This window comes from Monodelphis domestica, chromosome 2, assembly GCF_027887165.1.
Source record: "Monodelphis domestica isolate mMonDom1 chromosome 2, mMonDom1.pri, whole genome shotgun sequence".
Lineage (NCBI taxonomy): Eukaryota > Metazoa > Chordata > Mammalia > Didelphimorphia > Didelphidae > Monodelphis > Monodelphis domestica.
Window position 1 is genome coordinate 466,408,345 of NC_077228.1, and position 72,089 is coordinate 466,480,433.

The following is a 72,089-nucleotide window of genomic DNA, read 5'->3' on the forward strand; positions in this document are numbered from 1 at the left end:
TTTATTTATGTTTAATTAATTACATTAATTACATCATTTCTTCAAAGATTTACAATTATTCTTTTGGGCAAGCTTTTTTTCTTTAAGTTTTTCTTGAAATTTTAAATGTTGGTGTTTTTTAAGTTATTCTCCTCTTCTGTGTTTGTATTTTGTTTATTCCTGGCATCATAAAAGTCCATTTTTGTTTAATCATTTTGTTGCTGAGGCCTTAGGAGTTGAGTTCTAGATCTCTCCTACTTTGGGGAATCAGATCAAGTTAAAAATACTTCCTTTCCTCAGGGATTCTTTTTTAAGACCAGATATCCCCTTTCCTCAGGTTAGGGTTGCAACCCATCTTTTTTCTGTTACCATGAACTCCAAAGTTCTCCTTTCCTATGATTAGCCTCAAATGAAGCTCTATCCCTTAGATGAGGAAAGAGTATAAGAGGTCTTTTCCTAACATAATTTAAGTCTGAGATTGCCCTCCTCTGACAAAATAGATTTAATTGAAGCTAATATCTGCATTTGATTTGAGAATATGCAAAACTCCATCAATATTTATTGAGGTACTATAGCCCAGTACTACGGTCAACACTGAAAGGGATACAAAAAGAATTTAAAACCTTGTCCCTATATGAATCATATAATAGTTGACACACACAAAAAAAAATGTACATGACGCCAGAGGAGACAGATACACAATTATATTCAATTTTGCAACTCTTGTTTTATAAACCAAAACAGTAAAATGATTTGCCCAATCAGTAAGTTGTACAGGGAGGAAGAAACTAGAGTTAGATGAATTAGTCCCAGGTTTTATTTTATAAACATTAAGCACCAACTTTGTACAAAGCATAGGATGGGGGGGGGGGGGGCTGTACGGGGGGGGGGGGGGGGGAGGGGGTTGAGGGGACAGGATTCAAATGTTTAAATGAGAACTATACACTGCCCTCATGAATTTTATTCATGTCGTAGATACTTAACAGTGAAATTGAACTGTGTACCTTTGAAAGCCCTTGGATAGCTTGGGGACAGAAGGGGGAAGAAATCCTATCGCAAATGATCACAACAAAGTCAGGAGACAAGAATATGCATGGCAAATACTATTGTGAGAAAGAGAGAGGTGCAGGGCAGGAGTAAGACCAACCTGGCAAGAATCTTTTTCATTGCAAAATTCATTTTCTGTTCCTTTTAGTATTGATTTCCTTTTTTGTGACTGATTTGTTTGGGAATTTTCCTAACTTTGTTAAAGCAGACAAACAGAATTTTATCCAAGAGTTCCTCAAGGCCCTGAATCTTCCTAGTTGATGTTTATTATATCTCTCTTTTCTCCCAGGTCTTGGAACAGGTCTGAAAACATTTTAGACTCTCTGTGTCACTATTTGTCTTCAATTCCTTTACAAGTTCCTACCTTCTTCTCTCTCCCACTTACTACATTTTCCCTATCTATTCCTATCTCCTTCCAGAATCACTCCCTTTCCTCATTTTCCCCCTTAAGTCTACCCAAAAGCTAGAGATTGTCAAGGTCTAGTGATGTAGACCTTTGGGGAATACAACCTAATTTAGTAAATTCTGATAGTTAAAAAAAGATATTACAATAAGATTTTAGGGAACATTTAATAGCCAATCCCTCAGATTTAAATGCCTCCCTATTTTGAAATTTTAGAAACTAAGCTGTCTAGTTTTAAAGATTTCTGTGTCTCTTGTAACATGCTGATAGAAAGTAGTCTTAAAATGAATTTGATTCAAGAACTGAGTAACAGGCCAGCTACTCCCTAACTGGTATCTATAGCCCTGGAACTGGTATGAGCAAGGAGTCTGGGAGTGAGTAGAGTGAATAAGAGAAAACAAAAACAGAATTTACGACTTTATTATACTTTACAGCAATGAAGACAAAGATAAACACAAAAGATGAGCACAAAATCTGAGTCGAAGGAGATCTTTTTGATTAAGAGAAATAATAATTCTTACTTTTTCCATTAGCATGAAATTAGAAATACATCACAGTGCAGCTCTGCACTTCAATGCAATTGTTAGTGTAACATTAGCACAGATAGAATTGTATCATAAAAGTATTTCAATAGATGGAACAATCCACCCCCCCTCCCCCAATAAAAGAGTTAGAGTGATTTTCCTTAGGTGAAGAAAACTGGCTAGAGAATTCACAGCTGCTGCAGTTCTTCACTCACACACTCAAAGTTCTTCTTCCCCCTTGAGTGACTTTTCCACCTTTGATTGAGAATAAAAAATGTAACGAGAAATTCATTCTTCTACAAATCCTTACTACCAGCAAAGAGCAGGAAAAGAAATTATCATGCATTTATATTACTATGTGCTGCCTTTTTAAATAGCAAAACTAACAATACAAAGTGGCAAAAAAGAAATACTTAGACCACATGAGTAAATAAATAAAAATCCTGCATTTAGAAAGACAGGACATTCATGGTTAACCCTTTAATTTTTTTTTTGATTCATGCACACTTACAAAAAAATAGACTATTTTATCCAGAAAAAACAGAATATAAGTTCATCTTATGATATTTCTTGGATGGAGTAGAGATTGGCAATGACCCAGACAAGAAATTTAATATTAACAAAAACACTGAGAGAAACATCATTTAAAATTGAATGCTAATAACTGCCTCATGACCATGTACTAACAACCAATAGGGTACCTAGGTAGTGTAATGGGTAGAGCACCAGACCTGGAGTCAGGACTTCTAAAATCACTTATGAGCACCTCTACCTATTTTGTAAAAGAATGTTTTAGCGACATCTTGTTCCTCCCTTTTCAGGCTAGTTTCATTGATTTGCTATAGGTTCCCTAAGTAAACATCTAAAAATAGAAAAAATGGCAACCCTCCCTTCCTTTCTCTTTCTCTCCTCATCCCAACAAATGTAACCCCACCCCCAACAAAGAAACTGATCTTAAATACATTTAGAAAGGAATAGCTGCCAAACTGAATGCTTTTATATTATATCAGTATGAAAGCATCAGTCTGAATCACTGAGCACCAAAACAAGAAAGATGGAAGTCTCTGGTTTTATAGCACCACGCAGTGGCTAGAAGGCATGATGGCAACTTTGGAACCTGCTAATGTCCCACCAGAAGAGACAATAAAATCAAAAACAAATTAGCATGAAAAGTGGCATTTTCTGCCTCAATCCACAAGTTTCCAAATTTTCTAAGGCAATCCAGTTTGAGGCATTTATTTTTTTTAATTTCAGGAAGGAAATAAATGGAGGATGTGAGACATAAGTTTGCACAAATATTCTTTTGATTCAATTTGCCCATGTGAGTTTTGCCTTCATCACCCTCAGTAAGAGTCACAGGTTAGAGTTAAAAGGGACAGTCTGTGTTTCTTTTTTACTCCTCAAGCTCTTTAAAGAATTCCATTAGACCAAGAGAGAAGAACTAGACATTTCATGAGCTATCGGGTTTTTTGGCACAAGGACATAAAATGCTTGGGACAGGAATTTAAATGAAACCCATGATGGTTTTTTTCTCTTGCCTCCATTTTACCACAGAAGTTAAAATAAGCCTGGGTCTGAAGTCAGGAAGACTCATCTTCCTGAGTTCAAATCTGGTCCTTGACACTACCAGGAATAGTTGGAATGACATGGATGAAGAATCAGCAAACATAATTGAAAAAATGTTTGCAGAAAGGTAGGGACCCTGGGCAAGTCACTTAATGTTGTTTGTTTCAGTTTCCTCATCTGTAATATGAACTGGAAAAGGAAATAGCAAACCTCATTGGTATTTTGCCAAGAAAACCCCAAATGGGGTCACAAAGAATCAAGCATAATTGAAATGAATGAACAACAACAAAGATAAGTCACAGAGAACATGGGTTATTCTACCATGTTCAAAAATCTTCTACCAACCACATAGCTTCCCATTTTAAGAAAAGCTAAGGAGATTGTTGAGGTGGATTCATGAAAAATCATGTATTTTTTTTATTGCAGCATAATTTTCAATCAGGAATTCATCTTCCTCAATAGAACATCCTTTTCTCCAAAAGTTAAAAGTGAGTTGGATTTTGATTTTGTTTCATACAGGGTGGGCACAAAAGGTTCTTTGCCGAATTTGTTGTGTTTTGTTTTTGACCAGGCTCACCTCTTAAGAGAAAATTTGAGGACCAGTTCATTGAAGTATATAACCTTCCTTGTAGCTAAAGGACTGTAGAAAATGAATATAACATGTTTATTGTCCTGGAAACACTGTTGAAGGTTTATTTTCAGGGATCCTAGTTCAGAATCCCTTCTTGACTCATCTTCCAAACTAAAATTTCAGGAAACAATTGGCGGCAGTTAATACAGATATTAAGTTTCATCATCTCCTCATTGTTCAAGTCCAAGATTCTGTTTGTCTTTGTTCACTCACTGTTGGAAGTTAGATCAGTGCTGGCTGATTGCAGATAAGAATATGAAGAGAAAAGCTAAATTTCCACAGATATAGGTGACTAAAACCACCTTTTTAAATGCATGGCCCTGAAAGAGAAATGGATATATTTCAGTAAACGCCACTTTGCAGGATGATCTTATATGAAGAAGAATAAAGGGACTCACCTCTGCTTCAGCAGTTGTAAATGACTGAAGAATCTGAATCCTATCATCTTCTAGTATTTGAACTGTCAAAAACAATAGGATTTTATCAAGAGATTTAATAACATTGCCTCTTCTACTTTCCCTCACCCTCTCATCTCTGAGATCCTGAGCTTCTGATTGGTGATACATCTTCTTATCCCACCACTTACTTTCCATCACCCTGCTGGCCCAAAATCTTCTCCAGTAACTGTCTAAGCTGTATGTCTTATGACAAAACTCCTCTGGACTTTTACTTCTTGGCTTTTGTTACTATCTCTACCACCACTCCAGGCCTTCATAAGTGATTCATTCTTAAGTTAATAGCAAGATACCACCACAGGGACTTCTCTAGCATCAGATATACCTGGCATTGCCACCTCTTTCCTGCTGACCAGGATCTGACTCCCCAAACTATAGCTCTTCCTACTCCTGCCTACTATGAGGTGAGCCTCCTGGGGGATTCACAAAATACAGAATCATCAGTTGCTGCCTTCAAAAATAACCAGGTGTCCCCCATCCTTAAAAGAATCAACTGATCCTACTCTACCCAGTAGGTACCAAATTATATCTCTCTTTTCTTGGCTAAACTCGTGGAGAAACACATCTACACACATGCCTCCGTTTCCTCACCTATCACTCTCTTCTAATATTTCTGTATTCTAGCTCCCAATCTCATCCCTCAACTAAAACAACTCTCTTCAAAGTTACCAGTGCTCTCTTAATTGCAAAATCTAACGGCTCTTTCTCAATCTTGAACCCTTGTAACCTTTCTGTATTGTTAGGCACTACTGATTACCTTCTCCTAGATATTCTCTAGATTTTTGGTCACACTGTCTTTCTTGGTTCTTCCCCTACCTTTCTGCATACACTTTTCTCAAAATTCTGTTTGCTGGTTCTTCATTCATGTGATGCCAACTAATCCTGGGCTCTGTCCTGGGCCCTTTTTTTTATTTTCCTTCTATCTTCTCTCATTTAATTCACTCATCAGCTCCAATGGATATAATTAACATCTTAATGCATATAGTTCTCATATTTTTCTTTCTCCAACGCTTTAATCTCTCATCATCAACTGTCTTTTGGATATCTCAAACTGAACATCCTGTAGACATCTCAAAATAAACATTTCTAAAACAGATTTTACCGTCTTTTCCAAAATATATTTCCAAAAATAAAAAAATAAAAAAAACTCCCTCTTCCAAAATTCCCTACTACTGTCCAGGGCACAGCTATCCTCACTCAGTGTCATTCTTCACTCCTTATTCACTCTACATATTCAAACAGTTGTCAAACTTTGGCATTTCTACTTTTAACATCTTTCATTGATATCTCCTCCACTATAATCATATGGCCTACCACCCTAGTTTAGACTCACGTCCTTCTTAAACTCTTACAGCAACCCCTTGGTCTCCCTGATCCAAATCGCCCCATTTTAATTATCTACTCAGTTGACAAAGTGATACTCCTAAGGTATAAGTCAGATCCTATTACCCTCTGTTCAAGAAATTCCAGTGGTGCCTTTTTAACTCCTGGGTCAAAAATAAAGTCCTTTCTCTGGCATTTGAAGTTCTTCACAAGCATACCTCTTTATCCTTCCCAGGCACTTTATACTTTACTCCCCTCCATAAACTCTAAAATAGAGATATACTCCTAGGTCGCAGCTCCAAACCATATCACCTCTATTCCTACCTTCCTTTCAACTTGCTCTCTACCAGAAATTTGGAGTCTATCCCTGGGTCCCAAGAGCATATTATTGTTAATAATAATAATAACTTGCACTTATATACTGCTTTTAGCATCAGCAAAGTGCTTTTAAAATATCTCATTTTAACCTCAACAATAATCTTGGAGAGTGCCATTATCATTCATTTTGCAGATAAGGAAACTAAGACAAAAAGAACTTTGACCTTATCCCACCCAGTTCCCAGTCACTGGCTTCAAACCATACAGCTTTCACTCAATTCCTTTTCAGTTGCTCATTATATATTATTTTCCCCCCAGTAGGACATAAACTTATTCAGGGTAGGGACTAGTTTGCTTGCTTGTATTATATTGTATCCCCAATGCTTGTATAGTGTCTGGAATTTAGCAAATACTTAAGAAATATTCTTATTCTAATATTGCTATTAATATATTATATTACACATATTATTCTATTTATTATAATAAATAATGGTATTTATTTTCTGAAGTCTCCATCAAGATCCCACAATTCTAAATCACGTGAGTATATTTAAATCGCTTCTATTAAATCTTTCTTCAGTGTTTCATCATGGTAGCTTTGTCTAAGAATTCTTAAAAGCTTTATGGTGTTAATCCTACACTAGCAAAGCACAAGTCTTGGCAGGTCCTATGAACCTAGGAAGGTAAGAAGCAGAGGCCTAACAATAAACTAGAATCCTGTGGTCCACGGTCCAATCTAAGCTAAGTCGACTCTTTCTGGTCTCTCCCTCTTTTCAATCCATTCTTCATAAAACTGGCAAATTTGTTATTCCCAGAACATAGCTCTGACAAAAAAATTATTTGAAATTCTTTTGCCAAGTTATATTCCAACGAAATGGATAAATTAACTAGATGGATGGGAATGGAAATATAAATACCCAAATTAACACAATGAGAAATTAAGAATAAATAATTCAAGCTTAGAAAATGAAATTGAACAAATTATAAATGAACTCCCAAAAGAAAAAACAAATAAGGACTACATGGATATACAAGTAAATTCTATCAAGTAGTTTTTTTTTTTAATTAACTCCACTATTACATAAAATGTTTGCAAAAATAATAAAGGAAGTGATCTTACCAATTTTTCCTCTCCTCAAAAAAACTCCAAATGTTTACTTTTATCTCTAAGATAAAATATAACCTCTCCTTCATAGCTGGACTCAAGTCTACTTTTTCAGGCTTATTTCACATTATTTTCCTTAAAAATTCTAAATTCTCACCAAAGTGACCTGATTGTTATACTCTGTACATGCATACTATTTCCTTTCCTATCAACCCATATTTACACATGATAAATCTCCTGCCTTTACACTGACTCCCATGCTTGGACTATATGTATGTTTTCCTCACTTCTTCCTCCTCAAACATTCTAGGTTCCTTTAAAGATCACCTCAAATGCCACCTTCATAAAACCTATCAATCAATAATGGTAGTAGTAGTAGAATAATAAAAACAAGCACTTATATAGAGCTTTAAGGTTTCCAAAGTGCTTTTAAAATATCCCATTTTAATCTGACAACAACCTTGGGGAAATGCTATTATTATCCCTTTTTTACAGATGAGAAAACTGATGCAAACATGGTTAAGTGACTTGCCCAGGGTCATACAGTTAGTAAGTTTCTAAGGTTCAATTTGAACTCAGGTCTTCCTGACTATAGGTCCAGTACTCTACTCTACCACTTAACTGCAATCTAATCAATAAGCAATCATCTATTATGTTCCAGGCACTGTGCATACTAGATGCTAGTGATACAAAAACAAAATGAAACATCTTGCTATTGAGAAATTTATATTTTATTGATCCCCCTAGGGCTCCTCTCTTCCCTTGTCTAAAAATTGTTTGTATTTTTGTTTTGTTTATATTTACTTGTCTCTATATATTGTTCCTCTCCCCTCTCCACAATAAAGATATGAGCTCCTTACTGGCAAATAATAGGTACCTATTAATATTTGATTATTAAATGAGTAAATTAAATCAAAGGGCTTCTTCATCAGAAAACTGGCCATGATGATTATTTTCAGCCATACAACTCAAGAAATAATCTACTAAGTCACAGATGTATTAATGCATGTATTATATATTACTATGTATTAATAAAAAGAACACTAAATCCCACAAAAACTGTGCACAGAAACTAGGATTCAGAGAAATAGGTAGAGAGGATGAGAGTGACAACGATGATAATGATAAGAAGTAGGAATGCCCACCATTCAGCACCACTGGTGGAAAATGCAGCGGTTTGATGCTTCATGGAAAATTATTGTGGATGTTTCCCCATTCTTAACATGGCATAACACCTCATAGAGTAAAGGTCTTCATAGTGTCATTGAATCTTAGGGTTTAGAAGGGACCACCACACCCTATACCAGATGATTAAAAAGCACATCTAAGTTCATCCCACCCATTTATCCATCAAATAGATTGTATGCCTTCTCCCATTCCAATTTCGAAAAAAGCCTGAGATTTCTTCTTTTTTGCACTCAGAGCTCAAGCACACTAAAAGCACACAAAGGTGTACTCTGTTCCCTATTCCTAAGAGACTGTTCAGATTTCTCCACTAGACATGTCGATTTATCAAAGACATGTGACTTCACAGATGTAGAAAATCCTGCTACAAAAGGAGATAACAACCCCTCTATAACACAGATTCTTTTAGTGTTTTTTTAAAACTCAGAGACCAAATGACTCCCCATTAGTCATATAATATCAGAGGCAGGATTTGAACCCAGATCTTCCTGATTACATGTTTAGCACACTGTCCCTTAGCACACTGTTGTTGCCTTTGTGTGTTTTATTCACTAACTCTAATTTAAGTAATTTTAATCATATTCTCAAATCTAGCTAGCTAAAATTCTAATATAAATTCTATCATTAGTTAAAAAGATATGACTTTCCTTAAAGGGCTGAAGAAATGGGGAACCACTCAACAATGCTAAGATTTGTATCATTAGGATAAGGATATCAATGGATTTTTATTGCAATGTTTCCTAACCCTCCCCCAAAAAAGTATTCACAAACTATGATGAATAAACAAATTTTCAAGTGGCTTGGCTATTGTTTTACCTTTCCGTGTGAGCCGGTAGGCATGTATTTCAAGGAGTATTTCAGTGCCAACATGCCAAGCTACAAATCCAATCATTGCATAAGTTTTTGCTGGAGAGGGAAGATCGAGTCCTGGTAAGTCCATACCCAGAAACATTGCTGCCACTAAGTAGAAAACAAAAACAATTTGACAATATTAAAACATTGATAGTAAGAGGGTTTTTTAAAGTATCTATCTAATTTTTTCCTTGATAAATATTTAATGGAACAAAGTTGTCACAAATTAAACAAACAAATGGAGTATATAGGGATAAGGACTAGTCCTGTGTTTTCAACAGCATAGAAAACTGCCTTTATGAAAACAAGTTGGGACTTTTTCTGTAACTTATGATCTTAGAGAACTGTCTAGAACTTTGGAAAAGTAAGTGTCTTGCTTAAGATCATACAGCTACTCTGACCCAGTGGAGTATATATAAACAGGAAGTGCAGTATTCAAGTTCACATGAGCATCAATGGGTCCATGTCAATGGCATGGCCCTGCTCAAAATGTACACAATTATGAGAATTATAATTTCCTCAAAAACACAGATTCCCAACCCCCAAATTTTCATGAGACAGAGCTATTCATTTCCTCAGAATCTTCAGATTTTTCTGTTGTAAGACTAAGAAAATTATTTTAATTCAAGTCTCTGAGCTTTAAGCATGGAACCACAGAACTGGAAAGGATCTGGTCCAAACTATATATATGCGCAAACACACACACACACACACACACACACACACACACACACACACATATATATATATATATGTATATATATATATATATATATATATATAGAGAGAGAGAGAGAGAGAGAGAGAGAGAGAGAGAGAGAATTCTCACTACATGTCTAACAAATGGTCTTCAGTCCTCTGCTTGAAGATTTCCTACCAGGAGGATGCTATAGTATCCCCAAGGAATACATTGGACTTTTGGATAGTGAGGAAATTTTTCTTTATATTTGAATTAAATTTGTCTCTTTGCAACTTCCAGATCCTAGTTCTGCCCTCTAGAATAAAAAAGTCAAAGAATAATTCACGTGACATCTCTGCCCATACTTGAAAATAGCTATCATGATTCCTTTTCCCCTCTCCCAGACTCTACATCTTTAGGCTGGTTGGGATGAGGCACTGCTGGCCAAATGCCTCTCCCCACTGAGAACCTGAGAACAATAATTAGAATGTGGTAGCATTTACCCTATTTAAAACTAAAAAGGTAAAACTTTAAAAATGGAATATTTTGAATAAGCTGATCTGAGGGAAACTTTGACCTAAAAATCTATAGCTATGCTGGAAACAACTTGAGGAAAGTAGGGAGAAATTGAATCAGGTTAAAAACTTTGAGTCTATACACCCCTAAGAGGTCCACAAATGGATTTCAGAGGGATCTATAAATGTTTTTAATATTTGGATAACTATTATAATTAATATGTAATCCTATATGTTTTATTTTATGCATTTAAAAACTTTCTGAGAAGTGGTCCATAAACTTCACCAGACACTTCCACAAGGGTAAGGACCATGACTTAACTAAAGTTCTTCTCCAACAACTAGCAGCATGCTTCTCTACACATAGTAGGTGCCTAACAAATGAACAAAGAACACTATGGGATATTCAAAGATGGGTAAAATATAATCCCTACTACTAAGGAGCTTATGATTGAGCAAAGGGAAACTGATAAATGTTCATAAATTAATATAATTCAAAGTAGTATGTAGAAATTAATGAATTAAACAAGTAAATGCTATAAGAGGTCTTTATTAGGGACAAGGAATCATTTTTTTTACTTGGGCGGAATAGTAGAGAGCAAGACTGAAAGAGCCATCTTACTAAATACTTTCTGGATTTCCTTGTTACTCTCTTCTTAAAAGCCAATTATGTCAATTCTAACACATCCACAAATCACTAAAGCCAACCTGCAATTGGGTATAAAAATAAGCAGCAATTAACAATGACAAAAAGCATCATAATTCCTTACCTGCTAGTATCCTAGCAGCAGTGCCAGTCCCCCAATGAGTCCAATTAAATATCCACCGTCTAACAAAAGAAAGAAATATCCTATAGTCTTGACAATTAACATTTGACAATTAAACAATTATTTATTTAAATAATTAAATTTGTGGGAAAAAATACAAATTTTCCATTGAGGAATTTAATTATTGGTAACATCTAAAATCTTTGCACTATCTAAACCTATTTGCTATCTATTATCTAAGCTATTTAGTATCTAAAAGCTCTAATTTTCTAAAACAATTTTGAAGTGGATCAAATTTGCTGCTGAATTTTATACAGTGTAAGGTCACCATTATTTTTTTAGTTTGCTATTTACCCATGATCCCATTGTTGGAAACATACCCTAAAATTATTGCAAAACATATCAAAGATATTTATAGCATTATTTTTAATTTTAAAAATGGAATCAAACTTAGTGTCTAATAGTAAGGGAATGGTTAAATAAATCATGGTACTTAGTGCAATGGAACATTGTAATATATCATAGGATCATAGATTTTAAAAAGGGGATCTTACAGGCCATCAAGTCCTAACATCATTCTACAAAGGAAAAAAAAATGAGTCTCAGAGCAACTAAATGTCTGAAATATATAATTTCTTCCCCTGCCCTGCCCATATTAGATTGTAATCTCCTTGTACCCCTAGTACTTAGCACAAGTGCCTGACACAGTCATCACTCCATCCACTGTTACCTAGATGCCTTGAATACAAAAAAATCTGGAAATATCTTTATGAAATAAAACAAAGTGGGGGGGAGGGGGGAATCAGAATAATGGAATGGCCATATAAGAATGATGCCACATGAGAGGCAAAGTAGAGAAAATGAATGCATCAAAGACCCTGATGAAACACTGAGGAGTATATATGGATGATTGTAAATATTTTTTTGTATTGTGATCAAATGATTTTTTCATGTAAGTAGCTACAATGCATATTTTGTTGGTTGCATTATTGTTTTATAACTTTTTTTAATTGTGGGGGAAAACCTTTTATTTGATTGTGAAATCAATATCCACTAGCACAGCTACATTCTCTGGTGTTAGTGTGAAAGTGATTCTAGAAATAACAAAAACTGTTCCCCACCATTACCACCAGCACTGCAGACATGTATGCACATATCATGTGTACATGTTTCTTAAGTGCCACTAATCATGGAGTTTGAGCTAAGTTTTGCCTCTTCCAAGAAGCCTTCCTAGATCAAGATGCCACCAACCCTCCTTCAATGATCTGCTCTCCTCTCTACAGTATTTTGCTAGCTAATGGCCTTTACATTCAGAAAATAGTAAATGGAAACATCATACCTTGAATCATGTGATGGCGGCCTGAAAAGTGCTAGAAACGGCTGAAGAATTGCTAATATCATCACAACACAACCAAGGTATGGATGATAGCCTGCTGCCTAAATAGAGAGCCATCATGAGCATAGTCGACTATGTCCCCTTGCAAATAAAATTCAATATGAAAAAAATTCCATGGGTCACCCTGAGGGTACACAAGGATTTCGGCATTAAAATTCCCACCCTCATGTTGCAATTTGCTTCTGGAAATCCCCCCCCAAAAATTACTTTACAATAAATTCCCAAAGAGCCCATTGGCACCAAGCCACTCTCCTTTCCCATTTGTCTAGGTGCTGGTATTCGACATCCACAACCCCCTTCTTAGGAGACATCTCTGACCTGATCTCAGTTTCCAAGGACAAGTGAACTTGTCCCAGCAGCTGCTCTGCTAATAGAGTGACATCTCTGATTGATTTGGGGTCTGTCTGTTTAAAACCTCAGACAGATGGACTAAAACAGGTTGCTACATGACCTCACGTAAAACCTTAAGCTAAGGCTTAACAGAGCATCTCTGACCTAAGAATGACTGAATGAATGAATAGCATTTTTAACTACTTACTATGTTCCAGGCACTGCTACATTGAGATTGAAAAACAATGCTTGGGGGCTTGTTACATTGTGCAGTTTGTTCTCTTTGACCCCTCAGAAGTCAACTTGATCAAGTAGATCATAATGAAAAGAGCTAGAAGAAGACTCAAGTTCAAATCTCATTTCTCCCAGTAAGTAGGGCTTAAGTTCATGTCCTCTGACTCTCTATGCAATGTTCTTTCAACTCTGCTATAAATCAACCAGACTATATTAAACAGACTTGTAATTAGGAGTTTTTGCACTTAGTGGAAAGCCCACAAACCACATTTCAGGAAAGATGAATGAAGATCCAGTTACATGAAGGACAGAGAGATACCACTAAAGGGGCAGGCGAGGGTATGGAGAAAAGAATCCAACAATAGTGGTGCAAGGCCACTGCTGAACAGTGGAGAGAGGAAAAAACAAGTAATTTCCTATTTTAACTAATGTACTAATGGGAGTGGGTAAATGCTCACACCCTATCAACTGTTCTGCCATGCAAATTTCCCTCCTTCAGAGGTCAAGGTGGCTGTTTTCAGCAGGGTCACCATCATGGGAAGACTAGAAAGTCATTCTGTAACTTGTTCTGGTCTTCTAATCCTATTGTTAGGAGGAGCCTTTTTTGACTGATTATATAGCTGGAATGGGAAGTGTTTTCAAGAGGTCTCTTTGCCTCAGTCTCTTCATGTTGGTGCTCTCAAGGTGTCTAGATGATTCCTTCCCTTACAATATCTGGTCAGTGACATTGCTACAAAAGGAGAAGACTTAGGACCTTCTCTGTTCTAAGGATATGTGGTCCTATGAAAGAGCTTCAGTCCTTGGCTTTCTGTTTTGGATGACAAAAGTTGGAGAAAGGTGTGCTGGAACCAGCTCTGGCTTACAATAGTCCATCATTAAATTTTCATTGTGAGATTGATTTATTGTTTTGTTAATTGCCTAGATTTAAGGAAGTTTTAATAAGGAAGATTGAGCTTAAAAGTGATGTATATATATATATATATATTTTTTTTTTCCCAAAATCCTGGTGTTTAAATATTAAACAACATACTCCTAGATTGGAGTATTACCTTGTGAGTTTCAAAAGGTCAGGAGAGTGTTTCAGAGTCTGGGTTTGCAACCATTAGTGCCTCAAGAAGCAAGGAGTGACCCTAAGGAATGATGTTTTGAACCAGATCCCAAGAAGTTTATCTTGAAGTGTGTATCAGGAAGTGAATCTGGTGAACTTGGAGTAAGGAAGATTCATCTTCCTGAGTTCAAGATTGGGCTCACACACTTATTAGCTATGTGATATTGGACAGATCACTTAACCCTGTTTGCCTCAGTTTCTTCATCTAAAAAATAAGCTGGAGAAGGAAATGACAAACTACTCCAGTTTCTTTGCCAAAAAAAACTCCAAATAGGGTCATGAAGACAAGACTGAACACCACTGAACAATGTTCTTTAAAAACTGGGTTAAGAATGGGTCCCCAAGGTATTAGGGGAAATGTTTGTATTTGCCACATCTTCAAAAGTAATGAACCTTTGCAAAAGCTAATCGGTGTGAAGTGGTTAGTGAAATCAGTACTTAAGGATGGAAACAATGGATGCTCAAGCCAATGGTTTGGGAAATTGACATCCCTTGGTTTGATGCCAATAACTAGTGGCAGGGTTCAGCCAGGAGCAAACTAAAACACTAATAACTCTACTTACACTTATTAACCAGCTACTAATTTCCAGTGTGGCTACAACTGACTTCAAATATCCTCTAATTTAATACCCAAAGACAAAATCATTCTACCCTTGATATAGTTCTAACTATTTGCTTGAGACATTCTAAAAGGAAGGTTTTGCATTTCCATGCCACATTTCAAATGAATTCCTAACTATACTCCATGAATGACTATGCATCTTGCTTAGCATAACAATAAACTATTCGTCCTTCTTGTCCCTAAAGTCAGAGTAATCACAAGATTCTTCTATATAATGAATTACTACACTAAAAAACAACAAATGCCTGGTATAGGATGAGAGAGTCAAATATGGCAACCCAACTCTTGTTTTATTTATTTAAAACTGGAATATGGTGGTAGAATATATTGCCCTAAGACTTGTTACTAATAGCACATGTTGTTATTGCTATTTAGTCATGTCTGACTCTTTATGACCCCATGGGCCATACAGTCATGGAGTTTTTTTGGCAAAGATACTGAAGTGGTTTGCCATTTCCTTCTCCAGTGGATTAAGTGACTTATCCAGGGTCACAATTATTAAGTATCTGAGTTCACATTTTATTTTATTTTATTTTTTAATTTAAAACCCTTACCTTCCATCTTGGAGTCAATACTGTGTATTGGTTCCAAGGCAGAAGGGTGGTAAGGGCTAGGCAATGGGGGTTGCCCAGGGTTATACAGCTAGGAAGTGTCTGAGATCAAATTTGAATACAGGACCTCCAGTCTCTAGGCCTGGCTCTCAATCCACTGAGCTACCCAGTTGCCCCCCTGAGTTCACATTTTAACTCAGGGTTTCCTGACTCCAAACCCAGGGCTCTTTCCACTCTATCCAGTGCTCCATCTTCCTACTAATAAGCCCTACTTTTCATGTCATTCCACAAAAATTCATAGTAACCAGTTAGAGAGGAAATAGTGTGGGTTCTGAAAGGAAAAAAAAAAAGACTGTATGCTGGAGAAACTACAATCCCCAGCATTCTCTACAACTTTGAGAAAATTGTGTGCTGGGGAACTACATCCCCCAGCATGCCCTAGAGTTTCTTTCCCCCTACTTCCTAGTTTGGGATTGGTCTATAAAGGGACCAATCCTATACCAAGGGGGGACCTTTGACTGGGACTGGGAGTTGGTTCATGGGAGTGGAGTGGAGGAGAGAGCTTGCCGGGGGAAGAGACTTTTTTTTTCCTTAATAAGGTTTTTTTCCCCCTTGATCTGCTTCCTCTGCTTTCATCATATTTTATTTCAATAGTTTGTCTTCCTGATCCACAATACTCTTTGAAAAGGAATTTAGAGTATCATTTCTCCATCACCCTAGATGACATCCACCTAGTTTACAGGTCTTATACTCTAATTTACAATAATGAGGACTTTTGCTTTGACACTGAACAGTAAAACTTTTCAAATCTTCTAACTTCTTTTCCATAAACTTTTTTTTGATACTTTGAGGAAGCTAGGATATTGATGATGTGGGCATTGATATAGGCCATCTCTTTGCCATGCTGCCTATACTCTGGTCACCATCCTTATTAATAAAGGTGTGGATTCTTCAATTATTCAAGTAAAAATATTCATAATAGCAATTGACATGGCACTTTAAAGTTTCAGACTTTTTATTACACAGACCCAGAAAGTTTTAGGTAGTGTAGTTATTAATATCCCCATTTGCAGAAAAGGAACCTGAAAGTCAGCTTAAGTGATTTGCCATAAATTATCCAGATAGCAAACATCATTTTGTGTCCTACATCATAGGTAGATTTATTTCTTTCCCTCCCTTTCTTCCCTCTTCAGTTTCCCTTTAAGTATTAAATTCTCTATCAGAATGTAAACTCCTTGAGGATAGGAGTTGTCTTTCTACCACTATTTGTATTTCCAGAAAGTATAGTGCTTGACAAATAAATGCTTTTAAAAAAAATACATGTTGACTTGACTTGACTTACCCGACTCCAGCCTTTTCTATATATGAAAGGAAGTACAAAGCCAACAATCGTGAGGCCAGAGGTACAGAGCATGAGAATTCGGTGTATCTAGAAGGATAAAAATAATGAAGTATGTAAAGAGCTTTCCAAGTAAAAGATTATGTTGATCCATGAAGAGCTTGGCCTAGGATATGCATGTGGGTCGGAGTTCATTTGACAGCAAAAGTAAAAAATGTCCCTGGTGTAAAGAATATAAAGGTTGTGGAAAAGCTATTTAATGAAAAAAGTGAGCCTTGAACAGGTCATTATAGGAAGTTTAAGATTTGAAGAGGTAAAAAGGATAAATGAAGATATTCTAGGTAAAAGGAAATAGCATAAATGAGGAAGAAACAAGGTACATAAGCCTTGATAGAATAGTAAAGTTTTATGAGTGAGGAAAGAGAATTTAAGTTAGATAGGGAATATAGGCTTACAAGGCTATAAAAAGGTCCACTGAAAGCTGGCAAAAGAGCAAAAATAATTAAAAAGAACCAAAATGTGTGGAAAGGAATCTGGTTAGAATTAATGTGGTCTTGGGCTGCCTTAGAAGAGATATACCTTCCAGGATTAGGTAGGTAATTGGTTGACCTCTACTCTACCCTGGCCAGAGCCCATGGATGGTATTATATTCTTTTCTGAGCACCATATTTTAGGAAGGATTCTGATAACTGGAAAGTGTCCGGAGGATAGCAACTACATTGGTGAAGTATCTCTTGACTCCATGCAATATAAGGATCATTTGAAGGAGCTGAGAATGGTCAATATAGAAAAGAAAAAAGGAAGAGAAGGAATGAGAGCTGTCTTCAAGTACTTCAGCAATGATCATGTGTAAGAGGGATTAGGCTTGTACTATTTGACCCCAGAAAGAAAGATTAAGAGTAATGGGACTTATAATGGGCTGCTTCTGGAGCTAGTGTTGACCCCACACATACTTGAAGGTCTTCAAGCAAAGACTGAGTGAATGACTTCATATCCTTTATACAATAAAGAGGATTTTGACAGTAATAAATTTTCACTGAGCACCTTTCACTGAGAGCCCTGCACAGGACGTTAGAGACTGGGGAAAATAAAAAATGTGGTCTTTGTCCTTGAGGTAGATTGTGCTCACAATAACAATATCACTGAATGTCAGAGCTGGGAGGGGACTTAGAGATCTAGTCCAATTATTATTATGATAAATTTTACAGATCATTAAAAAAATAACTGGGATTCTTTTATAGTTATGGGTTGAACCAGGCAGTAGCTAACATCCCTTCCAACTCTTAAACTCTATGATTCTATAAATGTTTTAAAATTGAACATTCATTATGGAAAAGTTTTTTTAAAGGCTCTGTGAGGCCAAATGGGGAAGATCATGATAATTTTATAGATAAAAGGGAGGTATTTTAGTAAAGCTCTAAAGGTTGGATAAGGATTCAGACTTTGAAGAGAGAGGGCATTACTGGCATAAGGAGCATTGTGGGTGAAGGCATGGATGTGATAGAGTACAGAGCATCTTTCAGAGAACCAAAATTGGTCTACTTTGGCTAGAGACTAAACTTTGTGAAGAAGAGTAATATGAGATAAAGCTAGAAAAGTATCACTAGAGTTCAATGACACATGCCTTGAATGCCAAGTTAAGGCTTTTAAACTTTGCTCAATAAGCAACAGGGAGCTTTTTAAAGATTTATAAGCAGAGATATTGATAGCCAGTTCTGCAATAAAAGAGGTTGTTCTTGCAGAGATAGAAAGGAAGGTTTAAGAAAGGATAGAGTAAAAACAGGAAGGTCCATTAGGAGGCTACTGAAATATTTCTAGAGAATGGAAATGAGGGCCTATAATAAGGTGATAAGAGTATGAGTAGAAAGGAGATAATGTAAAAAGAGGGAAGGAAGGGAATTGGCATTTATTAAGCACCTACTATGTGCCGAGTACTTTGCTAACCACCTCACAAATATTATTTCATTTGACAATTGAAAAAAGAAGGACTTGGTGACCCCTTAAATATGAAATATGAAGGTAATGGAAAAGTCAAGGATGATACCAAAATTTCAAACATGGGAGACAGGATAAATAGTGGGACCAGGAAAAAAAAATAGTAAAGTAAGGTAGAGGAATAAATTTAGAGGGGAAAGTTATTGCTGTGTGTTTCTATTAGAATGTATATTCCTTGAAGACAAGAACTGTTTCACCTTTATCTTTGTATCCTTTTATCCTTTGCATCTTTTTCACATAGCCATCTTTTAGTAAATGTTCATTGAACTCAAATGCTACAGATAGGTCAAAGATGAGAACTGAAAAAGTCCATTGGCTTGGCTATTTGAATTCCTTCCAATTCAATTTAACTCACATTTGAGCACCTAGTGCTCGCTGCTATTACATCAGGTCCCAGATAATATTAGAAACAATTAAAATAGTCTGATTTGCAGAATTTCAAAGACGGTAGGCTACCCAATAGCCATGAAGTTCACAACTAAAAAAAAATGCTTAACAGCTTCCAAGAAGGAAAGAAAATGAACCCATTCAACTTCCAAAGAATTTTTAGGAAGCCATTCCTTTTATTAAACCTAAATCTGACTCCTTGCCTCCTTACCCCTACTCCAACTGAGCTGCTAGTTCTGCCTTCTGAGTCCAAGGAGAAAGAATAAGCATGAGCCCTCTTCCAAGGGATAAAGCTTCAGATACTAAAACAACACTCTCATGTCTCTACTAGTATCCCTTTCTCAAGCTAAATACCTCTTTTTCTTTCAACTAATGTTTATTCAGCATAAGCTCAAAAGGGAGCTCACAGAAGAAAATAGTTTTTTCCTAACACTAAACTAATTTCACAGCTCTTACTAGAGTACTCCTTCCTGCCTACCTGAAACCAGGCTGCCTCACCAAAGAGGAAGGCTTTGGACCACACAGGTTTGAAGAATCGGGCAACCAGCACACCAATGCTCCCAGTTGTCATCCAGGCCACAAACATGAATGCACCTGCCAGAGAGAAGACATATCACTCAACGTATGCCATTGTGATTCCTTTCTAAACTAGCTTTTAATTTCTAAACCAAATATGCAGGCACATAAAAGAATAGGAAAAAACCCTCAATTAATATCAGTGTGAATATCATTTTTTAAAAAAGAGGAAAAGAAAACACCCATTTTCCAAACTACATTTTTCAATGATTACTTTGGACTGACCCAAACCTTTCAAGAATAATGAGGAAAGGAAGCACCAATTCTGAGCATAAACATTCCTAAAAATGGAGCCACAGATGTGGAATATTATATAAATTCAGATTCTTTCAGTATATTAATTGGTTTTCCTGAAATTTTTATCTTTTTCTTTTTAAAAAACCTTTGTAATAAGGAATGCTAAAAGTGGGGAAGAAGAGAAGCAGAGAGAAAATCTAAGTGATATAAAAGCATAATATATCAATTGAAACAATTTTTTTTAATTGTGGGGGCAGTAGGGTGACTCAGTGGATTGAGAGCCAAGTCTAGAGATGAGAGGTCCTAGGTTCAAATCTGGCCCCAGATATTTCCCAGCTGTGTGACCCTGGGCAAGTCACTTAACCCCCATTGTCCCCTAGCCCTTACTGATCTTCTGCCTTGGAACCAATTCTCAGTATTAATTCCAAGATGAAAGGTAAGGGTTTAAATAAAAAGAAAAGAAAAATTTGACAAACATTTATTATCTACTATATGTGGATGCTAGAAAAGTTATGAGTTTTTGATAATTTTATATCTAATTTTATATCAACACCATTGTCAAGTAGGGATATATAGCACATATGCAAATAACTAAAATGTAGAATAATGCATGGTAAGTGCATCAGAAAAGTATAAAAGAATTATTCAAGGCCCAAAAATGATACAGGGTTATCACATCATTGGAGATGACCATAGAAACCTTCCTAGAGGAAGTGGCACTTGAATTGGATTTTTAAAAGATGAGCAGAAGTTCAAAGGCAAAGAATGGAACAAAGGTGCAATTCCAAGTGTACAGAAGAGCATAGGAAAGGTAATGTAGTAAGAAAGTTCAAGAAAGGCATTCATGAAAGACGAGGCAAATAGTCCAATTTGGCTGAAATTAGGAGATCATGGAGAGGAATAATATGAAATAAAACTGAAAAGGTTTAATAGCATCATTTATATGAAAGATGGTTTGGAAGAAGGGAAAGAACAGAGAAATCCCAGATAGACTTTTAAATCTATTATTCAATGTAAAAAAAAAACAACCACATTCTATGGAAACAGTGTATGTGCTCTAAAAAAACCTAGCAAGAATATCCAGTTATTCTAAGGAAACAAATGTTAGCCCTTCTTTTTAGAATCTAATCCCCTCTCACTTTTTCAGAATGGTACCCATTATGGGGCTGGCCACATAAACTGATTGACAGGCATTTTATTTTGTACTAGAGCAGGGCAGCATCCTCAAAATAAAAAAGAGTTCCTCTAATTAGTTATAGGAAACAAGAAGTCATTTTCTCCCAAAGGAAATTAATTGGTCATCAATGTAGAAAGCAACATTATAAAGTTATTTTTGTTTTCTCAGGAAAAAAATGTCATATTAATTGTGTTCCTCCAGTTTCTAACAAATATTACCTAGCAATGAGATGGCTAATGCTATCTGTCATGTTCCAATGCTCAGAAATATCATTTGTTGGCAACTAAATTACACAAACCACACTCTAAGTCAATATTTAATCTTTATCAAAAAACTTCATCCCACAAAGTGATCATGAAACCAAACTTGCAGGGCAGCTAGGTGGGTCTGTGGATAGAGAGCTAGTCTTAGAAGTGGGGGGAGGGGGGTTTCAAATCTGACTTCAGATGTTTCCTAGCTATAGGACTGGGCAACTCATTTATTTCCAATTACCTGGCCCTTACCACTCTTCTTCCTTGAAACCAATGTTTAGTATCAATTCTAAAAATGGAAAGTAAGGGTTTGGGGGGGAGGAGAAAAAAAATACACTTGCCATGAAGCTTCAGGAGGAGTGGAGATCTGGAGCCTCCTATATTCTTTGGATGGGCAGTCACATCATGCTTTTCACTGGTAATCAGAGGTTGTTGTGAATGCTTATGAATCTGACCTAAAAAAGATGTTTATATAAGAAACACAGTTATTTACAATAAAAAGATAATTAAATAAAAACTGGAAACAAATACCTTGATTGGTTTCTCAAATGGTCAGAAGCCTTATCTCTTAATTTTCTATTCATTCATCCAAATCATATTTATCTAGCACCCAATTCTATGAATCCTGCTAGGCTAGGCACTGAAAGGGTATGAGATGAAATGGGTGGGAGAAAGAAATAAGCATTTCTATAATGCCTACTATGTTCTAAACATTGAACTAAGAACTTTAATAATTTTTTTCCTCATTTAACATTCACAACAGCCCTGTGCAGTAAGAATATGTATACAATCATGTTGAAGAAACCAAAAATATAAAGGCAAAAAAATTAGGAGGTGATGAAACCAAGCAAGTAGTGAAATACGTGGTATTAAAGAATAAAAGTTTTATGAAAGTCTTGGGGGAGACCATTTTGGGCTATTCATCAGGGAATATCTACTGGATAAAGTAAGCCTGGAATTGTGCTTTGAAATATGAGAAGGGCTCAGATAGATGGAAGAGAGGGAAAGGATAATTCCATTTCCAGAGTTGGGGGAAGGAAGCAGCATGAGTAATTGGTTTCTTCCAATAAGAGAAGTAATTAGTAAGCAAGTATCACATGAAGAGCAATGAAAAGATTCATCATGAAACTGATGACAAATTAGCACACAAAAAAGTGGCAAAGAGTATCTCAAATTAATATATAACAGGAATAGGAGTGAGGAAAGAGTCAAGGATAACAGCTAGACAACCTATATACCACTTAAATACTGACAACGTTAAGAGACCTAGAAGCTGGTCCCCATCACATTGGGTAGATCTCTTGCAGTACATTTATAGAAAGAAGAGGACAATGGTTATATAGGATAAGAAGACATTAATGGAATAAGACTTATACTGTGGGACAGGGAACAGCTAGAAGACCCAGAGGATTGACAGCCAAGCTTAGATATGGCAGACCCTGGGTTCAAAAATAGCCTCAGACACTTCCTAGCTGTGTGACCCTGGGCAAGTCATTTAATCCTCATTGCCCAACCCTTACCCTTCTTCTGCCTTGGAAACAATACACAGTATTAATTCTAAGACAGAAGGTAAGGATTTTTTAAAAATACATACTGTGGGATAGAAAGCCCACAAGAAGACACAGAACCATATGTACTGAATTTTGTATATGTCTTCAGGGAAGATATTATTCAGGGAAGCCAAACCAGGTCAGAGAGGTTCATTCAATTAGTCTGATCACAGAAGAGGTATCAGAGAAAATAAAAAAGGAAGAGAAAAGATGGTAGCCTTGGAAAAACAAGAGATCCACGTTTAATTCTGGCCTCTGACATTTAGTAGTCCTATGACTATAAGCAAATCACTTAACTTCTCTGAGACTCAGGTTCCTGATCTGCAAAGTGGAACAATATAAGTATAAAAATTGGATATGTCAAGATGAAGGAATTCCCTCTACCAGTAGAGGTTAATACCTTCTCTGCATCTCCCAATCTTAAAGAATTGCCTAAAGGACTAAGACATTAAGTCACTTGCCTAGAATCACACACCCAGAAGCAGAACTTGAACCTAGTTCTTCCTGATTCTATGGCTGGTTCTCTATTCACTCCTATACTACATGTATACCATTACAGATGATATATCACCTATAATTCCTATCTCATAAGGCTGCTATAAAGATTATATGTAATATAACATGTAATATTAAAAACTACATTAACACTAGCTATATCTTTTCCCCTGTATATTCCCAGAGACTGGGGGTTATTTGGTTTTGGTCTTCTATTCCCAGCCTGTAGCACAATGCCTTGCACATAAAAGACATTCAAGTGTTGTTGATTTGAATATATTAAAAAATTTATTAAATGAAATATCACATATGACAGTGATTTGTGAAAAGTATAAACATATATTACAAATCCAAGGTCCTTTTTCACCCAGAAATTAGAACTGTCAGATAAGGAGGATGAGAAAAGCAGAAACTATATTTTTATAGTATCTCAGAATTAGAAGTTTCAGATCAACTAATCCAACCCATATCTCAAAGCAAAATGCTGCTCTATTACATCCTCAACAAGTAAATTATCCAGTTTTCACCTGCATGCCTTCAGTTACAGGTATAAATGACTTTCTAAGTGACATTCTCCTTCTAAACAGTCAGAACAATTTTCCTACTCTTGGCCCTAAATCTACCTCCCTGCTACATATTAGTTCTCTCCACTGGGGTCAAGTAGATCAATTCACAGAAAAAGAGAATGAAAAGATTTCAGAACTGGATAGGAGCTCAGGAGCCAACTAGTCTGCCCTATAACCAAATAAGACTCCCCTTGATATATATTCAGCAAGTGGGCATGTAACTTTGGTTTGAAAGCTTCTACTAAGTGAAAAACTCACTACCACGTAAGACAGACTTTCTACTTTTTATGAATTGGGAAATTTTTCCTTTATGTTAAGCAAAAGTTTCTTTATTCAGTATTTCTGCCCACTATTCCTTTGGGGCCAAATACAACATGTCTGACCCCTTTTCCAGGTAATAGACCTTCAAACACAAAAATAGCACTTATGCCCCACTCCCTCCTATGTCTTCTTTTCTCCCAGTTAAATCTAGTTTTTTGCCAGTTTTTTCAAATGTTCTTCATGTGGCACCAATGTTAGGCTCTTCATCATTAAGATGCCCTCCACTAGGCACTCTCTAGCTTATTGATACCATTCCTAAAATGAGATCCCCAGAATACAACACAGAATTCTTAATATTGTCTGATCAGAGTGCAGCAGGACTAACGGCTCCCTAATCCTGAACATTATACATCTTTGAATATATCCTAAAAATGCATTAGCTTTTTGATTGCACTATCATAGATTCATATCGAGCTTCCACTAAATCTCTCAGATCTTTTTCACATGAATAGCTGTCTAACCACATTTCCCTTTATATTTATGAAACTGACTTTTGAAACCAAATACAAGACTTTAAATTTATCCTACTACTAAATTCTTGCCTTCTCATGGTATCTTTCAACAATATGGAAATAGTATGAGAAGCTTTTTCAAATGCTTTGCTTAAATCCAGGTTCTATGACATCTATCTAATTCTCAAGTCTAGAATCCTCCTAAAAAAAGAGTTACTGTTACTACTAATTAAGGGAAACAATTCCATGCAATACAGCCTACTCACTTTTAAAATTACATGTCCAAAACATAAAACAGGTTGAATGAATTTTCTACATTGTCTTTTAGTTTTTCCTTAACCTAGAGCTGACTCTCAAGTTAAATACTGAGCAACTTATAAAAAGAAATGATTAGACTAATTCTTTATCCACACAACTCTCCCCACTTCCAAACGACCTTTCCCTTATAAATGCAGAGTTGTATGAGTTATATAAAAGTTCCCATACTCTGTTTTATTCTTTCCTTTTAGGAGTCATTTATTTTCTTTATATTTTACTTCATGAAACTTTATTTCAAGACTTTCTCATGAATTTATTTTCTTGCTGTTTTAGATGGATTCTTCCATTAAAAGAAATAAGATTGTGGAATGAGAACAAAATACAACAAAACTCCTTGAACAACTTTTCTAAAGAAGTAGTCAATCTGATGTTTATTTTACATCAGTATTAAGAAACTTCATTGTATAGTTTTTAAATGCTGATTTTAATAGTAAATGAATGTTTCTCAATATACCTAGCTCCTGCAGGTAAAAATATTCAAATAATTATATGACTATCTCTAGGTCAGTCACCATACACTACATTAAAATTTCCTGTAATTTCTCAACTTAATTTAAAAAAAAATATTTATTGAATACCTAGTGTGTACCAGTTGCTTGATGAGTTTGGGAGATACAAAGCTAAAATAAAAAATAGTCCCTATGCTCAAGAAGCTTACATTTCATTAAAAGAAACACCTTCTACTTCAGGGAATCTTCATCTCTTGTGTCCAAGACCTCTTTAGGAATCTAGGGAAGTCTATGAACCCCTTCTCAGAATAATGCTTTAAAACACATAAAGCAAAATAAAGCTGATCACAAAGGAAACCAATTATATCAGTATAGAGTTACCAAGATATTAAATAAAGTTCACTGAGTCTGGCTTAAGAACCCCTGTTCAACTCAACATAATATGTTCAAATTGCTATAAAACCCAATTATTCATGCTAATAAATTATCTGTAGGCAAGCCCACATCTAACAATCTTCCAAATATTAAGTAAAGTTACCATTATTAGTGACTCCATCTGCTAGAAATATGTAATACTTTTGGTCCAGATCGAATCTCTTCGAACCAGGAAGACTAATATTTCTCCTAAAAGAACACTGAATAACACCATCAGCCAGCCTCCATGCCATAGTTTCAAGGACAGCCTACAAAAAAAAACAAATATAACACACACAGTAGTTTTTCTCAGCATTTTCCAATGATTTGACAAAAGTAAAGGTGTAATAATAACTAATAATTATCGCAATATTCCTATGTGGGATAGTCTTAGAGTACATCTGATCCAAATGGCATAGTTCATTGAATTTCTTTTCTGTAAATTTGTGTGTTTCATTGTTTCACAAATCTCCATTGTCAAAAAAATTATTTCTCAGTGGCCATCAACCTAGTAGTGATACGTTTCTTCCTACTTAGTTATGCTCACCTTTAGACAACAGACAGAGTCTATCAAGAGAATAAAATTCAAAGTTTGGTAGGATCTGCCAAAGCTTACATTCTAGTTTATGGCATCTGTTAACCCAGAGTCACTTCTCTGATAGAGGCACCAGAGCTGGAACTTTTAATAAATAAGTTTTGTATTTGTAAAATGAATATCCATGTTGTTGACTCCCAAAGACAGAGATCAAAGAAGCAAGTGATGGACCTTTTCCCTAAAAAAGGAAACCTCTTGCATGGCTGAAGAAAGTGTAATTGTAAAAAAGACTTTTCTAACTCATTTTTATGGGAAAATGAGGGCCAGAGCTCTCTACACTCTAAATAGGACTTTTCTTCCAAATTTTTGTGATTTCAGGGTGGTGTCAAATAATAGAATTAGCCAAATGACAAGCAGGGCTGAAAGGATGTTGGAGATTTTCCCACAATTTTTAGTTCATACCGGAGAATCGAACACAGGATGACTTCGCCCAAATACATAAGAAGGATACATGTGCACAGTCTCATCTTCATGAATACACATATAAACATCATCATCACCCTGAAAAACATTTTTAAATGCAAAAAGTTTAGAGTACATAGAAAATTACTTTTCCTAAAAAAGAACTGACAAATTTTAGAATGTGCTTTGATAGTTGGAGAAAAAATTAAGTCATATGCTGTTTGCATTAAAAAGTTGTTGAGAACTCTGCCATTTTCTCTATTGAAAGATGTTTATTATCTGAAAATTAAAAGTAGGAGTTGCAGAGATCTTTGTAGGTTTTTAACTGTGTTTACATGTGTTTTCAGTGGAAAAAAGAGGGAAAATTGCACTTTATAGTAAATCTGTTGTCATGGACATGAACAAAATCTTTTTTAAGTGTTTATACTGTGTGTGTGTGTGTGTGTGTGTGTGTGTAAATGTTATGATTTTTTAAGCAAAATAAAGTCATTTAAAATGGAAAATTTGGTTTGCCTTTTTCTTTTCAAAGTGACCTTTCTTACAATTTGAAAATGCATGCAAATTAGAGTAGAAGCACTAACTGTCATATTAAAGTGAAGATATTTTAATTCTGGTGTATGGACAATAGAGTATTTTGTACTGGACTATTTAGTGAGTTTGTAGGGCCGTAATCAAATGTACTTATATTTTCCTCTCTCAATCTCCCCTTTTTTCAAAAAGTGAATCTTGTTATTAGAAGTGACCTTGAAAGCACAAACCATAACTTTAAAATTACATGCTAATGATAAGTTAAGTTTTTAGATAATATCTATAGACTTTAGGTATTCATTTATTCTAAAGCTCTCTTTATAGACTTCTTTAATTTAATTTGCTTCTTAAATTATCTAAACATACTGGAACATTGTTCCATAAGTAGGAGTAAAAGTAAAGGGAACATTGTAAAAAAGGTACTCCTCCATTTTAGAAATTTCATAGAAGAAAGCTAGGAATGTTTTGACATGCTCCCTAGATTTCAGGACAGTAGACTTCAAACATTTCAGAAAAAGGATTGATAGGATGCCATGACCTAAAGTTTCACAAGGGGCATCAGCCCATGAAGGAAAGGAAGCTCTCAAGAATAAAATTCTGAAGAACTGAAAACATTTAAATTAAGAAGGGAAAGAGGGAGCTACCTAAACAAATTCTTGGGAAGAGGCAGCTAGATGGCTCAGTAGATTGACAGTGAAGTCTACAGGAGAGAAGTCCAGGGTTCAAATCTGACCTCTGACATTTCCTAGCTGTGTAACTCTGAGCAAGTCACTTAACCCCCATTGCCTAGCCTTATCACTCTTCTGCCTTGGAACCAATATAAAATATTGATTCTAAAAAGAAAGGTAAGGGCTTTAAAAAAAAAATTCATGTACCCACACACAGAACTCACTAGCTAATGTATTTTTAAAGTACATGTATTTGAAAAGAAGATAGAAACAAGAGGAGGCAATAAAATAAAGAGAAAAACATAGGATGATCCTGTAAATATTTTTTTCTTGTTCAGTTATATATTCTTTGTGACCTGAATTGGGGTTTTCTTGGCAAAATACTGTGATAGTTAGCCATTTCCTTCTCCAGCTCATTTTACAGATGAGAAAACTGAGGCAAATAAGAATAAGTGACTTGCGCAGGTCAGACAAGTAAGTGCCTGAGTCCAGATTTGAACTCATGAAGATCAGTCTTCCTAGGGCCTTCAGTGATCTCTAAGTGAACCACCTTGCTGCCCTAAAAATGGAATAGGCAGTATTTCAAGTTAGTGAGCTTCCTCATCACTAAACCTGTGGGAACAGAGAATGGATGACTCCAAATAGAAGGTAATATTACAGAAGGTAAAGGGAATCAAAAGTGGGATTAAAGAATTAGATAGGCAAACTCTAAAATTCTTTTCAACCTTATGAAACTTATGAATACCATGAAACTATCCAAGAGTTACTACATGTGTGCTTCAGGACAGCTTACTGCTTTCATACTTGAGCAAACAGCAATTACAGAAATTAAATACTCACAGAATCCCAGGCTAAACTGAAAGGGATTTTAGTAGATATCTGGGCCAAATTGTATCTGACCAAGAATGTTCATTAGTCCTTTCTTTGAAAATCTCCAATAAAGGGGCAGGGAATCTACTCCTTCCCAAAAGGCAACCCATTTCACTTTGAGAGAGCTCCAAATGTAAGGAAGACTTTCTTTACATAAATACAATATTTGCCTCTTTCCATTTCTATTCATTGTTCTTCATTCTGTCTTCTAGGGACAAGCAGAAGAAGACCAACTCCTCTTCCATAAAATAGCCCTTCAAACTGTTGAAAATAATTATTGTGTCTTACACTGAACTTTTTCTTTTCTAGGCTAATTTTTCCCACCATCTTCCTAAGGCATAATCATGGACTCCTGATGGTTGTCCAACACATTAATAACAAACTAGTTCACTTAGAATCTGATCTACCTTAAGCATTCCTTACCTTTCCTCCTTTTCAGTTCTTAGATTATAGGATAGCCTACTCAACTACTGATTAGAAACCATTCCTCACATTCCACTTTCATAATTGCATAGAGAACTATACTTACCATCCATTGATCATGAGACAAAGCAAATGATAAATAGCCTTCATTAGGGCCACTCATTTCAATCAACACTGAATGATTCTGTCTCTCAAAGGAGAGAAAGAAACAGTGGTATTCATTCTCTGGATCACAGTTCACAGGATTTCTAATACAAAACTTTTTCCCCCCACAATCCAATGCACTGAACTAGAGAAAAAGAAAAAAAATTTTTAATGATCAGAAAGCAGGTCATCAACAATTATATAACAGACCCTCCATTGAAATAACAGTTTTCAGAAGAATTAATCTTCCTAACAAAGAACTACCAAATAAGGGAACAAAACTGCATCCAGATCAACTAACATAAATAAGGAATAATCAGCATGGGAGTTAGATTGTAAACTTTTAACCTACAATTAATTTTAATGAAATCCTTTGAAATCCCAACTAGAACTGGCCTACAATTATGTTAGTATTAAAAAGTCCTCATCAATTCACAAAATGCCTCTTTAATGCTGCTCAGGAGCAAAGTCTCTAATATACTCTGATAACTCCTTTGTGCAATTCTGAAAGAACACTTAAAACTATTTTTTGTACTTCCCTTAATAAGGTTCATTGTTTTGCAGGGACAAACCAAGAAAAAACTCTAGTGAATATCTAAAAATTCTCATGGAATTCAAATACACTACAAAAATACTACTGAGATTCAGATATTTGGACACATTTTTAAATAATGAATGGGGAAGAATGGTTATAAAGAAAAATATCTCATCAAAAGGTCTCAAATGTACAACCTATGTCTGACAGGACCTTTTATCTATGATCTTGTTAATGTATGTATATTGTATATTTTTTTAGAGAAAAGACACCAGATCAGCCATACTTTAAACACTATTGATAATCTAAAAATTTGTTAGTAAAGTTAGTTCTTTCACCACCACAGATCCAAACCTCTGTACAACTTATTAGCCAGTGCTACTGAGAGGTACAGTGGCCAAAAATCACTTTGATCATTCTCTTGCTTTTGATTTGGATCTGATCTCTTCTGAACTTAGCTTGGCTGGTCCTCAGGCAACATATTTAGAGTCTATAACCAGACTCACACCTAAATATTTCTAACCTAGTCCTGAGTCAACTACAAATAGAGTTTTTTTTTTTCATTAAGAGGAAAATTATCGAATATAAGGAGTTGGGAAACACATGAATTTCTAGTGTGCTACAACTTAAGAAGAATATTGAAAATCTAAAGACTATACAGAAGATAAAGTAGGATGCAAAGGGAACTATTTGGGGGTTCACTTGGAAAAGATAAAGACATGTTGAATACATAATCAGATGACATCTTCAAATATCTGAAGGATTATACTTATCAGTAAGAGAAAATCAATTATCTAGACATCTTCTAAAGCCATCTCTATTACAAAAGCAGAGGATTTAATTTCTTCATTTGCCCTATTGATAATTCCATCCTTCAAAAGATGGAGGTATGAACAAGGGGAAAGTCTACAGTGAATCTGGCTCTTACCAATCAGAAAGAGACTTTTGTGTGGTAGAAATAATAGAAAATTTGCAAGAAAGTAATCACTCTCTCCTAGAGTTTGAAAAAGACAATTTCAAAGGGATATGAGAAAGGATAAATAGAATACCATGAACTAAAATTCTAGAGGTAAAGTCATTGGTGTCTTTGACATTTTCTCAGATCAGAATACGGTAGTGTTTATGTCATGAGTTGAGATGCAGCTTTACCCTCTTTAAGGAAATTTCTTGAGTATCCTATATATGAGGAGAGAGAAATACTCTGAGCAACCAGGACCTGTGGGTTCTCTGCTACAACTGTTCTCTAAGCTTGAGGACACTTTCCCCAGAACACTGTATATATTTGTGAGAGAGCATGTCACAGCCATTGTAGCAGGGTGGGGTACCAACCATTCACATATTCCACCTTTGTATATACCTGTATCAAAAAGCTACTTAAACCTAGCTCACCAAACAATTCTCAGCTGATGATCTTGGGAGGAACCAACACCAGAGAGGAACCTAAACCAATGGTGTTAAAGAATTCCCCTAAGCTTTCAATGGTACCACTAGAATACTGATGTAGCCAAGCTGTGGGGACCTAACTAGTCTATAACAGTGGTTGGATCCTTAGAATTCATATGGATGCAAAAGGACAGGACCATTGCTTAAAATGTATCAGATAAGAATGACATCAGATTGTAGATTCAATGGGCTACTTGTTTCTTAATTTACTTGTTTTTTTTTTCTATCAAGGAGAATGGTCTTTGCACTGGAAATAATAGAACAAATATGGCTAACAACAAATTGCTATCCAAATTAAGTAAAGCTTTGGTAAGAGAATAATACCTCAATGAATTCACATCATTTGTTCTAAATGAACTATCCTCAAGCTCGGAAAGAACCTGGCTCTTTGATCAGCTTCATTTATCTAACCACAATGACAAATCCATCAATAATTTTCTTGAGCAAATATACACTCTATTAATTCAGAATCTCGCTGAATGGTGCCATTATACTTTCCTACACAGAGTACCTGGAATTTTCTGTATTTTATTATATAAGTCCTAACATTTCCTAATATTTTAAGTCTTTTCAAATTTTCCTTACAATGCTGAAAATAACACTATTACAAACCAGAATTTCTACTTCATTGTCTCCTTCCTTTATTCATATTGGTCAGCTACATAATTGCCAGATTTTTTTTACATTGAGTGTCTCAGAGAATAAAATTCACTGAAGTCAAAGACAGAAACAAAGGTTCAACATACACTAAAATATGCCACTCACGCTCCCAAAGTATACCAAGAATTGAAAATAATATGGGTGCTCATTGATTATAGAATAGCTGAATAAATAGTAGTATATAAATGTAATAGAATATTGTGTAATAAGAAATGACAACTACACAGAATTCAGAGAAATTGGGAAGATTTTGTGCACTTTTGACCCAGGTTAGTAATAATGGTTACCACCCTTTTCTCTATTTCCCCTTTGAATCAGGAGATTTAATTTGCTATACTCTTACAACAATTAGCATATGTTTAGCCTATTTAGTCCACTTAGATACATTTGGTTTCTACTTCTGCTGTTTTATGAAGTTTATATTAAATGAAAAGTTAGGAACATAATCACAATTACTTAAAGACCCTACTTGGGAAAATCCCTATAATTTCGGTAGTGGTTCAGCTCTCTACTTTGATTTAAGTTTATACTATTTCATAAAACAGACTAACTCCTAGCCTTTTTATAGTTGAGGCAAAAGCTCGTTACCAAAAACATTTTGATTAAAAAAGCAAAGATAGTCAGCAAAGATGTTCTAGAGCCAGTTCTAAGTCACTCCTGAGAGTCAATTGTTAAATTTTCAGTGTGAATATTAACACTTCAAAAATCAGCAAATGCTACAAATCAGGGCATTACTTTTTGTTTTGTGGATTGCCTGGACTTAGGAAAGTGATGGAGAAAGGACTGATAATGCAGAGTAAATTTAAAAGTATGTCATATGCACTTATTTTTCTGGAAAAATAATTTTTAAACATTTACCAGTACAATACTGATTTTATGTTAACATTGTCTCATTAGACAAGCACAGGAAGAGAACGTTGAAGAACAAGCGATTGTCTTTTTTTGAGATTTGGTCTTTGAAAAGATGAACACAACTGTTTACTTCAGCATGAGTCTTCTGGTCTAAAACACCTGTAGGGCCAATAGTTAACTTCTCTGGTTCTCTCAGTGCCACTAATCCTTTCTGCCTTCACTCTTGAGTCCTCCCTCTTGTTTCTAGCTCTCCAAATTTCTTCTTCTGCCAACTTTCTCTTCTCTTCACATCCCTCAGAAGTTTAGCTGGAATTGCTCTCTCCTGATTCACCACTAAAACTGGTTTGTTGCTTTAGACAAGCTTTACAAAGTATGTCTCCTTTATCTTCCCAATATGACAACATTCCTATGTGGCACCATCTCACCTTCACTCCCTCCAAATCATTGAAGGAATATTTTTTGCATCTAATCAAAATGCTTCTTATTGATTGATTCAATAGAGGTTCCTAGACCTTGTTTTCACCAAATTCACACCTCTGGTTGATTAGTTCAGAAGAGAAGTCCAGGATCTCTGTAATTACTAAGGCAGAGGTATAGAATATTCCTCATATACTAATTCGGACTCAATATATAGGATCAGAAGAACAGTATACACAATGCCTACAATATTGTTTAAAAAAAAGTATTACTATAAGGGAGCCAAACTCTGACTAATTAAGAAAAACAATAATGGTCCTGGTGAACAAAGAATGAAACAAATCCCTCCCCCTTTTTCCTCTAGTGTCTAGGGAGTCTGAGGGATGAGCATAACATATTCTCAGATGAGAAAGCTATCAGTTATTTGTTTTACTTTTAAAATTTGTTATAAGGAATTGTTTCTAATGGATGAGGCGGGACACAAGGGGCATATGATGCCTGAATAACAATGATTAGAAAACAAAAGGCATTTTTAAACTTTTTTAAAATAATGCTACTTACCGATTTTTTTAGAGTGGCAATAGGTCTTGATGTTGGTGAAGATACTGTTGTAGTTTGGGACATTGTAAAAGGATGTACATTTGATGGGTAAAGTATTGGGCTGCGAATCTTAACCCAGTAGATTTTGAACTTCTCAACAACAGTGGCTCTGAAATATCATATTCATAGTCAAAATATACTAAAGACTGGTTATACCTTAATGACCAAATAACAATTTTAAGAAACTCCTATCAGAATAGACCAGGCATAGAAAGGTATATAAAAACAGTTACAAATACCACTGTGAATGACTTTAGACAAATTTCAAAGCTCTTTAGCACTGTCTTTCCCAACCAGATGAACAACTCTTTCTTCTCTCTTCTTTTTATATCTTCTTGTTCTGCCATCTTTCTTCTCCTAACCCCTCTTTTCCTTATATAATACTAGTACTAGGACTGGAACACTGCTTAAACTTTTGGCATTTGAAGCCAAAATCCACTGGGAATTGCTCTAGTAAATGGAAACCTAAAATTTAAACTATTCATTTTGTACAAGGTATAGCATTCTTTTTTGAGTTTTCCATGTAATTTTTTTATTTTTTTGAAATTTTTTTATTTTTTGTTACATTTTAAATTCTGAGATATCTTCCCTCCTTGCAACTCTGTGCTAGAGAAGGTCAGCATCAGACATAAGTCTATATGTATTTATACATATATATATGCATTATATAAATTCATATTATATATATGAAACTATGCAAGGCATACTTCCATATACCAATTCTTTCTCTGGGTATGAATAGCATCTTCCTTTACAAGTCCTTTGTAGCTGACTAGAATATTAATGTCATTCAGAATAGCTTAGTCATTCTCAGTTACTCTTCAAACAACATTGCTATTACTGTAAACAGATGTTTTTTGGTTCTGGTTTTTTCACTTTGCATCATGTTCACAGGAGTCTTTCCCTGTTTTTCTACATAGACCTGCCCATCATTTCTTACAGCACAGTAGTATTCCATTATAGTCATATACCACAATTTATTCAGCCATTCCCCCAATTAATGAGCATCCCTTCTATTTCCAATACTTTGTCACCAAAAGAGAGCTGCTATTAATATTTTAGAACATATAGTTTCCTTTCCTGTTTCCCTTATCACTGTGGGAAACTGACCAAGTAGTGGTATTACTAGGTCAAAGGATATACAGTTCTATAACTCTTTGAGCACAATTCAAGATTGTGTTCCAAAATGATTGGATCAGTTCACAGTTGCACCAACAGTGCTTTTAGTGTCTCAATCTTGCCACATCTCCAACATTTGTCATTTTCCTCTTCTATCATTTTTGCCAATCTAATAGGCATGAAATGGTATCTCAAATTTATTTTAATTTGCATTTCTCTAATGAATAATGATTTAGAGCATTTTAACATGATTATAGATACCTTTAATTTCTTCTTCCAAAAACTGCCTATTCATATCCTTTGAACATTTAGCAGTTGGCCAAGTATAACATTCTTCCAGTGAATATGTACTACAAATACCTACAAGTAGGAATTTAGTTACCTGAAAGCTGCTCCCAGTTCTGCCTTAGGTCACATGCCCTTTCATACATTCCCAAAACACAGAGATGTATGTTAATATAGATTGATTGTGGGCAAAAAATAAAAAATAACTAAGAGAATCAATTCATAGCTTTCTGACTATGCTTCTTATAGGGCATACATAGAGGGGACATTGCCCATGATTAATTTTATGCAAATGATATGATTCCAATGTAATGGAATATTGATGTTCCAAAAGAAATGACTAAATGGATGTTTTCAGAGAAATCTGGAAAGACATATATGAACTGATACAGTAAAGTGGGAAGAATTAGAACAACGTATATAATGGTAACAAAAACAGCTTTGTAAAATTTGAGAACCTGATCAATACAATAACCAACTATGACTCTCAAGGATTGATGATGAAGCCTGCTACAAATCTCTTGACAGAGAAGTGATAGACTCAAGATGCAGAATAATACACACATTTTTTGGAAACAGGCAATGTGAGAATTTGCTTTGTCTGACTATGGTATATTTCTACAAGTTCTTTCTATTTTGTTTTCCAATGGTGAGAGGAAGAAGGAAGGAAGGAAGGAAGGAAGGAAGGAAGGAAGGAAGGAAGGAAGGAAGGAAGGAAGGAAGGAAGGAAGGAAGGAAGGAAGGAAGGAAGGAAGGAAGGAAGGAAGGAAGGAAGGAAGGAAGGAAGGAAGGAAGGAAGGAAGGAAGGAAGGAAGGAAGGAAGGAAGGAAGGAAGGAAGGAAGGAAGGAAGGAAAATAACAGCAGTAAAGGAAAGAACAGAGAGTAGCAGAGATATGCAGAACAACTTTCAAAGGTACAAGGTGCATGCAATATACTATAAAAACAAGCTATACACAAAAGAGATATTTGCAGTTGTGTTTATAATCCTCTTGCTCTGATTATTACTCTAATCTTACTCTGAATATTGACTATGATTATGGAAATGTCCTTTTATTTAGTGTTTCTTAAGAATAATTTTTTAATGTTATATGATATTGCAAAAAAACTAGTTCCAAACATAATATTTTAGGAAGGCTATTTGACAACTTAGAGAGAATTCACAGAAGGGCAAATAAAATAATAAGAAATCTCAGTATCAAATCATATGAGAAACACTTGGATGAATTGGTATTTTCATAGTGGTGGGGAAGGTTGGAAAGAAATAATAGCTATCTTCAAGAATGGAAAGGGCTGTCATACAGAATGAGAATTAGATTTATTGTGCTTGACCCCTGAGGAAAGAACTGGAATCAAGGTGGAAACTGCAAAATTTAATTTAATTATTATTGTATGAATTAATTTAAAAGAGCACAAATTAACCACTAATTTATCATAGAACATGTGAGAGGGACTTCAGAGGCTCTCCAATTCTACTTATACATGATTGAGAATCTCCCTGAACAATATCCTACCAATGGTTATCCAGCTTTTGCATAAAAATTAAAATATTGAGGAATAAATTATTAGGAATTTTTTGTATTTAATGCTGAAATTGATTTTTTTTTGCAGTTTCCACTCTAGACTATATGTATTGGGTTTTCAAATGGCATTTCATTGGTGTAAGAATATAGCTAGATCCTATTTAGTAAGAATAATGAATCCCATGCAGTGATCACATTCTTCAAATTTGCACTACATATTTCCATTGTCTGGAACCCATTTACATAATTATAACTTCTAATAGTGAGAATTTGAATATATGTGGCAATGTCATTATTTGTACTAATTGGGACCTAGTTATAGTCTAATAATAGGTTTACAAGGTCAGAAGAATTGGTAAGACAGTACAACTGTACCATTATTGCTAATGTTCTGCAAAGAGTACACATGAAGAACAAAGTTATCAATTCTTTTTACTTACAAAAATTGTATAGAGACCTCAGTGTTTCTTGGTGCTTTCCAATAGACCTGTATTTGGGTTTTTTTTGATGAACTTGTATGACTGACAGCTGATCCCTAGAAAACAAAACAATCATCCAATGACTCAAGAGGACTGAAAGGACTGTTACATTACAGATTGCACCAAAGCACAACTAAAATATTCTCCTAAACCCAAATTTAGAACACTGGCCTAGCACTTAAGAAACAGGTGCTGGTTGATTGAAAACAGATTCATAGCTATATTTTCAGAACATGCTAGCAACTAGAGAAATATGAGAGCTAGGAATAGTAAGATCCACAAGAAAAAAAGACTATATAAATCCTGTTGTTTAATCATGATTCAAGAATATTTTCTAAAATATGAATGTTACAAATTGTTTTTACATACAATTGGAAAATGAAATAAATTAAATTTTTATTTAAAAAATTGTAAAGAGCAAATTTTGGCAAGACCTAAAATTGGAAATGTCTTAATAAAAAAAATAGTAATAAGGTAGAAAAAAGAATATTTTCTACAGTCTTAATCATTAGTAAAAAATATAGAATGGTGGAGGAGAGAGATACAACCTAACATTTAAATCTCTATGTCTGAGTTCCTGTCCTGATTGTGCTTATGAATATAAATTGAATAACTGAACTTTATTATGTATTTACCTTGTGTCTTTCAATATTCAAAAGTTACAAGAATTACTGAAATATTCAATGACTCCCTTTAAAAATACACCTCCTGGGGAGGCAGAATAGAAAGGGCACTGTCTCTAGAGACAGAGGACCTGGTTCCAATACCACCTCTGATGCTTACTACTTATGTGCCCTTGTGCAAAGCACTTAACCTCCCTGGGACTCAGTTTTATCACTTTCTCACATGATAGGATTGGACTAGAAGACTTCTAAGGTTCCTTCTAACCCTAAATCTATAATTGTTAAATTCTTTTCTGATTCCTTCACTGTTCATTTTCTCCTTCCTTCTCCCACTTTTCCCACTCCAAAGTTTAACACTTATTTAGGGGCGGGGGGTATGTTTGTATGTATATATGTTTTTTTTTTAATTTAACTACATATAAGTTATGTTCAACAAGTAAAATAAAGTACTTTAAGGGCTAAGGCTACATCATTTTTTTATGTATCTCCAATGTTTATCACAATTCCTGGCTCTTAGTAGGTATTTTAAAAATGAATGTTTACTTAACAGAGAAATCTTTCTGTTTTCCCACAAAATAATAGAAGTGCATCGTATCCTCAATAGAAAATGTTAGCATGGTTCAAGCTCATCTGTAACTTTGAAGAAAAAATTAATCCTTCTCCCTGTCTCACATACAGGTAGCAGCCCAATATTTATAGAAAAGAAATCATAGACTTGGAGCTAAGAGAGGTCTTACATGGCATCTAGTCCTAACCTCTCATTTCACAGATAAGGACCTAAGGGCCAGAGAATTTAAGTGACTTGCCCAATGTCACCCAGCTAAAAAATATCAGAGATAGAATTTCAATCCTAAATTACAAGTCTAGCAATCTATATATTAGACCATGATACTCCATAAAATTTGAAATTAATATCAATGGAATTATTACCATATTCTTCCAAACTACCACTGAATCACTATTGGGATTTAGATGAGTATGTATATATCTGAGGAACAGATAAAATTGTGGAAAAGGTCTGATTCCATTGTCTCTCATTCATATGACCGGAGTGACATTACAAAATCAAAAAAGGCTAATTAACCTTTAAAATGACACAAACATACACAAGCTTCAGAACACATCTTTTCTCACATCAACCATCACCAAGAAACATAGATAGGGAGGACAAAGGTAACCAATAAATGACTGTCTCTGACATCTACTCATACCTCTTTTTGATCACAATTCAGAAGCTGGGACTCTTCTTCATCAATCAGCCTGAAGGAACCAATGGGACTGCTATTCAAATCCTTAGCATTACGGGCTTCGAGAAGGAATCCTTTAAATAGTGGCCCAGATAGAGTAACTAAGTGACAGATGGACAAGAAAATGAAGACAATTAGAAGACCCTAGCATAGTGGAAAGAATGCTAGATTTGAAGTCTAAGGACTTATTGGCTACTACTTACAAACTATACGACCCTGGATCACAACTTTCTGGGTCTCTCCTTATCTGCACCATAAGAGGGCTGCACTAGATGACCTATGTGGTCTCTTCTGGCTCTAAATCTATGATCCTATAAACCTTGGAAATGATGGTGTTTTAGAAGAAGCATTTTTCATCCAGTCCCAGCCAAATCAATTTCAGAATTTTCATAAAATCTCCAATCTGGAAGGGTCCCCAGTAGTTATGTATTACAACTTATATATGAGAAAAGAATACCTCTTGCCTCCCATAACACATGCAACAAGTGTTTAAATACCCTTTGCCAGAACACCTTTGGGATCAGTCTCTTTGGAGAATAGAGATAGTAGCTATACTACTAAGACAAAGAGTGCACATAGTTTTAAAACTTTGGGGACATACATTGTTCCACATTGTTTTTCATAGTGTCTAGGTTAATTTGTAGCTCTGCCAGCAATGCCTTAGGGTACCTGTTTTTCCTCTGCCTCTCTATCATTTTCCTTTTTCTGTCAACTTTGCACATCCAATGTTTTGGATACAATGGATTCAATATTTTTCTAATTTCTAATGATTTAAAGTATTTTTCATGTGACTATTGATAACTTGAATTCCTTTCTCAGAAAATTACCTGTTCAAATCCTTTGACCATTTATCAGTTAGGGAATGGCTCTTACTCTTGTGAGTCTGAATCAGTTCTTTGTTTACTTAAAAATTAGATCTTTATCAGAGAATCTTGTGCAAAATTTTTTTTTCTCATTTACCCATTTCCTATTTAAGTCCACTGGTTTTGTGTGTGCAAAGCTTTTTTAACTTTAATCAAAATTGTTTATTTTACTTTCAGTAATCTCCTCTATCCTTTGTTTACTCATGAAATCTTCCTTATCCACAATTTTTTTCCTTGCTTCTCTAATTTGTTTATGATGTCACCCTTTATGTCTAAATCATGTATTCATTTGAAGTTTATGTTAGAATACAATGTAAGATGTTGGTCTATATTTAGTTTCTACTAAACTGCTTTTAAATTTTTCTAACAATTGTCATTGAATAGTAAATTCTTAATCCAATAACTAGGATTTTGGAGTCTATCACACCCAAGGCCAATATAGTCATTTGCTTTTATATAATAAATACCTATCTTCCTTCACTGATCTCCATTTCTTAACCAATTCCAAATTCTTTTTTGATTATTATTATTTTGCAGTAAATTTTGCAATTTGGTACAGGTAGGGTTCCCTTCTCATTTTTTTTTTTTGTGATTTTCCTTGAAATTTTTAACCTTTTGTTTCTCCAGATGAATTTTGTAATTAATTTTTCTACCATTACAAAGTAACCCTTGAAAAGTTTGAATGGTATGACACTGAATAAGCAAATTAATATGAGTATTTTGTTATTTTATTATATTAAGTTGGTCCATTCATAAACAATTATTATCAATTTTTAGATCTGCCTTTTTTGTTTAAAGAGAATTATTTAATTGTATTCATTAAGTCTTTTTGTGTGTCTTTGTAAGTATTTTTTACATTGTGTAGTTATTTTAAATGGAATCTTTCTACCTCTTCTTGATGTATTTTTTTAACTAACATATAGAAAAGCCAAAAACTTGTGAGTTTATTTTATAACCTCTAGTCTGCCAAAGTGATCATTTCAGTTAAAATTGTTAATTTTTAGTTAATTCTCTAGGGCTCTCTAAGTAAACCATCATATCTATAATGGTAATAGTTTTGCTTCCTCTTTGTCCATGCTTATTTCTTCATTTTCTTCTTATTTTCTAATCATTATACTTAACATTTTTAGCTCTAGATCTTATTGAAAAGGCTTTGTTTATCCCTATTATAATGTTAGCTTTTGCCTTTAAGAATATACTACTCATCATATTACAGAAAGATCCACTTATCCAAATGCTATCTAGTATTTTTAATAGGAATAGGTGTTGTAGATTTTGCTGCATTTATTGATATAATTGTATTTATTTTTGTTAGGGCTTTTTTTGTTATTAACATGGTCGACTGGGCTAATATCAAATCAAACCTAAATTCCAACCTTCAACCAATATTCCAATATCACTCAATATTGAATTAATCCTAAATATAAATCTAACCTGGTCACATTGTATACTCTTTGTGGTATTTTGCTGTAGTTTGTTACTGATGTTTTGTTTTAAATTTTACATCAATAGTCACTAAATGTATTGGCATATAGTTTCCTTTCTCTGTTTTGACTATCCTTAGTATAACTATTAAGGTCATAACAATGGGATAGGATAGATAAGATGGATAAATAAGGAGATAGATGGGGGAATGGGTGCAAGACAAACATAAATATAGAGATGTACATACATATAGTTACCTATATGATGGGTATCAGATTATTGAAAATAATATATAACTGTATATGTGAAATTAAAAAAGGATTAATGGAAGAACAAAGCATAACAAATCAAAACACAAACAGAACATTTTACCACAATACCTTTGATAATGTCTCCTGGACAGAATGTGGTCTGATTCAAGGTGATTTCATGAATAGGCTCTGACTGTGACGTGTGGCCATGTCTAGGAACCATCGTGTAACATGCCTCAGTTACTTTTCCATTTGCATAATTAGCCACAGGACTAATCAGATGTAAAAGCACCCAAAAACCAAGAGTAAACTCAGGAATCATCATCTTAAATAGGAAACAAAAAGAAATTGTATTTTCAAATCTAATAGGTTTTGATAGGGATAAGGTAGTTCAATATTTCAAAATAATCTTTGACATCTACTTGTTTTTACTCTCAATTTGCCATATACTCACCTTCTTGCATCTAATTAGAAAGTGGACTGAATTTGCCATAATCAAAGTATATTTCCAACCTATTTTCCTTACTCCCACCTCTAATGAATATGGAGAACTTTAAATAAGAAGCATTTCATTCAAGTCAACTTTAGCACTATTTCTTTAAAGAGTAGCCACTTGTTAAAAAAAAAAAAAGCTAAACCTTCTGATTACCTTCCCGACTCCCTATCCAATAAGGTAATTCATTTTGAGATAATATTCTGACCATTTGCTTAATAGCCAACAATGCATTAGGCAAACTAGCTTCTTCCACCTTTATTAAACTAACATATTTTCAGCTTCATTAGGGGCTCAGTTCAAAGGTCTCCTCCAAATATCACAGGTGTTAGCTCCTCCCTCCCTCCTCAAATGGTATCAAGTTTATATGTTTAAATACTATATATTCCTACTAACCTACCCTTCCTCTTGTATAAACTTCTTGGATCTCCAACACCTGGCACCATACCTTACACATAAGAGGTGCTCAATGGATTGAATTCTTAATAATATGTGAAGAAATATACATTCCAATGAAATTAAATTCTTAAATTTTAATGGGGTCTTGAGGATACTGGGATTCAAGATATCACTAGGGGTATCTAAAGGAAACCCCAGGATGACTCTGCTCCCTAGGAAGTCAAAAAAGAATCGGCCAAGTACTCTCATCTCATCAGTAGCCTCTGTTTCTCTGATTGGTTCTGGAAGAAGCCATGGGTTCCAAAGCCTCTGTTTAAAGGAGGATCTCAGTGCAGGTTTTCTCCTCACTTCCCATCATCTACAAAGCTTTTTGGTGTCTTGAGAACTCTCAATCAAGCCTTGCATTACACCCCTCCACCTCCTGTCCCACTTTTCAGCCTCCATTTGTGTATTGTCTTCCCATATTAGATTGCAAATTTCTTGAGGGGTGGGACTCCTTTTTTTTATATATGGATTTGTATCTCAGTCCATCCAACATGAAGTATTGGAATCAAAGAAGGTGCTGTGCTCTGTGAGCAAAAGCAGAACTATAGTAGCTCAAAAGAAACATGAGAGGCACAAAGTTTGAAATATCTTCTCAGATGTTCATGTGGCTATTTGAGCCCAACTTGGGGTAGTCTTCCAAGTTCATATTAATCTAATCGATCATAGTCAGACACATGGTACATGGACCCCAATATAATGCTGTCATCTTGATTCTCTTCTAGTATAAAGGACAACAACCAATCAACTATTTGTATCTCCAGAGCTTAGCACAGTGTCTGGCAAATAGAGTTTAATAAATGCTTGTTGACTGACTGAGAGAAACTGAAAATGGAGAGGTATTGTATGGGGGACAGTGAAAGGGCCAGTATGATCAGAAGATAGGTTAGAGTTTCATAGGAAAAAAATATATTTAATAAGTTTAGGAAAATAGATTGGAGCCAGATTGTGGAAAGCTTTAAATGACAAAAAGAGGAATTATATTTGATATTATGAGTAAGGGAGTTATTAGAAATAATTGGTTTCATTGAGTCAAGAAAAACAAGGCTTTTTCCTCAGAAATTAGGGAAATGTGGGGGCAGCTGGGTAGCCCAGTGGATTGAAATCCAGGCATAGAGACAGGAGGTCCTAGGTTCAAATCTGGCCTCTGACATTTCCTAAGCTGTGTGACCCTGGGCAAGTCACTTAACCCCCATTGCCTAGCCCTTACTGTTCTTCTGCCTTAGAACCAATATTCTAAGACAACGGTAAGGGTTGTTTTTTTTTTTTAATTAGGGAGATGAGAAAAAAGCAATGACCTGAGTTATTGAGCCATTCTCACCTCTTCTCATTGGAAAAAGAATTCAAGGAAAGGGTAGAAGGAAAAAGTAAAAGAAAGAGAAAGGGCAAATAAATATAGGTGGGTCCTACTCAAAACTTAATTCCTCTAATTTCCAAATTCAGCAATGTTGTCCTACAAATAAATCAGTAAGTATTGTGATTTGGTCGGAAAGGAGAAATGAATTTGCAAATTTTGCAAACAAACAGTAAGTTTTGTCTTAGAATAAAAAGGCGAGAAAGGGATTGTAAATATTTTTAAAATAGTTTGTCAGAGAAAATAATGGGAAACTAGGAAGAGTGAGCTCAGCCCCCTATGTTACCAAGTGATGGCATAGAAATGGGAAGAGGAATGAGGAACTCAGATAGGGAAAAGGGATGCAGGGACATAAGGAATTTCATTTGAAGCATGTTGAGTACAAGAACCCATATGTTTATCTCTCTTCATTCTATCTTAAAGGCAATACTTTGCCTTATCCAGGATGAGGTGATAAGTCAGTTTGAAAATTCCTATCTATACTAGCATTGATTAAGGGGCAACCAGAACTCACTTTACAGAGCAAGTCAGTAAGATAACAGAAAGTTGAATCAGAAACTTGAAGTTCTTATGGAGTCTCTAACAAAGAAAGTGGAAAAGGTAAGACAAAGTAAAAATCCTTTAAGACTCACAAAACTGAGAAAAGATGACATTCACACTGGAAAATACACTACTTGTTATCCAAAAACCTCTTGTGTGATTAGAAATGTTGCCTATCGTTATAGTATCAAAGTCATCTTCAAAGTATCAATTACTAATGAATCACTTAGAGAAAGAAAGTTCATAGCAAAATCTATCTCAATCATACTAGAAGAAAGAAAGGGCATACTCCCATCTACAATCAAAGAAAAGATGATCCAGGTTTTATATGGGGTCTACTGAAAAAAAAAAGCAACAACACTAGACAGTCAAGAGAGACCTGGATTCAAATCCTACCTTTGACATTTAACTGTTTCCTCCACCTCACCCCCACTAGCTGATTTCCTCCTCCTTTAATATAAGAATAAGCTCCTACCTCAGAGAGTTTTTGTGAGGATCAGAAGAAATAAATGAGCAGTTTGCAAAGCTCTTTATAAAGGATAGCTATCACTGTTACCATATGAATCATAAAATTAAACTTATTATCACATGAATACTTCTGTGGGAACTTCTTCCACTGACACAGATCACAATCAATCTGTAATTTATAATCTAAGACAAGGGCTTTGCCTGATACACTGAAGTTTCAAGATACACAGTGAACCAAACTTTTTTTTTTAATGCATGTAAACCAGAGTAAAAGGTAGAATGTGTGAGAATAAGAAGTCTAAGTCAAAAGGAAGCTAGCAATAAAACAAGATTTCCTGGTTGGAATAAAGTTAAATAAAAGGACTCTGGAAAGATAGGGCTAAGGTAGATGGGGATGAGGAATTGGGAGAAGTAGCAAGGAAAAGGAGGTTTTTCCTCCCATCCCTCCCTAAGATAGTTGGCATTTCTGAATCACAAGGATTTGGAATGGAGGGGAAAAGAATTTGTTAGCTACAAGAGAGCAAATTTTCTCAACCTCCACCCACTCTGACCTCCCACATTAGCTCTGATTAATGCATCTAGGTTCAAATCCTGTCTCTTATATTTACTAACCATGTGACCTTAGAAAAATCACTTAAAGTCCATGAGCCTCAGTTTCCTCATTTCTAAAATGAGAGAGTTAAGCTAGATGGTCTCTGTGTAATCCCTTTCAGCTCTATAGCTATAATCACATGATCCAACTCAACTGAATTTGCCTAAGGTTCCAGAATTCCTAGTTAAGGCCCTGACATAAAGCATATACTAAAATCAAGGGGGAAGCAAGAAGTATTTATTGATAAATGCAATACTTTAGATATAAAGGCAAGTACTGAGCCTTACATGAGCATGCATGAAAATATATGTGGTTCTCTCAATTTTTTTTTTTACTTGAACAATATGGTTTATATTAGCCAACTTCAGAAAACAGACAAGGGGCATAGGCATATATTGAAACCCCACGGAAAAACTTTGCTTTAGCCATTTTTCACTGTGTATCTTGAGATCCCTCAAGTCAATAGGCAAAGATCTATGATTGTAACAAGCCACTGTAACTTTGTAAATTAATCTTTCAGTCAATCCTTATATCCGATCTGACACTAGTATCTAAAATGTCATTTCTTGAGTTTCTTACCCCAGCCACTTCAGTCTGATTGTCTGTTTACAACTCTATCTCAGTACTAATTAATCTGCCTGATTCCAATTTCTCCTTCTCTGTACCAATTCACTAGCCTATGTTAAATGATCAATGGGGAGAATAGTCTCCCAATGATCATCAGGGGGGATTGTAAACCTCAAATTTCCTTAGACTTATAAATTGGAAATTTCACCATTGGGATATTTCATACTTGGAAAATTTCTTACTGATAGTCTATTGGAATGGGAACCCCATTGGCATGGGAGGTTCCTTCTCTTCCCTTCTTAAGATTACTTTAGGACAGAAACCCTTTGCTGAACAATGGAAAGGACTTTGACCTATGCTTAAGCATAGAACAGGAATTTCTTTGAGTCATGATTGATTTTAGAATTGATACAATGGAGATACTTGGAATAAATCTCCACCCTATTCAGTCCTAACAGGATTGAATAAGGGCTGCAGCCTAGATCAAAATTTAATTATTCCAATCTCTACCCTACTCAGGTTAACAGGATTTAGAAAGGGCTGTGGCAAAGGAGCAAAGATTTAATCATTTGAAAATATGACCTTCAACAGACATGTGCAAAAGCCAGAAACCTCTGGGCGGTCCTGGGTTAAGCTAGAGCCTCCATTGGCACAGGGAAATTGATGAACAGTGATTGGTAGATGTGAGGACTGAGGGGAGGCAACTTGGAGGGTTTCCTTAAAGATGGGGGTCTGAAGACTCCAGGGGAGGTTGAGTGGTTGGTCGGTGTGGTTCATGTGGGCTCTGAGAAGCTTGCTCTGAAGGAAGCTGAAGGTGGGGGCCTCTGAGACTGTTTCTCCATTTTGGTCACGTGAGTAATAGGGACTGATCTCTTTTCTTTGCCCCAGCTATCTAAGGGCTTGGGCCTTTTGGCCCAGCCTAAACAGAAGGGGTATTTAAGCCCTATTTCCTTCTCTCCCTTTTCTCTCTCTCTATCTCTAATTACTTCCTCCTATTGTAATTAAACTCCATAAAAGATTGATGGCTGGCTTAAGTTTTCATTTAGGAATTACATAGCTGATTCCTTGGCGACCTTAAATTAATATATATCAGTCTTTTAAAGTGATTCCCTTATAACACCTACAACTAGCTGAGTCTTTCTATAACACCCACTTTATCATAATATACTTCCACTCACCCTAAAACAACTTGTGGCTCCCCATATGACTAGCAGAACAAGTCAAAATTCTTCAGTCTTGCATTCAAATCCCTTTATAACCTTAGTTATTCAAATTTTATTTCTCACAGAACCCAATAGTTATAGCCTGGAGTAGTAATAAGAGTATAGGTCTTAGAATCATAATGGGCTCATGTTCCTCCACCTGTGACATTTCCTAAATTTATAATTATGTATAACCTTTCTGAATCTTGGCTTCATCACTATAAAATGGGAACAGTCATACGCTATTCTATTTACTTCACAAGGATATTTTGCAAAAAGTGCTTTGAAAGTTTGATAGAGGAATAATCCAGAGACTTTGAATGACAGAGACTGGAAGAAACGCAAAGAAAGGTTTCCATCCACAGCAGGGGATGGTTGAGAAGGCTTGGAATCTGGAGGGAAGAGAGATTCCAAGGGAGAGGCAGTTGATCTCTCCCTCTATCTTGAGATAACAAAGGAGAAAGTCTGATCAGAGATTGTATCCTGACCTATAAAATCCCTCATTGAATTTAATCACCATTTCCTCCCAAAGATACCAAGAAATGATAAGAAGCAACATAACTAGATCTCACACAGCTCCTGTGACACCCTGGATCTGGACATTGACTCTGCTGTGACAAAGACCAGGGGTCACAAACCTGCACCTCTCAGAGGCCAGGCTGACAAGACTGAGTCTCAACTTTGGAGGGAGGGAAAAGGATATTTTAGACAGACAGACATAGATTTCCTTTATCCTTTTTCCTCTAGATCCTAATCTTCAGACATTTTCCTGTGCACGCCTGACCATTATTGTAAGAATAAAGATTTGTCATTTATCCTAAATTGATTTTCCTTGTGATTGATTTTCCATCTTTTACAGGAAACTTTCCCTAACCCCTCCCTCTTCATTCCAATGCTTTCTCTCTTTTAATTATCTCCTATTTTTCCTATATTTAGCTTGCTTTGTATATAAGTTTACATATTGTCTCTCCAACAATATCTGGCACATAGTAGGTGCTTCATATGTTTATAGAATGTTTACTGATTTACTGTTTATTGAATTAATTAATGAATAAGTTAAATGTTTATTGAATGAATAAATGAATGTTCTTTGACTCACACTCTTTATCCACTGTTAGAGTGGGCTATCTGAGGGGGGATTCAGCAAAGGAGATAAGAGAAGGAATAGTCAGACAATAGTCAGGCGAAAGTAGTGTCCTAAAAACCTAGAGAAGAGAGTATCTAGGAAAAGAGAGTGATAAATAGTGTAAAAGGTGGCAGACAGGTTAAGGAGATTAGGCATCCCCCTTGCCTGGAATGCTTCTTCACAGAATATTCTCTCTTATCATGATGCTGCTCCAATCACCACCTTCCACAAAAAGCCTTTTCTGATGCCACCCTTTGCTAGGGCCTGCTATCTTTTTCTTTTGTAGTTATTTAATATGACCCTCAAAAACAGGGAATCTTTCATTTTTTGTCTCTATATCTTTCAGCACCTGGCATGGTACCTACACATAGCTAGTACCTAATAAATACTTACTGATTGATTAATGGGCTGTCAGAGTGGTACATAATATAATCACATTAGAAAAATAAACAAATACTTTCAAGTTATTGTTCAAGCTACCCCCTCATAAGATTATAATGAAGGGCTTTGCACTTTGCACAATGTGAGCCATCATATTTCTATTGGTATAGCAACAAACAGCATTTGAGAAAAAAGGGGAAGGGTACAAACTTTCATTAAGGATCTACAATATGCCAAGCTAAGTACTTTGCAATATTATATCATTGATCTTTATAACAATCCTGTGAGGCTACTATCACCCCACCTTACAGCTGAGGAAATAAAAGCAGAGGAAGGCTTGCCTGGGGTCACAGAACTAATAAATATCTGCATATTTTTAATATCTATTTTCTGTATTTTACAAAGGTTTCAATGATAACTAAGAATAATAGCTAACATATAGATGTGTAGGGCTATTTATCTACATAGGGAAGTGATAGTCCCACTAGATTCTGCCTTCATCAAATCTCATCTAGAATATCATTATCACTTTGGGGCACTGTGGTCCATGAAGTTGGAGACTGTCCTAAGGAGGGCAAAGGTGGCTGGCAACAGTAACTGACCAGTCCAGTATCTCCTCCCTACCACCTTCTTTCTTTCTTTTGAGGAATTACACATTTCATGCTGCTCTTTTTTCTTTCAGCCCTTCACAAATCACAGATAACTTAATTCTACCTCAGGAAATTTTTTCTCATTTATATAAATCTTTATTTCTCTTCCTCCTTCCTCTGTTTATTCAAATTCTTCCCTGGTTACATCAAGAAAATCTCTCATTTTATTTCATTTATGAAGTTCCTAAATAGTCCTAAGCAGAGTTCATGTGTATAGAAGCAATACTGGCATAATACCTATATGTTCTAAAGAAATTATTTAAGTTTTGAAGTTAAGCTAAATTTAAAATGTGTCATCAACAAATGAAAAGCAGATCAAGCATTTCTAGTATCCTTTTAAAACAAAATTCTTAGTACTTTGAAAAAATGAAAATGTTTAATTCTAATTAGCTTTCTACAAATGGGTGGTGGGTGGAGTCAATAGGCTGATTTGAAAAAGGAGAGGAATGGGACACTAATGCACTGCTGATGAAGTTGTAACTGATGCTACCATTCTGGAGGGCAATCTGGAACCATGCTCAAAGGGACATCAAACTGTCCATACCGTTTGACCCAGAAATTCCACTACTAGATCTGTATCCCAAAGAGATTAAAGATAGAGGGAAAGGAGCTACTTGTACAAAAATATTTATAATAGCTCTTTTTTGTGGTGACAAAAATTGGAAACTGATGTCCATTAATTGGGGAATGGCTGAATAAGTTGTGATAAATTATTGCAATGGAATACCATTATGCCATAAGAAATAATGAATAAAATTATCACACACATGCACAAAAAAACCTGGAAAGACTCATATGAAATGATGCAAAGTGAAAGGAGCAGAACCAGGAAAACACTGTACATAATAATAACAATAGTGTATGATGATCCACTGTGAATGGCTTAACTATTATCAACAAGATGAAGATACAGGACAAGTCCAAATGACTCATAATGAAAAAGGATATTCAGTGCCATAGAAGGAATAGACTGGGTCTGAATGAAGATTAAAGCATGCCATTCTTCACTTATTTCCTCCAGGAATATTTCTCTGGTATAAGCAATATATGTTGTGTTTCACAACATGACAAACATGGAAATATCTATTGTATTACAACATGTGTATAATCTATAGAATATTATCTGCCTTTTGTGAAGGGGAAAGAGTGGGGGGGAGAAAAGGAACATGTATTGCAAAATGTCAGAAAATTAATATTAAAAATTGTATTGATGTAATCTGGAAGAAATAAAAATAGTAACAAAAGAAGAAAAGAAAAAGGAGAGAAAGGGTTAATTACATTAACAAATACTTGTCAGTGTTTAAACCCCATTTTGATAGCAGGAACTACTAGAGAAAGATTTTGTTTTTTTTAATTAACATGTTGAGCAATAAAGTCATAATATTTTCAGATGAAGAACTAAAAATGAAGATTTTAAAATTTAGAAGAGATCTCAGTGATCATTAAGTCTAACCCACATACAAATGGAATGTATACTATCACATTCCCAATAAACCATTATCCAACTTCTGTTTGAAGACCTTCTAGAATAAGCAAGTCCACTACCTCTCTAGATAACCCATTCTAATTTTAGACAGTCTCTAATTGTTAAGAAGTTTTTCCTAACTTCATGTCTGTTTGCCTTTATGCAATTTATATCTAACTCCTGGTTCTGCTTTCTCAGACCAAACAGGACAAGTCTAATCCATTTTCCATATGACAATGTTAGTCATTAGAACAAACACTAAAGTTCAAAATAGTTTGAGAAAAAAATGTATTTGGTCACTTGGTAAAGGAGGAAATCCAGAAGACTCCCCTCCTCTATTGCTACAAGGTTTATTTTATACTGGGATTCAGAGAAGAATGCTAGCAGATTAGCTTTTTTATAGGGAGAGTAATTCCCAGGAAAGGGCCATTGAGATGTATATCAGTAAGCATAAACATTCAATTTTGGACAACCCAAAACACAAGCATTGAGTGGACTTAAGACTGGGATAAGATCCAAAAATTTCCCATCCACCCCCACACATGTAGTTTCCCAATGAGCATCTCTGAGATCAATTAATTTCTAGCCACATCAAGCCAAATTCAAACAATATTAAAAATTTTTTCCAAAAATGAATAAAATATTTCCCTACAACAGACCTTCAAATATTTGAAGATAACTATCATGTCATCCCTGAGTCTTTTTCATGCTAAACAGACCAAGTTCCTTCAACTAGTCTTCATATGATATGAACTCAAGGTCCTTCACCATCCTAGTTGCCCTCCTCTCGATATTTTCCATCTTGTTGAATCATCATGATGCCCCAAAGTGATGACAATATTCTAGATGAGATCTGATGAGGGTAGAGTGTGGTGGGACTATTATTTCCCTTTTCCTAAAATCTATGGCTCTCTTACTATAGCCTAAAATTTCATTAACCTTTTGGGGGACACTACCACATCATATAGTTGACTCATATTGAACTTAAAAGTCCATTAAAACTCCCAGATGTTTTTTTCAGAACTGCTGTCTAAGAGCAGCTTTCCCATCTTAAAACCTGAAGCAGCTGGATGGCTGCCTCAGTGAATATAGTGCTGGCCAGGAGTCATGAAGAACTGAGTTCAAATCCAACCTCAGATGCTTACTAGCTGTGTGAACCTAAACAAGTTACTTAACCTCTTTTTACTTTAATCCGCTGGAAAAGGAAATGGTAAACCACTCCAGTATCTTTGCCAAGAAAACCCCAAGGATAGCCTGCCGCATGGAGTCATGAAGAGTCACACACAACTAAACAACATCTTATACTTGTAAAGGTAACCTTTTTAAATCCAAGCATAATCCTTTATGTTTACTGCTAATGAATTTCATTTTGTTAGATTCAGCCCAACATCCTAGCCTTTTAAGATACATATAGAGAACTAAGCCAAATTTATGAGAATATAAGCCATTCCTCACTTTACAAGTGGTCAAAAATTACGAGCAAGCAGTTTTCAGATGAAATCAAAACTACCAATAATCATCTGAAAAAATATTTTAAATCACTCTTTATTAGAGAAATAAAAATTAAAACAACTCTGAGGTACTACCTCATACCTATCCGAGTGGCCACTATGGTAGTAAAGTGCTAAATGTTGGAAAGGATGTGGCAAAATTGGAACATTAATACATCATTGCTGGAGTTATGAACTGATCCAACCATTCTGGACAGTGATTTGGAACTCTTCTCAAAGGGCCATGAAACAGTGCATACCCTTTGATTCACTAATAATACCACTTCTAGGTCTCTATTCCAAATAGATTTTTAAAAAGAAAAGGAAAGGATCTTGTTGAAAAAGATTTATAGCAGCCATTTTCTGGTGGCAAAGAATTGGAAATTGAGGTGATACCCATCAATTGGGGAATGGCTAAACAAATTGTAGTAAATTAGAGTGATGGAATACTATTACTCCATTCCAATACTATTAAAAATAGAGTGCTGTAAGAAATGATAAACAGATGATTTCAGAGAATGCTTGAAAGACCTATATGAACTAACATGGAGTAAAATAAGAACTAGAAAAACATCATACACACATATTGTAATTGGTACAGTTCACAAAATTATTGGCTTATTAGATTGGTGATTGTAAATGTACATTAACCTTGGTGCAAAAAATCTTGAAGCTGGAAAGAATCTTAAGCTATCTGTCTAGCTTTTTTTTTTAATCCTGCCACTGAATTTCAATTACTCTGGAGAACAGAATGAGTCTAATAACTTTGTCCAACTCTGCTTCACTTAAGTCCAATTCCCATTTAAGTTAAGACATCACCCCAAAATATCATTGGTCTTCTTTAAAATGAAGGACAAATGAACCAGAAGGAATAAGTGCTTGGTATTGTGGGGGAAAGCACTGAATTCAAATAGCCCTAAAAACAACTTTACAAAGTATTACAAGAAATCTGAGTTGGTATACCAGCTCTGACACATCAAGTTACTCAACCTCTAAGTCCTGATTTCCTCATCAAGAAAACAATGATAATGATACTTGTAGCTTACATGAATTGTTGTGAAGATTAAAATCCAGTATGCATCAAATTGCTTGGCAAACCTTAAACCATTATGTAAATGTCAGTTTTTCTTAATAGCAATATGTTACCAATAAAAAGGCTTAAACTATACTACTTGATTTAGCATTTTTAAAGGAAAATTCTTTGAGATAGTGCCTCAAAGTTGGTACACAATGCTCTTTTTAATTGAACTCGTGTGTTGAGAAGAAAAGGTGGATCCTATTAAAAGGAGTTAAACCACAAAACCTCATAATTCTTCTTTTGGTCAAATTAGTGTCCTCTAACACTTTCTTCATGCAAAACAAATCAAAATTTAAAGTTTTGGTTCTTTTTTGTTTTGAAAATGAGCCCCAGGTCTGAAACCAATCCACTTTCAGTCACACATCTCTAGCACTATACAAGGACAAAACTAAATTGGAGAAAGGCCTTAATCTTTTGAAGTTTCATTCTTCAGACAGATCTGCAAACTGGAAATTTACCCTTTAGACATATGAGAAACCTAAAACAATGCATAGATTACCAAACAAGAAATAAAAGTAATAGGAAATAATTTTTGAGATGCTAAAACTTTTCTACAATCTCAGAAGTGAATAAATTTGATCAGCATGCTATTTATATCTTTAAAAAAAACTCTTACCTTCTGTCTTAGAATCAATATTAAGTATCTATTCTAAGAGTGGTAAGGGCTGGCAATTGAGGTTAAGTGACTTGCCCAGGGTCACATAGCTAGAAAGTAACTGAAATACATTTGAACTAGGTCTCCCCACTCCAGGTCCAGCTTTCTCTCTGTTGAGCCACCTAGCTGCCCCTGCCATTTGTGTTTTTATTCAAGTCACTGATAAAATTTTAAACAGCACAGGACCAAATACAGATCCCTGAATTTATTTGTGTGTGTGTGTGTGTGTGTGTGTGTGTGTGTGAGAGAGAGAGAGAGAGAGAGAAAGAGAGAGAGAGAGAGAGAGAGAGAGAGAGAGAGAGAGAGAGAGAGAGAGAGAGAGAGAGAGGAAGACACAGAGAGAGAGAGAGAGAGAGAGAGAGAGAGAGAGAGAGAGAGAGAGAGAGAGAGAGAGAGAAGACACAGAGAGAGAGAGAGAGAGAGAGAGAGAGAGAGAGAGAGAGAGAGAGGGGGGGAGAGGGAGAGGGAGAGGGAGAGAGAGAGAGAGAGAGAGAGAGAGAGAGAGAGAGAAGGTTCAATACTAAGCTCTTCTGGCTGAAAGCCTCGATATATAAAAAGCCAATTAAAGCCTGAATCAATTCCCATACAGTAGTGCCATCCAATTTTGTAATTAAAGCTGTATTCCCAGTAGTTTAAAATCATAATAATTTGACTCAGAAATTTTTGCACAAACAAAATTAGAGCTTTTCATTATTTGGCTGAGAAAACACCCTTCTTTTTACTACACTTTACTCCGTATTAATGCTCATTACTCACTGTCATGGGAGAGCTCATTAATTCCATGCCCTTTAGAGCATGCATTACGGCAATACAAGCATGAGAAAATCATTCTCCCAAAATAAAAGCTTTTACTCCCAATCTTCCGACAATCTACTATTCTCTGGATCTTTCCTGGAGGACTTCATACTAATTAAAATTTGGCATAAGATTGCAAACGTTTTTCCTGACTGGCCGCTGGACAGAGAGCACAGAAAGACACACTTACCTTGAGAAGGCTGACAGTGTACCCTCGCCAGCTTCCTGGTTTCCTGACAACTTGTATCACATTACAACTGCTGGGTGGAGCTAAGTTACCTAGTAATCAACTGGGAACATTCATTCCCAGGCTAAGCTGCAAATCTCGATTGGCAACTTAAAACCACATTGCTAGAAATTAAAGTGTGTCATTTTAGGCAAGGAGCACTTTTTGTAATAAAATCTGCTTTTAAGAATTGGAAAATGAGCCAATGTCCCTCGATTTGGGAATAGCTGAACAATTTGGCATATATGATAGAATACTATTATACTGTTAGGAATGATGAACTGCATGATTTCTATGTGAAATGGAAAGACCTGCATGAGTAACTGACGAGTGAAATGAGCATTACCAGGAGAACATTGTACACAGTAACTGAAACATTGTGGAATGATCAAATGTCATAGACTTTGCTACTAAAAGCAATGCAATGATCCAGGAAAATGCTGAGGGACTTAAAAGGATACTATCCACATCTGGAAAAAGAACTGTGGGAGCAGAAATCCAGAAGAAAACATGTGAGTGTGTGTGTGTGTGTGTGTGTGTGTGTGTGTGTGTGTGTGTGTGTGTGTGTAACCCAGTGGAATTGACTGTCAGTTCCTGGAAGGAGAAAATGTGAATCTTGTAACCATAAGGAAAATTTTTAAAATAGAAATAAACAAATAAACAAATGAGTGAATGAATAAAAATAAATTTTGCTTTAAAAAAAAAGTATTTCACCTGAAAGATATTAATACTTTTTCACCTGCAAAGCAGCTTCCTAATATAGCATCATAATTACTCATGTATATGGTTATATGCATTATTATTTTAAAAAATTCTTACCTTTTATCTTAGAATTGGAGTTAAGTGACTTGCCCAGGATCACACAGCAAGGAAATATCTGAGGTCAGATTTCCTCTCAAGTCCAGGTCTGGTGTGTATCCACCACTGTGCTTCCTAGCTGCCCCTGTTAATGCAATTTTCACAACTTATTTCATTTGAGATTCATGACAATCCTGTAAGGTAATACAGAAATTATCATCTCCATCTTATAGATGAGGAAAGTGGGGCAAAGGTCTTATGTGAGTCCAAGTTTTCCTGGTTCCAAGTCAATCATTTTGGCTACTAGCCAGACTATTTCTCGACCTAGACAATATGAAAGTGCATAAAAATCAATGTAAGAACCAGTTTACAAAAGGTTGGTCCTATCTGGATAATAGCAGCTTTTCAATCATACAGATAAGATAATGTGGCCGCATTGTAGACACTTCAAAATAAGTATAAATAAAATGTAGCCAACTATTAAGTAAGGAAACTGAGTCAACATTGACCTTGATAAAATAATTACCAGAAAGGAGCAAAGTGGATCACAAAATAGAAATTGGATATACCAAATATCTTTTCAACACAAAACATTGACCCTAAATATATTTTATTTGTAAATCTATATTTGTGGATGATAGCCTTTTGTAAATTAAATAACTAGAAGAAAAACAACAATTCCTAAAGAAGTACAATGATTAATAAATCACATTGATAACTATGAAATACAAACCTTAGGCAGACTATGAAATGAAATGTTTAGCCTTTGGTCTTGGGAGAGCTGCAATAACTATCATTTAAAAGCAAATATTCATTGGAATCATCCTTTAATTGTAGGGAAAGAGGTCTGGGTGATTAAGGGAGGAAGGCAAAGGGACACAGTTCATTTGTTACCCTGTTAACTCCTTTTTAAGGGTTATCCCTAAGGCAGAAAAGTTCCTTTCTATAAATTTATAGAGACTTTAGACTGGAGACAATCTCCTCTATTTTCCCTATTCCTAGGAGCTTCTCTTTGATGGTTCCTTTTAAACTAAGTCAGCTATATCTGTCTCTCTCAAATGGAATTTTCAGAGAGCAAGATATCTCCGCTGTTTCTCTTTATGACTAAGCCCTTTCCTGAAGTTTTTCTCATTAAAATCCTATAGCATTCTGCATACCAAAGTTAAAGTGAAAAATTGAGTGCCAAGTTCATGCTAGATTATCCAACATATTACTACTAATAATAATAACTACAGTAGTAGTTGTTTTTTTAGTAGTAGTAACAACATTTTATAGCACTTTAAGGTTTGCAAAGTGTTTTACGTAAATTATCTCATCTGATCCTCATCACAATTCTATGAAGGAAAAGCTTTTATTATTCCTATTTTATGGATGAGGAAACTGAAAGAGGTTGTGACTTACCTAGGGTCACACACCTAGTAAGTGCCTGAGTTAGGATCTACTCACTAAGCCAAGCTGCCAGTATAACAGAATCATTGAATCATTTCTCTATTTTTTTTACATCTGACAGCATTCTGATACTGGTGGAAAAAAAAACCAACATTCTTCTGGGAGGCAGACAATCTGGGTTCTAGTCCCAGCTCAGCTACCAAATTAAGCTGGATGACCTTGGGCTTGCCATTTAGATTTGTTTTTCTCATCTGTAACATAAGGAAGTGAACTAGGATGGAAAGGGCACAAGACTAAATCAGATGATTTAGCCTTGAATCACTACTCCTACCAGAGAGCTACTCATGCTATCCTGGAAAAAATCCCTTTGCCTCTCTGAACCTATTTCCTCTTTTGTAAAATAAGCTTGAACAAGAGGACCACTAAGAGAATCTATGATTCTCTGAGTAAATGACCTATAAGGCCCTTTCCAATTTTAGCATTCTATATTTATTGCATAATACAGAGAGGTCCCAATGATTATAAACAATGAACCCTCTAGAAATGGTCACACGGATTGTATTTTTCCCTATTTGAAGTTATAATTACATAAAATACGATCATTGATTCCAACCCAGTGGAAATATGCATCGTGAATTTTAATAATCCGACCCCTTCAGGGGATTCAAATGTCCTAGCTGCAGAATATAGTAGGAATGGGCTTTTAGAAATCATCTACCTACTCATAGCATCAGAGCTTTATGAGCATATGACATACACTTAAAACTATCCATGAAAATGACAGCCAGAAAGGAAACAGTCTAATAGAGTAGAAAGAAAGAACACTGATTCTAGAGTCAGAGGAAATAGGTTCTGAGCCCACCTTTTTGATGTTTATTACCACTATGACTTAGATGAATCATTTAGGCCTCTGTAGGCCTCAGTTTCCTTACCTATAAAATGGGAAGGATAAATTAGATGATCTCTGAGGTTCCTTCTAACTATAGATCTATGCAGATGACTGGGTTGCACAATGGATAAAGCACTGGACTTAGAATCAGGAAGAGTCATCTGATACTTACCAGCTGTGTAACCCTGGGCAAATCACTTAACCTTGTTTGCGTCAGTTTCCTCATCTGTAAAATGAGCTGAAAAGGGAAATGGCAAACTACTCCAGTATCTTTGCCAAGAAAACCCAAATGGGGTCATGAAGAATAGGACACAAATGAAACAACAACAACATGGATCTATGACCCTATGTGATTTTTTTTTTCAGTTCAAATAAGCTTGCTAATAATGAGATAGATTATTGTAATGAATAGAGGGCATGCCTCAGATCAATAGTCAATATTTATTAAGTGCCAACTATGTGTAAAGCACTAGTCAGGAATATTTGAATTAAAATCTTGCTGTTGACCCACACTAGTTGCTCAGCCTATAAGTGTTCCTCCACAATTCTCTAAACTAGGAGATCTTGGGAGCAGCTAGGTGGCTTAGTGGACAAAGACCCAGTCTCAGAACCAGGAGGATTCAAATCTGGCCTCAGAAACTTCCTAGCTGGGCAAATCCAAGTCACTTAATTCTGTTTGCTTAGTCCTTGCCTTTCTGATTTGAAGTTGTTACTAAGACAGAAAGTAAGGGTTAAAATAAAATAAAGTAGGAGTTCTTAAGCTAAGATTCATGACATAGTTTTTAAATATTGTGATAACTATTTCAATATACTGATTTCCTTTGTAATCCTGTGTATTCTATTTTAAAACATAATTCTGAGAAGAGGTCCATAGATCTCACAGACTTCTCAAAGGGTCCATGACATAAGCATGATTAAGATCCTCTGCTCTAGGACTCTGTTACAGAAAAATCTGATGGTCTCCATTGGTAGAGAAGAGATCCCCTCCCCATGGCATCACAAGTGTGGACCCATACTAAGGAAAAACACTATTAAAATCCTAGTGGTTTAACAACAGAGTAGAAGTTCAAAGAGGTGCAGTGTTATTATCTTTGTGTCCTCAGTACCTGGGGATGGGGTAGGTGCTTGTTGAATTAAACCCTACTAATCACCACTACTAAGATTCTCCAATCTAGTGAAAAATCCATTCATTCAATAGTAAGAAGCTGTATTCTGCCCCAGTTAGATTACACATGAAATTTTGTGATCAGGTCTGCCTCTCACATTAAGAAGGAAAATGTAAGCTAGATCAGATCTGGAGAAGGATAAGATTAATGAAGGAACTTGAAGCCATTCCATGTAAGGATCTGTCAGAGAGACAAGAGATATAAAACCTGGAAAAGGGAAGACTTACAGGAAACAAGATCCCCTTCTTCAATTATTTGAAGGGTTGTCTAGAGTGCTTTAAGGTTTAGAAACATTTTACACATGCCTTATTTGAGCATCACATTAAATTTATTAGATAGATGCTATAGATATTAATATCCTCATTTTATAAAAAAAAGGTAACTAAACCTCTAAGGGTTGGGGTGCGGGGGTGGGGGTGGGGTAAATGACTTGCCCATGATCAAATAACTAAGTATAAGATTTAAACCTTAGTCTCTCTGACACCAAGTTACGGCTTTCATGTACTACACCAAACGGCTTAAGAATTAGACTTTTTCTAACTTTCCAAGATTCAATAAACATTTGTTAAGTTATAACTATGTGCAAATTACTGAGGATACAAAAACAAAACACAGATACTCTAGTCCTTTCCTTCAAGGAATTGACATGGGGGAGGAGAAAGGACAAGGAGACAGACAGACAGACAGACAGACAGACAGAGACAGAGACAGAGAGTGTATGTGTGTAGATTTAAAAAACAAAAACACCCACACTGAGTAATAATAGGTAACTTCAAGATGAAAAGGTGCTACAACTAGAAAGTCAAGAAAGTCCCAATGTAGGAAGTCGTATCTGCAGCTACTCTACCCGGTATAAGAAAGTAAGATTATAAGTAATAGCTTCTGGAATGAAATTTTTGATTCAATATAAAGAAAAACTTCTTAATGTTGAAGTCTCTAAATATGGAATGGACTGACTTATTAGGCAGTATGTTACTTGCCACTGGAGATGTCTGAGCAAAGTATGGAATACCACTTGGTGATATTGTAGAGGAGATTCCTTCTTCAGGTAGTTGAACTAGATATTAGGTTTTTTCCTACTCTGAATGACTACATTTCCTCCAGCTGAATAACGGGGGGAAAATATTGGTATTATATGATAAGGTTTGGCTAGATAACCTACCTCTAAGAGTCTTGTCCAGTACTAATACTCTAAGGTTCTAGATATAGCTCGGGCTTCTCTGCTTCATTATAACATAGGGTTCTCTCTGAAGGTCCTTATTGAGCATGACTAATTTACCTAATATGGAACCTGCAGCATTTCCTACCAGGTGGATGAGGATAGCCTCCTTTATTGGCCGCCTGCATCTTTAAAACTGGCAAGACAACCATTTATTCTCTTTTCCATCATTTTCTTGACTGCACTTTTCCCACCAATTCTGTCCTTTTGCTGGTAGATGCCACAAATTAAACTGGTGAGAGGGAAGGAACATTTTCCCCTGTTTTCCTACTCCAGGGTCTTTGAAAGAGACCTGAGAGTGTTTCTGTTCTGTGTTGATTGTCCTCAGTTTCAGGTATATGGAGTGATGCCCACAGGCCTGGAGTTTGAGCCATGGTGACCTTGGAACCAAGATTGTAGACCATGTTGGGCAGCCAGCCAGTCGGGCACAGGGACCTGGAAAGCCAGCCTGAGCCTGAAGGGGACTGTGCTTTTTATAAGGACTGAGCCAAGTTATAAAGCCCTCCACTGCTAAGGAGCTGGGGAATTCTCTCAGGAGTTGGAGGCAATAAGTGTGTATATTTGTGACTGTATCTTTTGAAGAAAATATTTCTGTGTACATATGTGAGATCTGAGGAGGAGACAAGGTAGGAATCAGCTTTCAAGTTCACTGTGACTGTGGGAGCATAATTATCTCTATACGGTTAGTGATCAAAGGCATGGTCTCAGCAAGGGCTCTGTGCTTGGATTTGAAGCACTGTTCTAGAATCCTACAGAGGTATGCCATTGAAATTGGTTTATGTAAACACTAGCAATAAGCCATGCCACATAAAGATTCCTCTTCTTTAAGATCCTGGGAATGATCTCAAGGGGATCAAATGGACAAATTATCCCAAACAGAACAATGATCAAGATACAATGCGAGTCACATTATGTTCATTTTATTTCTTCTCTTTGTTATCATAAACATTGAGCTAGATGAGAATTTAAATATCAAAGGGTTCAGCATTCTCATGTTACAGATGAGAAGGTTGAGACTTCGTGAGGTGTCTAGCCCAAGACCACCACTGTAGTAAGCAGTAGCACCGAGATTCAAACCCAGATCCTCAGATGCCACGTCAAGTGTGTTTTCTACCAAACCATATTACTTTACTTTCCTTAATCTCAAGATGAAATTATATACTAAACAGTATGCTTTTATTTTATCTCAGAATTTTTATGTACTTCCCCAATGAACAATGAAAGAGCATTAAAGGGTAAAGGGGGAAGGAAAGAAGCATTCCATTTTTTTTAACTCATTCTTGGTAACAATGCTAAAATAGAAGGAAAGGGGCTAGACAAATGGGATTAAGTGACTTGAAGTGCCCAGGGTCACACAGCTGGGAAGTGTCCAAAGTTATATTTGAACCCCGGTTCTCCCCACTCCAAGCCTAGTGTTCTATCCACCATGCTACCAGCTGCCAAGGAAAGTTATAAGAGAACAGGCACTATCATCCAATAATTTACATAATCTGGCACCTAAAGCTTCAAAATCCATACTAGAATAATTGCAGTCAGCTGTGACTACTTTTCACTAGCAATTAAATCTATATCACATCCTAGTCTCTGCAGTAAAGCTGCCATTAAACCACTTAGCTTACACAAAGAAAAGAGTTAAAAATCCTAGGGGAGAAAAGAAACTCAAGTTCCATCTGTTCAATTCTAGGCTATGTGAATTTTAATATAGAAACTATTTTTTAAAAAACTACAACTCTCTGCAAGAAAGTATACTTGGACGTGTGGAATCAGGAAGATTTGGGCTCAAATTGTGCGCCAGAGACTACTAGTGATGTGATCTTAAGCAAGTCAAATCAAGCCAAGTGAATAAACATTTATTAAGGGCTTAATATGTGTCAGGCATGGTGCAAAGACTGAAGGGAAAACAAAGAAGGCAAAAAACAGTTTCTTCTCAACAAACTCATAAAGTAGTGGAAAAGACAACATGCAAATGACACTCAACATATAGGCAAGAGAAAATGGAGGTAAATTTCAAAAAGAAGATTCTAGTATTAAGAAACAGTGGGAAAGTCTTCTTAGGTAGAATTTTAGGTAAGTCTGGGAGGAAGCCAAAGAAGTCAGGAAACAGAGATGAATAGAGAGATCATTTCAGTTATGGGGGACAGTCAGTGTAAGTGCAATCAGAAGACAGAGTATCTTTTGTGAAGAACAGCAAGATAGCCAGTGTTCCTGGATCATCCATTATATGAAGGAGACTAATGTGTAAGAATCCTAGAAAGGTAGGAAAAAACTCAGCTTGGGAAGGGCTTTTAAAGGCCAAATAGAATTTTATATTTGATCTTAAAGGTAATAGGGAGCCAGTGTAGTTTAATGAATAGGGGAGTGCCTGAACAAACCTGTCACTTTAACTCACTCAGCTTCAGTTTCCTCATCTATATGATGGGGGTTAATAATACCTATAGGTCACAGGGTTAAGTTTTGGTTTTGGAGGATCTATAAAATATAAAATATTTTGCAAAGTGTCATTTAAATGTTGGTTGTTACCATTGTCATGTAACTGTATGCCCAACATCACATAGGAGGTAGCAGAGCAGAGATTTCCAAATCCTTAGAATGTAATGGGATTTGAACCCAGGTCTTGCTGACTCCAGATATAATGTTCTAGTCATCCACTATGTTGTCCTAACTCTTAGAAGTATAGATATTTTAGTATATGGAAGTAGTAAAACACTGTTTAGCTCTCAAAAGATCATTTTTGAATTGTGGGACCTTCACAAAAAAAAACATTGAGTATCTGATTTGTTGTGTAAGGGGTATAGTAAAGCCTGAAAAACACAAGATAAAATATCAGTGGCAGACAGTCCAGATGTCTGTAGGTTCTTGGAGATTACAGAGACTTGTCTTTGGAAAAACTATATTTCCAGGAGCAGCTAAGTGGTTTAGTGGATTGAGAGCCAAGGTCCTGGGATCAAATCTGACCTCAGATACTTCCTAGCTGTGTGACTCTGGACAAGTCACTTAAACCCCATTGCCTAACTCTTCTGCCTTGCAACCAAAACACAGGAAAGAAAGAAAGGAAGAAAGGAAGAAAGGAAGAAAGGAAGAAAGGAAGGAAGGAAGAAAGAAAGGAAGGAAGAAAGGAAAGAAGGAAGAAAGGAAGGAAGGAAGAAAGGAAGGAAAGAAGAAAGGAAGGATGGAAGAAAGGAAGGAAGGAAGAAAGGAAGGAAGGAAGGAAGAAAGAAAGGAAGGAAGAAAGAAAGGAAGGAAGAAAGAAAGGAAGAAAGGAAAGAAATAAAGCAGACAGAATTTGAATTCACATCTTCCCAAGTGAGGATTAAACTTGGAATCAAGAAGAAATAGATTAATATTCTGTTTCTGACACTAGCTATGTGACCCTGGTCTCTTCATTGAACTCATAATTCTGCTATTTATCTCAATCTTTTCTACCTGAAACCTTCTGGGCCAAGCCTCTGACTCTGGTGTACTTGAGGTCTTTCTTCAACTGCATGATGGAACCTGAGTGGCTGGGCTGGCACAATTTGGACACTTTGGGGAATATTGAGGTAATCCTATTCCTTTCCACAAAAGGTCAGTAGAATTACAGGTAAGGTATGGGGTTTCATTTTCAATACGATTGAAGCAAAAGTACTATATCCCAAGTCACTGTGGCATTCTGTAATTGATTTGATTCTTGGAGTTCTCTTCCTCAACTGCATTTCTTTGTTGGTCACAGATTTCTTAGCCCAAGCTCATTCAAAAGAATTGATTCCTACATATTTAAATTGTGTGGGAATAGCATAAGAAGATTAGGGGCTTCCATTCTGGCAAGGCTGTGGAATGCCCAATGCATCCCAGTTTGAAAGGTCTATGGGAAATCATAGCTTAGAAATTGCCAGATGCATAGCATGTTCCCTAGCATGAGAAAAACAAATACTATATGTCCATCCAAGAAAACAATGATACAAGAATTCTGTAAGAAGAATATACAGTATTGGGTCATATGTTGAATTGACATGTTACCCATGGTTTATTATCCTATAGAAAATTCTGTTCAGAACCACTGAGGAAATATACATCCATTGTTTCCATCTTGTAAATCATTACTAATCACTGTTCCTACAACAGGCTTACCTAATCCCTTAACCTATGTCATTTGCCCTATAAAGTATGTATCCCAACTCATTAAACTTTGTCACCAACCAGCAAGAGGATGTCTGTGTGTCTGATCTGTCAGTCTGGTGGTTTAACTCTCCTACAATCCCAAGCATCATTTTTCTTATCCTGGTTCGGTGACCCATGAGTAATTTATCATCATCACCTGACAAAATTACTTTTACCAAGTCGACTACTCACCATAGAGATGTCACTAGACCTAAAAACCACTGTTAGTCATGAGAACAAACCACAAAATCCAAAATAGTTTTAGAAAGACATTTAATTAGGTCATTTGGTAAAGACAGAAAACCAGAAGAAGGCTCTCCTCATCTGTTTATGGGAGATTTACATTTTAGATAGGGTTTCAGAGAAGAATACCAGCACACACTGTGCAGACAATTAATCCATTTTATAAAGAGAGGCTATTTCAATTGAAATGTATATCAATAACGATAAACATTCAAATTTGATCAAACATGATCCTGATTCTTAATCTCAAATTAGATATCAAACAGCAGGGCAGAGGAGAGAGAAGAGAATATATCTTCATCAAAAGATATTCAACAGGTTCATGGAGCTCTAATGTAGAGTCCAATTTCAAGAGAAACTCCCTTTATATGATGAGATCCTCTCGATAATCCCATTTGAAGATAACATTGCATTGTTGCATCAATCCCCCTAACAGTATAAAGCCTTATAAATAAGACCCATAATCATTCAAAAGAGTTTGGACTTAATTAATATCTCCACAGGGAAAACTCAAGTGGATGAAGAATGTTTATTGTCCAGATAGACTATAATATTTAGTTAGATAGGCAGTGCTTATTTCTTGGATGGACACAGAAAATGGAAAATGAACTGGATCCTGAATTAAACAAGAAAAAGTGGATTATATTGCCTTTAAGAAACATCATAATTCTTATTATGTTACTATTTCTCCCTGCAGCAAAGGCTCATGTCATGGTTTTTTTCTAGTGATACTCTAGACAATACAGTTTTCTAAGGAACTGAAATTGAGGATTACTCAAAGAACAAAAGAGGTATATAGTAAGCAAAAGCAGATTGCAACACATTAAGTACAAGGAAATACACAGGAGAAATTGTGTAAAAGAGATAGGCTTCATATAACAAGAGTTAAATATGGCTGACAGCCCATGAAATTCTAATTCTGGCTCTGAGAAAGAGATGTGGGGAAGGAGGAAGAAGTGGGAAAAGAAAGATACCAAAGCTGATTAAGGAAAAGGAAATCTTGAAGATTATTTGGAGGCATTTGTTCTTGTGAATAAGTTGAGAGATCGAATTTATGGAGAAGAAAATGGAAGAAACTGAGGAGAAAATAAATATGCCTACATTCTACTTCTAACGAATGGGAGAAAAGATTGAATGAGAAGTAGGAACACAGAAATTTAAGAAGAAAAGATCTGAAGAAAAAGACTCAAGGAGAAGGACTAAGGGAAAAGGAAAAAGTACTTGGCAAAATAAAGTAAATAAGAAAAGGTAATAGTAACAAACTAAAGGGTTAAAGCAAATTTTAAAAGTAGGTTAATGGCTGGAGAAATTGGTGAAACAGGTCTGTGTGAAAGAATAGGGATGGTATGAGAGTAGAATACCTTTTGAGAATAAAAAAACTAAGTTGAATGGGGAAGTCATTTTTCAGGAGATGATAGTTATCTCAAAAAAAAATAAAAATAAGTAGCCATTTGAGTGAGATGTAAACAAATGGAAATTATTTGCTTGTTTGTTTAGGTTGAAAAGTCTCCATCAATATAACGATCAAGGATAGTTTGTTATGGATTTATCATTAACTGGCAAAGTTTGAATTTCTGCCATGGCCAAGTGATTGCCATTCTTTACTTGTTCCAAGTAAAGGCTGATCTTTCTCCTAGGAGAAAAGATAAAAGAACACAAGAAATGATTCTACATTCTCTAAGTTATTAGGAGATGATAATATGCTCCTAAAAGAAAAAGAAATTAAATTTCAATGGGTAGAAATGAGATTAAGTTAGATAAACCTGACTATTGTCATAGTATTTTGAGAACACAAGAGAACCAAACAAAAGAAGATTTTTTAAAGAACTATACACTGAAAACTAAAAAAAGGAAAAAATAGATTTGAGGTTCTTTTTTTTGGAAAAGAGGAAGCAAAATACTAGGGGTTATGGTCTTGAGGTACAGAATGAAAGATGTTTTCAAACATAACCAATGTGTAATTTGTTTTACTTGACTCTACTGGTTAATTGCAAGAGAAGGGTTTATTTTTTCTTGGTGGGTGGGGTGAAATGACAAAAAGGAATAATGATAGTGATTAAAAAAGAAAGAAAAAAATGAAGGATGAATATGTCAAGGAAGCATTTGAAATACACAGAAGAAAACAGGAGTGTGGGGGTGGAGGAATAGACCATTGTAAGTTTGGAGCAAGCATAATGAAATTATTGCATTCCTTTGAGGGGGGAAAAAAGAGGAGTAAGGTGTGCATTATGGAGATACATGTCATGAACAATCCTCCTTTCTGTTCCTCTTTGCATGTAGAAATACTCATATTTGCTATATTTGAAAAGTTAAGACTAAAAAAATTTTAGGGTACAGTAACTAATAAGGGAAAAATTCTATACTGAAACTGATCCTCACTATCATGCTAAATGTTATTAATAGCTAAATGCTAGTTATTAAAAGAGAGAAACTGGCTTACTGATTGGATGGATGCAAATGATAGAAGTGACCATTCTCTCCTAGAGATTTCAACAAAGAAAGAGAATAAATTGAGTGTGTTCTGACATGTGCCGTAGGTTTGAGGAAATCAGATTTCAAAATATTCAGGGCAAGGATGGGTACATGTAATAGTATACATTAAAATTCTCAAGGTATGTCATTCCAAGAGGGATAAGAAACTGCCAAGAATAAAACTCTTAAGATACAAAGGGAAACAATTCTAATGAAGAGAGGTGCTGGAGTTGTCTGAAAAGATCAGAATAGATACACAGATGACTCAATTTAGATTTTTAACAATATTACAAAAGGTGGGAGCAAAGCCAGATAACAAAATGCTTTTAAGAGTGACATGGTGCTGAAAGAGTATGTCAGGTGTGCTAAAGCTTAGAATTAGCTAAGGTTAGGAAAGCTAAGGTTAATTTTTTAAAGGTTTGTATTTTTTAGCAATATATGAGGAAAGAGGAGTGGAAGAGTCAAGATGGCCATGTAGAGGCAGCAAAAGTTCAGACCTCTGAAAACCTTTCCTTACCAATTACAAACTAAATGCTACTAGGGGACTGAAAACCAAACCTAAAAACAGGACAGAGCTATGGAACCCTCCTGCTGGACTCAACTTAAAAGGTACACCCCCCCCAAAAAAAAAAAAGTCTGAATTCGAGAACACTCAGGTTTAAGGGGAAGGAAGAAGGAAAGTCCCAGGACACATCCCCCACCTACAGTACTGAACCTCCAGCAGTGACTGGAATCAATGGGCAGGCAAAGGTGCTAGTCTAGAGGGAGTACCTTGTGAGCAAAGCTATGCCAGGCTCAGAGCTTAGAACACAGGCAATGGAGAAGCAGTTGGAGAAGAAGCTCAGAGCTGGAAGCCTAGTTGCAGTAGTGGAGACACTCCATATACCCCCTTCCTTCCTGAGGTTTTGGTTCAGGGCACATCTAGCTCTGCAAGTTCAACTCAGCTGGGCTTAGTCTCCTCAAGCCTTCAGGGGGCAGGGAAGCTCAAGCTCCAAAACCCCTCCCCCACAGACTGCTCTGAGAGATCTGCTGACTCCAAGGGTGAAGGCTGAAAAAAAAGCCCAAAACCACAGAACCAGCACATATTGAAAGGAGCAAAATCCAGTCAACAATAGGGGGGAAAGAAGGGACAAATATGAGCAAACAATAGAAAAAGAAAAAAAATTAAAATCCACAACTTCTATCCAGGCAATGAACAAAGAGCAAATGTAACAGAGGAAATTCAAGGAACGCTAAGGAAAAACACAGAAACTCCAGTGAATTGGACACAGGCTTTGGAAAAACTCAAAATACAATTCAAAATACAATTAATAGAGGCTGAAGACAACTGGGAAATGAACCTAAAAAGCAAGATAAGTCATCTGGAAACAGGAGATAGTGTCTTGAAAGCCAAAATTAATCAGCTTGAAAATGAGGCAAAGGAAATGAAAGATGAGGCAAAGAAGATGAAAGATGACCTCTAAAGAAAATCATGACAGAAGGAGAAGGATGACCAAAAAGTCAAGGATGAAATCCAGTCTTTAAAAACCAGAATACAACAATTAAAAGCAAAAGACTTCACAAGGCATCAGGAAACTATGAAACAAAATCAAAAGAATGAAAAAATTGAGGAAAATATGAAGCACCTCATTCACAAAATAGAAGATTTAGAAAATCATTAGAGGAGAGACAAACTAAGAAACGTTGATCTACCAGAAGATCATGACAAAAGAAAAAGGCTGGACATCATTCCAAAGGAAATTATCCAAGAAAACTGCCCTGATATTCTAGAACAAGAAGGAAAAGTGGAGATTGAAAGAATCCACAGATCACCTCCTGTACTTAATCCTCAACTGACAACACCCAAGAATGTTATAGCTAAATTCAGGAACTATTAGAACAAGGAAAAATATTACAAGTTGCTAAGAAGTCATTCAGATACCATGAAACTGCAGTGAGGATAGCACATGATCTGGCTGTATCTACACTGAAGGACCAAAAAGCATGGAATATGATAATCTAGAAAGCAAGGGAATTAGGTCTACAAACAAGAATCAACTACCCAGCAAAACTGACTATATTCTTACAGGGGATGGCCATTTAAGAAAATAGAAGAATTCCAAGTATTTGTAAAGAAAAGACCAGACCTGAACAGAAAATTCAATGCCCAAGAGAATCATCAAAAGATAATTAAAAGAAAAATGGGCAAGGGACATGAACGGGCAATTTTCAGTTAAAGAAATCAAGACTATTTATAAGCACATGAAAAAGTGTTCTAGATCTCTTATAATCAGAGAGATGCAAATCAAAACAACTCTGAGGTATCACCTCACAGCTAGCAGATTGTTCAACATGACAGCAAAGTAATGAATGCTGGAGGGAATGTGGCAAAGTAGAGACATTAATGCATTGCTGGTGGAGTTGTGAATTGATCCAACCATTCTGGAAGGCAATTTGGAACTATGCCCAAAGGGCGATAAAAGACTGTCTGCCATAGCACTGCTGGGTTTGTACCCCAAAGAGATAATAAGGAAAAAGACTTGTACAAGAATATTCATAGCTGTGCTCTTTGTGGTGGCCAAAAATTGGAAAATGAGGGGATGCCCATCAATTGGGGAATGGCTGAACAAATTGTGGTATATGTTGGTGATGGAATACTATTGTGCAAAAAGGAATAATAAAGTGGAGGAATTCCATGGAGACTGGAACAACCTCCAGGAAGTGATGCATAGTGAGAGGAGCAGAACCAGGAGAACATTGTACACAGAGACTGACACATTGTGGTACAAGAGAACGTAATGGACTTCTCCAGTAATGGCTTTACAATGTCCCTGAACAACCTGCAGTGATCTATGAGAAAAAAAAAAAACTATCCTCAAGCAGAGGACAAACTGAGGGAGTAAAAACACTGAGGAAAAGCAACTGCCTGACTACAGAGGTTGAGAGGACATGATTGAGGAGAGACGCTAAATGAGCGTCCTAATGCAAATACCAACAACAAGGAAATGGGTTCAGAGTAAGGACACATGTGATACCCAGACGAATTGCGCCTTGACTAGGGAAGGGGTGGCTGGGGGTTGGGGGAGAAGAAAAGAAAATGATCTGTTTCCAATGAACAATGTATGAAAATGACCAAATAAAATAATGTTTTATAAACTAAAAAAAAAGATAATTAAGAAAGGGAGGGAAATGAAAACGAATAAAACAAAAAAAACCTCTTTTTAAGAGACCTAATAAGTTAAAATGATATATATCCCTATAAGAAAAGAGGATGATGGTAACTCTTAAAAATTGTTATCACCTGGGTAGCTAGAAGAATTATACTTAGAGTAAACAGTGACAAACTGAATAGGATTGTAAATTTTAGATTTACTCCACTCTGCTTAGTCTTTAGAATTCTAGCAACCAGGAATGTATACACCCCCAATTAAGGATTAACTGTGAAGAGGATGGCCTTTGACCAACATGTGCTAGCAAGTGACAAATCAGAAACAACTGACAGACCCCCTGGGCTGTCCTAAGTCAAGCTTAAGCTACCATTGGTACATGTGAGATATAGGAAGTGATGGTTTGGCATTTGTGGCTTGGCAGTGAAGTTGCTGGGAGAAGCTTTGTAGCATGGTTTAGGTGAGGCATCTTCCCTAAGCAACTTTGGTTAGTGGCTGCTGATTCCTCCTTTTCTTTACCTCTTAAAGCACTATCCTTCTAGAAGATCCCTCATCTTGGAGACCTCGTGACTGGAAGCCGAGCTAGATTTAATCTTCTGAGGAGGCCTCATGGTTGAGGCCTCTGAACTTCCCTTGGCTTAGGCTAGGGCTGAGAAATCTCATAACCTTTCCTCTCTCTCTTCTTCTTAATTTCTTCCTTCTATTATAATTAAACCACCATACAATTCCCAAACTGATTTAAGTATTTTTATTGGAATTTGAATTAATCCCTGGAGACAATTAGTATAATATATTAAGACAACAACCCTAATTTTACCCTTAATAGGATGAAATGCCAAGACATAAATATGTATATAGATATATGTATGCATAAATATATATGAGTATGTATATATATTTTCATAGATATACAACTAGAGTTTTAAAAAAGAGGTTAATACTAAGAGAACTGGGAAAAGAAACAAAATGGGGTAAATTTATATGTCACAAAGAATCACATGGTGGGGAGGGTCATCAATACACTAGAAGGGTAAAGAGGT

The 72,089-nt window shown here is 35.7% G+C and overlaps 1 protein-coding gene across 1 annotated transcript; it reads right to left on the bottom strand.

The window, feature by feature from the left end:
* Positions 1 to 1,834: 1,834 nt before the first annotated feature.
* Positions 1,835 to 55,603, bottom strand: FRRS1 (ferric chelate reductase 1). The gene is made up of 16 exons (XM_001381821.4): positions 55,555 to 55,603; positions 42,197 to 42,392; positions 39,493 to 39,629; positions 37,620 to 37,714; positions 34,216 to 34,363; positions 29,710 to 29,892; positions 27,115 to 27,213; positions 26,242 to 26,386; positions 21,894 to 22,007; positions 19,790 to 19,905; positions 16,933 to 17,019; positions 12,689 to 12,786; positions 11,353 to 11,411; positions 9,353 to 9,496; positions 4,549 to 4,610; positions 1,835 to 4,470 (listed from the first exon to the last, which is right to left on the bottom strand). Exons 2-16 carry the CDS (start codon positions 42,390 to 42,392, stop codon positions 4,378 to 4,380), a joined length of 1,776 nt encoding a protein of 591 aa, XP_001381858.2. The 5' UTR covers positions 55,555 to 55,603; the 3' UTR covers positions 1,835 to 4,377.
* Between the last annotated feature and the right edge of the window lie 16,486 nt (positions 55,604 to 72,089).

What these genes read in the sequence shown, in the direction of transcription:
- FRRS1 (XM_001381821.4), bottom strand. Translation starts at nt 42,392, where the DNA reads ATGATGATTCCTGAGTTTACTCTTGGTTTTTGGGTGCTTTTACATCTG. An exon ending in ACTCCTCCTGAAGCTTCATG is followed by an intron (nt 19,906 to 21,893) that starts GCAAGTGTATTT and finishes TCTCTCTGGCAG; the next exon opens with GTGCATTCATGTTTGTGGCC. An exon ending in CTACCGGCTCACACGGAAAG is followed by an intron (nt 4,611 to 9,352) that starts GTAAAACAATAG and finishes TGTTTTTGACAG; the next exon opens with TTCAAATACTAGAAGATGAT.